General features: G+C 54.3%; 1 long non-coding RNA gene across 1 annotated transcript; it reads left to right on the top strand.

The window, feature by feature from the left end:
* The first annotated feature begins 16,504 nt into the window (after positions 1–16,504).
* On the top strand, positions 16,505–32,051 carry LOC141421757 (uncharacterized). The gene is made up of 4 exons (XR_012446462.1): positions 16,505–16,878; positions 19,017–19,160; positions 29,094–29,254; positions 31,457–32,051. It is a non-coding gene; the product is annotated as an uncharacterized lncRNA (long non-coding RNA).
* The last annotated feature ends 38,672 nt before the right edge of the window (positions 32,052–70,723 follow it).

Raw genomic sequence — 70,723 nt, 5'->3', positions numbered from 1 at the left:
CCACCCTGCAGCAGTGGGGACAGGGTTTTCTGGCTGGGCATGAAGATGCCAGGTGTATTCAGCCTGGCAAGTGAAGGTGACATGGGGGTACAGAACTGCAGATGCTGTGCCCATGCCCTTTGGGTCTTTGGTAGACATCTGGGACAAAATGGGGCCCCCGTGCCTATCCAGGCTCTAGCCCCCCAACTCACTGAAGGCTCCACCTTCCCATTACCAGCGGGGCCTTCAATTCTCTCTCCCTGCCCATCAGCTCATCCTGTTGGTTCCTTCTTGTAGTCATCAGGACACTGTCCTATTACCCCACCCAGCCATCCCTGTACCCCTCCTGCTTGAACTCTGGAGTCCCTGATGCTTTCTGCCTTACAGGCTCTGCACTCTTGCCTGGAACCCCAAGGGCTCATATGAGTCATCTCTGCCACCCAACTGAGCACCGCAGACTGAATGGGGCGGCTTACGCAGCCCAAAGCTGTGCTACTTTCTGGGCCTTGTGGACCAGCACTGACTAGTCCTTCAAAGGTGGGGTCACTGCTCTACGAAAGGCCAAGAGGCTGCACAGTTGGGCATTCTGCCCTCCCAGCCCCTGTCTCTACCTGGCACCTGAGACACCCTGCTGTCCAGGGCTGACTTCGGGCTGCTACTGGACTCAGCTTTCCCCTGCATGGCATGCCTGGCTGTTCCATGAGCCTCAGCCTCAGCCAAGACTCTCATCCCTGTCCCTCTGGCCTCTTTCGGCTCCTGCCTCCCAGGCCTTTCCACAGTGCTCTGCAGGCTTCTGTCCTGACGCATGGGCCTTGGGCTCCAGGTATGTACACAGCCTGGGTCAGAGCACTGTCCCCATCCTCCAGGGTCCTTGCTTAGGAGATCAGAATGGCGGGGGAGTGGACATTGTGCCAAATGGAGACCGGGGCACGACTCCAGATGCGAGGCTGGTGCCGGGGCACCAAACACAGAGGGCTACATCACATGAATCTTCTTGGAGGCACCAGTTATCCGTCGGGCTGGGAGAGGGCAGCGAGTCTGGGAAGGATACTCATGTCCAAATGGGCCTCTTAGAAGAGATCGCATGAGAGCTGGTGTCCCCAGTGTGACTTACAAGGCTGGGGATCATAGGGTCTGACCCCAAAGGCCTCTCCACCTGTTCAAGGCTTGGTCTCTGTCTTTTGGGCACCCAGCAGCTTGAGTTCACCTCAGTGACTTAGCACTTGCTGATGGTGGGGTGATGGTGGCCAGAGGAGGTGGACCCTGCTGCGGGAGGTGGGAGAAGCTAGGCTGCCGGCCATGTGCATCAAGCCCTGTGGGCCAGTCATGAGACATGGCCCCTGGGGCTGATTGCTTCAGGTGCAGCCGGCATGGCCCCTGGGGCTGAGTAACCTTGCAGAGCTGGGTTTTTGAGAATTTGTTAGAGAGCTGTGGTCAAAGAGCCCCAAGGGGGCTGTCCCTGGGAATAGTGGGGACACAGCGGGCTAGGCCAGGGTCGTGGGTCTCTGAGAGCCTGGTGCCACTGTTCATCGGGTCCTGCCTCCAACCCCAGGCACAAGGAGCCCTGAGGAAGGATGAAGGAGGAGTCTGGATGCCTGCAGGGGTTGACCTCCACCCTCTGACCCTAGCCTCTGACCCTGACATGCAGGAGCATCACCCAGATGACCTGCAAAAAATGAGTTAAAAACCATTAGAGAAAGCAGCCCGCCCCGCAAGGCCTTCTTTATCTACATAGACCAAACATGGTAATTTTATGAACAAATCCAGCCATGTTTTATACAGTTTTAAATTCTTAAGCTAACAAACTGACTTTGGATCTATAAAAGTCACCAGAAATAAGTATCCCTTTTATTTTCTCTTCTGAGTGGTTCTCTGTCTCTACTCTCTCTGGGATGACCAGGAGGCTGGCAGAGCCACAGCCCCAATTGGCCTTCCCAAGCAACTTGAGCCCTCTGAAGTACCCTTGCTGGTGAGTCCTTGGCTTGGAACCAGGGGCCACTGAGACTGCCACCTCCCATGACTCCCATACTCGACTCTGCATGAGCCTAGAAGATTCCTCTCCCTTCACCAAATATTCCACACTTGTCTCCACTCAAAATGCTCCTCACCTGCCCTTTGAGCACCTACACATCCTTCAAAACCCTGCTGAAATGTCCCTTCCTCTGTCAATGAACCCAGAAAGTGCTATCATTAGCCAGGCTTAGTCCCTCTCAAACCCAAAAGGCTTGCTCATACCTCCAGAGTGGCAGAAGCTCAGAGCTGGGAGTGGTGCAGAGGGACTGCAGGGGAGGAGTGGGGGATCCTGGTAGAGGGTCACTGTGACTAGATCATAGAGGAGAGACTGAGTCTGGCTCTGAGGGGTGGTGACACATTTGGATGAGACGGATCTTGGCAGACACGGCAAACATGAGAGGTGGAGGATGCCGGCCTGCTGGAGGCACTGTCTGGTATAGGAGCCCTGCCCTTGGCCCTGGCTTGAGGGTGTTGGTGAGGGAGGGTACTGATCCAGGGAGACATGGTCACGTGGCCTGGCCAATTCTGTTCTTGTGCCAGCTGCATCACAGGGAGGGTGCGCAGCTCCAGCAGCCCTCACCTGCCTGCCTCTCAATGGCTCCACGTGACTTTCCTGGTGTTCTGTTTGTGAAATGAAGATGGGAGTGGTGCGTGCGTTGTCCCTGTGACCTCTGCATGGGGCCTTCTTGCCAAAGGTGGGTCTTTTGTCTGTGGGTGGCTGGGGTGTTAGGGCAAGGTGGGCATTGAGTTAGGTCTGGGCCGGGCTGTGTGGGGTTGGCTGTGGGCTAGGCAGTTACTGGCAGGGGCTGCTCCTGCAGGCCCAGGCCGTGCTGACCGAGGCTGCACCTGCAGCAGTCTTGTGCTGATCCCAGGCCAGGTGCAGGTGGTGTGAGGAGAAGACAGAAGTGGTGGCTTTCTGCCTCTGGGATCACACATGGGGTCAGCCTGGGTACTCAGAAGAGGTTCAGGTTTGAACCCGGGATTTGGGTGGTGGTGGATGATGGCAGGCTGTAAGCCATGAACCTCCCTCCTTTCCCCCTCACTGGTATCTTGCAACATTGGCTAGGTCACAGATGTCCCTGGATCTTGAGTTCTCACCACAAATGGAGTTGACAGTGCTAAACCCCAGCCTCCAAGGGAAACCTGGTGCCTTGTCCCCAGGTGTGTCCCTTGCATGGTCAGAGAGGGCCCAGGATGAGGTGGGAGGGAGAAAGGCTCTGCAGCAGTGGTTGGAGCTGAGTCCATCCTGAGAAGAGCTGTGGGAGGCAATGGCAGTGATTTGGAGCCCTGATTGTCAACCTGGCATTCCTACCAGACCACAGTTCTTAGGCTGTGGGTGTTTAATTGGAAGGACTGGCATTGTCTGACCACAGGATGATGGGGGAGAAGCCTTATCCCACCACGGGCAGTGGAGTGGCCACAGCAGGGGTATAGCTGCCCATCCCTGCATCTGACATCTCCTTGCGCGAGTGGCATTTATTGACACCCCACATTTTGTGTAGGACTTAGTGAGGGGCTCCTAAACCTTCAGCTGGGACCCAATGGTCAGCACCTGGCCAAAGCTGAGGGTCCAGACACCAACCCGGCCCAGAAACATGGGATCACTGCCTCCAGGTGTGTGTGCCCTGGGCCCTTCCTGGGGAGAGAAGAGAGCCCAGGCATCCTGGGTTGGTACCATTGCTACCCAACATGCCTCCAGAGCTATGAGTTGAATGGCCAGTGAGTGAATGAGTGAAGAAGCCATCGGGTTCCACAGACTTGGTGCCAGCAGGACGCCTGCACTGGATGAGCAGGTGGATGTGGGATACAGCCTGCTCCGGCTTGCTCTGGCCTGCCCTGCTGGCCCTGCATGGCTTCTTGCTGGGCTCCACCCCGCTGGTAACTCATGGAAGTTGCTGGGGCAGCCTGGCTGCTTTCTGAGTACCCGGCTGCCCCATCACAGCTCAGTCTTTTTCTACACAAATGACTTTATTTACTTGCTAAAAATACTCTTCTTCTTCCACCCCTGAAGAGTGCTGGTAAACAAGCCGTCTGCCTCCCAATGGAGTGCTGGCGCTACACCCTGGGGGAACCAGCAGTGCCAGCCCTGGGGAGAGACCACTGGACACTGATGGAGGCAGGTGCACTGTGAGCATAGGAGCCAGAGCACCACAGACTCAGGGTCCTGAAACTCAGTGGGCCTTTGGCAGGCCCCAAGGGCAGACCCCAAGGCGGGGCTGTGAAGGTCTGCACCCGCTCTCACTGTTTGAATCATCTCTCCAGTGGTGGCCAGATGGCCTTCAGAACCCTCCTTGATGATGGGGGCCAACTCTCTCGTTTCCAGGGAAAGCAGGCTGCTGTGTTAATCCTGTCCTTCCAGGCCACTGCCGTCTATGAGTGCAGGGTGTTGGAGCCCCTGCCCTGCCCATGTCCCATGGGATCCTGAGCCCTCAGAGGCCCCCACTTGGGCATGGCCATCCGGTCATCCCCCACATTTCTGGGCCCTGGGAAGCCAACTCTGTTCCTCAGATGAGCTGCACCAGCTGTAGGCCACCCGTAATCCCATTCCTAGTCCTAACCCCACGCAGCTTGCTCTTCTCAGTGTCCCTCCTTCTGGCAGAGGCTGAGGGAGTCAGACCCTGAGAGGCCAGGGTGGTTCCATAGAGGGGGCAAGGGCTTGTTCCCATGGGACCTAAGTCCTGGGCCTCAGGAGCCCACAGTCTCCATCTATAAAGTGCATACACTTTGATGTTACTCTTTGAGCGGCTGTGTAGGCTGGTAGGTGGCAACAGGTGGTATCGGGGTAGAAGGGGGCTGATTCTTCTGGTGCAGCAGTTCCCTCTTCAGATAGGGAGGCTTTGACCTTCAACCTGAAGGTGGCCATAGGATTTCTTGTTCGTTTGTTCATTTGATCATTCAGTCATTCATTCGTCTATTCAAATGTCTTCATTGAGGATTTTCTCTCGTGGCAAAGTGTTCTAGACCTTGGGGCGTCTCCCCTACTGGGAGAGAGAAGAAGAAAGAAGCAGCATCATAGTGATCAATGAGAGGCCCTGGGACTGCACTGAGAGCACAGCAGTGAGAGGCTGCTGGGCAGTGCTGGGCTGCTCGAGGCCAGAGGAGGCCTCACTGAGGAGGTGGAATCCTGAGTTCAGGACCTGGTGGGCCAGAAAGCTGCAGGGAGGTGAGAGCTCAGTGAGGGGTGGTGGGGAAGATAATAACCACGATGGCAGTGAGATGGTGACGATGTAGTGATAATGGTGGTGATGAAGATGGTGATGATGGGAACAATGGTGACGATAATGGATGCAGTGATGGTACTAGTGATGATGGTGGCGGTGGTGGCAGTGGTGATAGTAATCAGGTGATAATGATGACTGGTGGTGATGGTGACAATAATCAGGCAGTAATGGTGATTGATAATGGTGATGATGGTGGTGATGGTGGCAGTGGTGACAGTAATCAGGTGATAATGATGACTGGTGGTGGTGGTGACAATAATCAGGCAGTAATGGTGATTGATAATGGTGATGATGGTGGCGGTGGTGGCAGTGGTGACAGTAATCAGGTGATGATGGTGACTGATATTAGTGAAGAAGATATGATGGTGGTGGTGGACATGATGGTGAGAGGCCATGAGTTGCTGTTCATGGGAAGAGGGAACAGTGACAATGATGGTGGAGATGACAGGGCTGGGACCAGCTAAGGCTATTCATACCCAATAAATAAGTGGTGGCTCTGTGGCAAAAACACTTTGCCACAAAATCTCTCATATTTACCCATTAAGACTCATGCATTTACCCATCTGAAAGAGGAGGAGGTTGAAGCCTGAAGGGGGGAAGTCACTTGTAGGTCACATGACTATTAGTGTTGGAGTCAGAGTTGGAACACACAGAGCTGACCTGGAACCCCCTGCCTTTGCCCTGGTGACACGAGGCTTCCTGCTTGCTGGGCTGCTCTCAGAGAGGCTGCTTCCCACAGTCTGCCTGGCCGCCCTCCTCAGCTGCCTGCGAAGGGCTCGGTGCATCTCTGTCAGGTTTGCACTTTACCCCAAAGTTTGAATTAACCTCGGCATTAATTCGCCGGTGGAAGCCTGCTGCTGCAGGTCGTGCAGCGTGGGCACCTGTCGTATGCTAATACACTTCCAAGGAGATCATTGCAATGTGCAAAACAGGAAGCTTAAAGGTTACTCGTTCCCCTGCAACCCATAAACTGCTCTATGGAAGAGTCGCAACTGAAATAACTGAAGTGTCAGAAAGCAAAAACATAAGGAAGGATAAGAAATCCAATCAATGATTCTCTTATCACTTACCATCATCCTGGTATTATTCTGTACTGAGGAGGACTCAAGTGTCGCTCTGGATAGAGAGGGAGAAGAGGGGAAAACCGCAGAGTCACAGAACTCACAGATGGGCCTCAGTGGAACTCACAGATGGAACCCAGTGGAATCTGAGATGGCCTCAGATTCTGTCAGGTGGATGCTAGAGGCATTGTGGAACCTCATCGGCGGCCTCCTGGCCAGTGCCATCAGGAGGACAGTGCATTCTGTGGTTGGTGACTAGGAGATGTCCAGGCCTTCCAGCCCCCAGCTTGCAGAGTCCAGAGAAGCAAAGCGACTTCGCCACACAGCAAAGGCAAAACTGGATCCTGACCATGCAACGTCTGGTGCTGGCTCTTGTGGCCTGAGTCCAGGGGAGAGAAACTGGAAGTGCTGAGGTGGGTGAGCTGGGGTCAGGCCTGGTGGGTAGGAGAGGTGGTGGACCCTGACTTCCATGGGAGGGCAGGGACGTGTCTGTTTAGGAGCTTGGTAGAGGGGGTGCTGCTAGTCTAGGGAATGAATAACACATTGAAGGGACATTAAATGGAATCAGCACAGACATGGCCATGGCTGGGAGTCCATGGCCTGGTCCTGGGGTCAGGTTTGAGGGATCCAAACTGGCAGAATCTATCTGACTGAGGTACTGGTCCCCTGCAGGCTGGCATTACAGGAGAGGAGTCAGCCACCAACAGGCCATATGCCAGTGCTCCTTGTGAGTCCCCAGATGTTCTTCTTTTGGGATCTGGCTGCTTACCAGCAATGGCTGGGTTTTTTTTTTGGGGGGGTGGCGATTGGATGGCAGGGGCTGAGCTGTCCGTGGCAGCTTTTCTGGGGACACTCTTCTTACTTCGGAGGCAGAGCCCTGGAGGATCTCACTGACCTGCGCTGGAACTGCATTTCTCACCTCGCCACACCCAAAGCTGCCTGTCCTGCTGGTCCTCAGACCAACTGAGAGCTGAGTTAGGTGAGGGACCCACCAAGTAACACACTTGTCCTGACTCTGCCCTTTGAGGCAGAGCTGAGCTGTTCTCGCTTCTGAGCTTGGGTGATGTCTATGCTATGGGTGCTGAGATGACACGAGTCACTGTGTGGAAGTCCTGAGGGCCTGGACGGACTCTGTCTTGAGGGGCACATGGAAAGAGCGTCGGGGGTGAGGATCTGGATTATCTCTTGCTCTGTGTCCAGGGGACCTAATTTCCCTCCTGACCTATTTGTGAGGCCCAGATGCAGGTGGTGTCACTAATAAAGCCAGAGCAGAGTCACGGTGATCGCTGAGGCACAGGTAGGAGAGGAAGGGAGGCCTTGACCGTGGGAGGTGAGGACTGCTCCTGGGAGGGCCGAGGGAGAGGTGACCTCTGCCTGGATCAGCACTGCATGTGGTCTGGGTGGGATCGGGGAGGCTATGGAGCTGGCCAGCCCCCTGCATGGATACCTGGCAGGGCAAGGCCGACGGGAGGGCTCTGGGCCAGAGGGGCCGCCCTACACCTGCCTCCATGGGCTCAGAATGTACACACCTTCCCTTTGTCACTCAGCCCACCCCTTCTTCACCTGCTTTGCCAAGGCCCACTCCTGCCCTTCATCCTCATTATGGATGTTCACATCTTCACATTTTCATTTTGCCTGGACTGCACTGCTTTGATCCCGACTACAAGTGGGGAGGCCCTTGATTTTTCCTTTCCATAACTAGAAGGAAACTGACATGAGACCTAGTGAAAATGAGGTGTCACCAGGGCCTCCGAAGCCTCCAGCTCGAGGCCTTTAGGATTTCCCCAGAAAGATGAGGGGGGAGTGAGAACAATGAAACCTTCCTCAGGATGAGATTCTGTGCCACTCAAGGTCCCCTACTGCTGGTGACCTGGATCGAGGTGGGACTGTGCTGTCCTGAGATCAACAACACCTCTGCTGAGTACCTGCTCTCAGCTCCCTCCCCCGTACAGACCTCCAAAGCAGGACACAGTGAACGTTTGCAGGGTGATAAAGGGTAGGGGCTGGCCTAGGCTGCAGAGTATGGACAGGCTGCATGGCTGGACGGGGCAGCTGAGCATCTCTGCTTCAGCCTAAGGAGCCAGATGCTGCATGGCTGGGGCTGGCCCCATGCCCTGTTCCTCGCCATGGATCTGTGTGGTGTGTAGAGCCAGGTGCATCTGTGTTTGAACGTCCTGTCCGGCTAAGCGAGCCACTCAACCCCTTGAAGCTCAGTTTCCTCAGCTCTAGAACGAGTCATGGACTGCTGGGTAACAACTTTCCCTAGGTGTAGAGGCTCAAAGCAGCAAGCATGGCTCTATCCACATGTGGCAGGAGCCCAGGAGCCCTGCTGGGGACTCTGGCTCATGGTCCCCTGTCAGGGGTGCTGAGGGCCATCTGAAGACTCGTCTGGGTGGGGATCCACTCCGCAGCCCACTCATGGGTGTTGGCAGGCTCAGTTCCTTGTCTCCGGGACCTCACAGTCACCTCTGGCCTACACCCATGGATGGGGATCACATGGGGCCGAAAGTCCTGGGTCACTAGGGTCCGCCTTGGAGGCACCCTGCCTCGAAGGTGACTGCGGCAGTAACCTGCCTGGCAGGACTGTGGTGAGGATTATAAAAACTTGACCCCTCCCACCTCGATTTAAAGCACTGTGCCTGTACTCCTCCCCCGCTGCCTACCGCTTCCTTCTACATCATAGCTGGCTGGGTTAGCACGGCGCCTGCACCATCCCAGGTTCTCCCTGGTGTCAGAGACACAGTGGCCAATGAGATGTGGTCTCTGACCTGAGGATTCCATAATTAAAATGGGCAGTGAGCGGGCTTAGATGGGCAGGAGAGGCAGGGAGGGGTGAGATGCAGCAGTGGGAAGCCCGACACATGTGTGCATGTGTCCCCAAGAGGTCATCTTCCTGGCCAAGCCCCTCCAGCTCGGCCAGAATCCACTGGACGATTACCCCGTGTTCAGAGCTACCGAGCCATGAATGTGCGGGCGGGCGGTGTGCGTTGCCTTTAAATGAGGCTTATGTAACGGGGCTGCTGGGAACAGCAGACTCCCGCACAAGCCCTTCTTCTAAAATAGATCGCTTGTCTTTATATAGCCGAATGAGTCCTTCTTCTGGCTCTGCCGTCTTACAGAGACGCTGATGTAGGTCAGATATTGCTCGGTGAGAATTAATTAATCTATAATTGTATTGAAGGAAGGGTAGAAAAACAAGTAGGCCTCATTGTGCTCCTTCGGCCAAGGAACGAGTGTTCAGGAGGGAGCTGGGAGGAACTGGGTCTGCTCACTCTCTGTGGTCCCCGCCTCTGCCCACAGCCCACCCTGGGCCCAGGGGTAGAATTGGCTTTGAAGTTAGGAGTCATTCTGCTTCCTGAGGCTCAGCGTTGCACCAGTGCCCGGCCTCACGGTGCCTGGCCCTAATAGGGTGGTTGCTGCCTGGCAGCTGAGGCTTGGGCTCCTCTGTCAACATGGGGCCCCTGCTCCCCACTGAGCAGTCTCCTCCTGTCTGCTGTGATCCTCCCGAGTCACCTGGTCAGGTATGTGGTTTGTGGGGCTCGTCCTCCTCATAACTGACCTCCACTGATCCCGTGTCCCTGGATGCTATAGCCTTCCACACCCAGCATGGCTGGCAGGCATTCCAGGCCCTGCCACACTCCCATTGAAGGCATCTCTGGTCTTTGTGATCACAGACCTGTTGATCAGTGCTTGATGTTGTCTGGCAGGCCATAGCCCTGGGCTGTGCTGCCACCTGAGCAGGGCGTGGCTTCAGGGAAGTAGGCACTAGCTGGGCATGTTCTCTGGCAGGACTGGCAGGGCTGCTGCCTCTTTTCCTGATAAATTTCTAGCCTGTACTGGGCACCGAAGACCCTCTTTCCCACCTCTCACCAAGGGTCACTTTCCCCAAAACCCAGTCATTTATGGTCACTGGTCCAGCTCTGAGGATGTGCGTCAAGTGCCTCTGGTGTCAGAAAGAACCCGGAACCTCCCAGACCAAAGTGCAGGTGGCTATGGGAAATAAGTACTAAACACCTCAGGCCCAGCTCAGTGTCTCGAGGCAAGGCCACAGGGCCACCAGCCCTGGAGTCAGCCAGGCAACCTGTGCCACTGCCACTCAGGCCCAACCAGGCCTGTCCTGCCCAGCGACCCACACTATAGAGTACTGGGCCTGGGGATGCAGGGGAAGGGTTTTCCTGTTGACTGGAGGTTCTAGTTCCTGTGACTTTGACCTACCCTATTGCTGGCCTCACCCCTACCAGCTAGATTGGTGTCTCTGCAGAGCCTGGGTCCTGGTGCCTTAAAGGTCTTCCCAGTGCCTGTAGTCTGGCAGTAGCCAAGTCCAGGCCTGACTCAAGTGAAGTGTGGACACTCAGAGACCTCTTTGCCCAACTGAGAGCAGGAGAGACAGGTACAGGCAGTCCCTGCCTGCCCTCCCACAGGGCACTGGGCTATTCCCATGTCTTCCCCAGGTTGCTGACACCCAGGCACCTGTTGCCTTGTCTTAGACAGAATCCCAAACAAAAGGAAGTACACACAACAATCCTAAATGCAGTTGTCCCTTGTATGCTAGGGGGATCAGTTCCAGGGTCCCCTGTGGATACTGAAATCCAAGGATGCTCAAAACCTTACATAAAATGACTGGTGTTTGCACATAACCATCTGTGGATTTCCTCTAATGCTGGATACAGTGTAGACGCTGGGTAAATACTTGCAGTGTATTGTTTGGGGAATAATGACAAGAAGAAAAAGAATGCACATGTTTAGTACAGAGGAAAATTTCCCCAAATTGTTTCCATTTGAGGTGGTTTGAATCTGTAGATACAGAACCCAGGAGCCCTTGGTCATGACAGGGGCCGGGTGTGGCTGTATGCCGGCCACATGCTGCTGGCTGAGCGCCTCCTCGGGTCTGTTTCAACCCTGAGACTGTGCCACAGACCTGTCTCTTTGTGGGAACATGGCTCCCATGGCTCCTGGGTATTCTGTGACCTCAAATAGATCAAAACCAGTGGCCTCTGTGTCCATGGGAGACCTGAGCTGGGCTTTCTCACCTCTGCCTACTTTAACTTTCACAATTACTCAGCTGGTGTCTTTAAACAGTGGGGAAACTGAGGGTTAGGATGACTGATGCCACATGGCTGGAAACTGAGGTTCAGTGGCCTCCATCTACCAAGGGGCAAAGTGTTTACTGTTCTTCCCAATAGACCCTCAGCCCAGCTGTGATGGCCTTAGTCAGTAAGGCAGGTCTGAGGAGAGCAGAGGACTGAGCACTCTGGGACTGGCTGCTGAATGGACCTGGTGGGTTTTACTTCTTTGTGTCACTTGAGCAGATCTCTGTTGAGCACAGCCCTTAGGGTTTTTTTTTTTTTTTTTTTTTTTTTTAATTCAAAACAAACTGAGAAGTCCCCAGCTGTGTATCTTTGGCTGAGTCTCACAGGTGAAGCCTCAGTTTCCCTCGCTATAAAATGGGGCCATTGAGAGGACTGAGCCAGGTCAGTCCTGCCAGCCCAGCTGCCCTCCACCATGCATCCTCTCCACAGCCATTGGTCCAGGCCCTGCTCTTCTGCCTCACCGCCCGCCTCCAGCAAGGGGGCTGAGCGTTGGCGCCAGGTTTGCTTCCTCCCGGGTGTTCTGTTCTTGCTTGCTGTCGTACAAATGTCAAGGAAGAATTTAAATGAGGGGAAACTGCCTCGAAGGTTGCGTTTCTGGCAGGGTTTCAGATGTCCTCTGCTTCAGAGACAGCAGAGTAGCAGGATGAGGACAAGCCACCCCCATGGGTGCGGGGGGAGGTGGCAGCCAGCTGCTCCTTGCCTGCCTCCTGCTGCCCTGGTCATCACACTGGCCCATGCCTGTGACCCTGTAGCCTGTCTGTTTCCCATGCGCAGTCTGAGCTTGGTGACCACTCTGGGTCCTGCTTGGCCTACCTCTGCAGACCCTCTTTGGAGTCTCCTGCCAGAGGGGGCCGCCTGTATGCCTTGCCATCAGCTGCTGGTCCTCATGCACACTGACCTGGCCTCTGGGGTCCTTCAACCATGTTTTGATCCACTAAGGTGCAAGCTGGTGTCCCCAGACTTTTCTGAGACCTCCAGTCCGTGGGCCCCCAGTCTGTGGGCCAGGCCCTTTCCCAGAAGTGCTCCATGCATCTCCAGACCCAGCTGAGAAAGGTGGTCCTGGGGACCGAGGGGCTGAAGGCCGAAGACGGTGAGTGGACTCTGGGCTCTGTACTATGCCCCAGGCAGGCAGTGAGGAGCATCCTCTGCCTTCCTGTAGCGTGTGCAGGCACTGCAGTGAGGTTCGTGGGCACTGGCATGCCAGACACTCTACAACAGGTGACCCACAGAGATGAGGAAGGAGGCTCTAGGTGCTAATGGAGCAGGTTGTCCTAGCAGGCTTCCTGGAGGAGGTGGTCCCTGAGCAGAGTCCAGGAAACCAGATAGCAATTAGATAAGCAGAGTGTGTGTGTGGAATCACAGGAAACCAGAAGGACAGAAGGAAGGTAGAGAGGCAGGACCCCACCCCAGGCCTCCACTGAAACAGCCCTGGGCAGCTTGGATTTGAAACTGGGTAGGTCCAGTTTCAAAGGCCCCACCTTCCACAGAAGGGAATGGAGGGTCTGAAAGGAGCAGCAACCCGTCCGATTAGGGCAGGATCCCCTGGTTGGGATCTCTGGGTTCCTGCTCCAAGCTTCACCCTTGTGAGAAGTAAATGATACTAAAAACAGTTCTGCATTTTAAAAAAGGCACAGAGCACACAGATCCCCAGGCCACCTTTAGCCCCGCCAGGGAGAGTGGGAGAGCAAGGGGCGCCAGCAAAAGCCGGGTGTGTGGCTGTAATTAATCACTTTTCAATTAGCATTCAGGAGCCTCGGACTCTGAGCAGGTTAGCTCCAGATTGCTGTGCCAGGCTCCAGATGCATTTTTATAAATGCTGTGAACTGAAATAGCAGTGTGGAGCTGAGCAGGCAGCCCGACCAGAGGGACAGAAATGGAGGCAACAGGGGGAGAAGGGATGGAGCTGGGGGCCTGGCATTCTGCAGGGAGGTCTGGTTCCAGCCCAAAGGCTTGGGAAGGCTCTGTATACAGCTGGTGCTCCATAAGAATTCCTGGCATGGTGAACATTATCAGGCAGACACATTGGTGTTCTCAGGGCAGGTGTAGGATTTTGGAAAGGCTGCGTTTTTTTTTTTTGGGGGGGGGGTTTCCTCCTTCCTGACCCTTTGCTGGGCACTGTGTGGTGCTATGCTGAGTGTCCCCTACAGTTCACTCCAGCCTAGGGAAAAAAGCAGCCCTGCTGACCCCCTTTACAGACAGCAGCAGGCTCTGAGCAGAAACACTGGATGGAGGGAGTTTGGTCCTTGGTGAGAAAGATGCAGCATCCACAGCCTTGCTAGGATCCTGCCTGGGGTCCACTGGTTACACACTCACTCTGCATGCTTGTACCTCCCTGGGCCTCTCTGACCTGGCCTGGAATATGGAATGAGGCCTCCCTGGTAGGAGATCACACAGAACCTTCTACAGGCACCAGGCTCAGAACAGCTCCCCAGACCCCATCCTCCCTCTCCGGTTTTAAGGGGGTCCCCCAGGTTTGGGTGGCCTTTGGGACCAGACCATGGCACAGATCCCTTGACCTCCAACTTCCCACTCTAGACCATGAAAGAATAAATAGATTTCTGCTGTCAGGGCCACCCAGCCTGTGGGACTTTGTCACGGCAGGCCAAGGTGGCGTGGAAGGCAGGGTGCAGCCTGGGAGCCTGGAAGCTGGCAAGGGGCTGCTGGTGTGGGATATGGCTGGGAGGGTCCTCCAGGTCCCGTGTATTAAAATACAACCCCCCTGGGAGGCATTGAGAGGATTGAAACCTAGTCCAGCTGTGGTGTTTGGGGTGAGGTCTTTGGGGGTGATTGGGATCAGATAAAGTCGTCCGGCTGGAGACATCATGATTGGATCCTGCTGACTTTATAGAAGGGAGACAGAGACCAAGAGAGACACAAAAGCACATGTGCTCCCATCTCTGCCATGTGACACTCCCACTGCCTTGAGACTGCCAGCCAGGAGGCTGTCACTGAATGTGGCCCTTTGACCTTGGGCCAGAACTCTGAGCCCAAATGACCCTCTTCTGTCTGTAACTCACCCCATACGTGTCACTGTGTCATTAGCAATGGAAAACAGGAGTTCAGGAAGTCAGACCTCCCTTTCCCCACCAGCAAGGCAGGCCTGGATTTGAGCCCAGTCCTGGGGCTAGCCCTCAGCAGGGAGCCAGCAGAGGCTACAGGTTTGAGGAAGGAGCATCAGTCATTGCCCTCGGGGTGGGGGTGGGGGGCAGAGCCCAACTCTTTCTGGAGTGTGGAGACCCCTCCAGCACAGGACCCATTGATCCCCTGTCTCCAAGTTATTTGTGCATCTATATTCTCCCGACAATGCTTGGCCTTTGGGTCTAATAACTTGTTTAGTTGGCTGCAATTCCAGAAGTCCTGACTAGTTCTGTGTGGCCCTCACCAGGCCAGGGCGCCAGGCCAGACGCATCTCCTACCTTCCTCTGTCTCCAGCTCCAGTCTGGCTCTCCACGCTAATTTCCTCATTATCAGGAATTAGTTTGCAGTAGCCGAGGAAATTTCAAGGTCTCTGTCTTCTTAAAGAGGCCCCATAGAAATTCAGATCAGGAGCCACCATGTCCCTTTGCTGAAAGCACGCCACGTTCACGTGCCATTATTAATTCTTTTATAAATAACTTGATCTTCATCACAGCAGTATATTATTTATGATAACTATTGTATTATTTAGATGTGAGCAGCACCATGTTAATTACAGCTGCTGGCTGGGGCTGTCAGCAGCAGAGAGAAGTGGACACTTCTGTGTGAGTTCAAGGTGATATGGTCCCCAAAGTCCTTCCTCCTCCCATCCTCCCTCACCCCATTCTGGGTGACCAAGAACAGAGAGCCAGCTGGCATTGTGCAGCAAACACTTGGGTGTCTCAAGAGTCCTGTTATTTCCCAGGGACTGACCCTGGGCCCTGGGGACTCTGAGAGTCCTAGACTGGTAGAAACCTGAGTCCCAGGTCTGTGGAAGTTGGGACAGTCCTTTTGATATAAGGACAGGGGTCAGTGCCCACAGATGATCACCGTGGTTGGCGTGTGTGTCTCCATCACAGCTCAGCTGGGTGGAACCTCACCTGTCTTTGTCATGTTCCAGCTGGTCCCTGGTTCCAGTCCCTTGTCCCTGAGCCAGCCTCTACTCACTACCGTAGGGGCTACCCTAAGCTTCACAGTCCGGCGTGTCCACCACTAGCCACATGCTCCATTAAATGAGGTGGATGAAGCTAGGTTTGTATCCAGCACCCATCATTCTTACTGCATGCCTTGTCTTATTCCTGGCCTCTCCTCAGTCATTTTCTCTAATGGGAGCCACAGTGCTGTGAGGCGAGTCACCGTATAAGTCAACTCCAGCTGCCACAGCACAGTGCACAGGCCAGCAGCCCACACACAGCTGTTTCTCAGTCTGGAGTCCAAGGTCAAGGTGTGGACAGGGCTCTTTCCTCCTTAGCAGGTGGAAAGAGTCTTCTCCCTGTGTCTTTACAAGGTCGACATTCTGTGTGTGTCCCTGTCCTGATCTCTTCTTATTGAGCACACCAGTCATATAGAATCAGGGACCACCCTACTGACCTCACTGTACCCGAATCTCCTCTTAAAGAAGCTGCCTCCAAATATGGTTGCACACTGAGATTTTGGGGCAGGATATCAGCAAAAGACTGTCCAGCATGACGGGGCCCACCCATCCCCTAATGTCAGATCACCTCGCTTATGGCCATCGAATGGCAGCAGAGAGAGACATGACCAGAGCCAGGAAGTTTAAGAGGGAGAACTCTACACAGGTGAATTCTGTTTCCAACAAACATGTTGGTCCAGCACCAGGACCTGGGAGTTACCATGGGGTTCTGGGCCTCAGTGTCCCCACTGTGCTGTCGGCTCATGATTGGCTTTTTCAGCAGCTTGTGCTGGAGGTGAGGTGAAAGACTCGAAACTCAGTTGAGCATTACTGAGGAGTCTGTGAGTGTGGGTATCTCCACTGGCTCGGTCGCTCCCTAAACCTGGGTGGAGTTATATGATGAGTGACACCCCCTGTGGGTGCCTGGACCATCAGGGGTGACATAGTGAGATTCCTCCCTCCAGGGGATGATGTTCAGCAAAGGGCCAGTGGGTACATGGCCTCTGCAGGTGGACCATGCTGCAACAGCCTTTGTCCTCCCAGATACAGGAGGCAGTGATAGCTTCCCAAAGAAGGCCCCTTTCTGGAGGTCATGGGAATGTGTACAGAACCTGACCTCTTTTGCACACGCGAGGAGGCCCTGATGAGGAGGCAGATGCCAGCCTCCCTCCTCTTGGTGGGCGTGGTCTCTTATTCTGTGGCGGTTGGCTCTGCTGAGCCTTCCCTCCTGGATGAATTTAGGGTGGTCAGCCTGGAGTCTGTCCAGGCCAGGCTGGGGCCTGCAGGGCTCCTGGCCTTTCCCTCCCTCCACCAGCCTCCTTCTGTCCTTGCCTTTGGAACAGCCTCTCCTGAAGTCATTTACATGGATTTGCATACATTGTTTCCCGGAGCCCTGATTGTTTGGGGAGAGGCAGTTTGAATCTTAAGTAAGTATATTCACCTTCTCGGCCTTTTCTCTGCTTCTGCCTCTGTCCCAACCCAGCTGCTGCATTTTTAAACTTCCCGTTATCCTGGTGCCGCGGATGTTGGGGTGTCTATTTTTATTTTTCCTGCCTGGCTTAGCAGCCTTCCTTCTGTGGGAATCTGGGGGCTTGCCAGCCTACCATGGCCCCTGAAAGAGCAGAAAGATTGGATTGTGGATGGTGACACTTGGTTGTCCCTACCACCGGCAGGCATCTGCCACTAACAGGCGAGGCTATGGCAGCACCTGGCCTTTTTCCAGCTCCCAGAAGGGAGAAGACTGTAGGGACAGCCCCAGGGATGGCAGTGCAATGGTGTCTGTGTGTGAGATCCAGTGAGGAAATCCAGGCTCAGAGAAGACCACCATCTACTTAAATGTTGTTGGGGGTGCCATCTTGACCTCCAGAGTTGGGGGTCCTTGAACTTAGCTGGAGGGGCCTCCACTATCTAGCTGTTCCTGGGGCCTCAGAGTCCTGCAGGGGAGTAGAGGGCGTTCGAGGTTATCTTCCGAACTGAGACTGAGGCCCTCAGGGACCTTGTGCTCTGTGCTGGACCAGCCAAGCTGCTTAGACTTAGGCAGTTGACCACCTGCTCTTTCTTCCTTTCTATCTCTGTCCTCCCTCCAGCCCCAGCACACACCTGTCTCTCACCTCCATCTTCAGGTCCACTGTTGGCATGGGCCCACAGCCCTCTCCCTATGGTGCCTCTCCAGCAAGCCTTCCTCCCTCTGCTGCCCTCCGCTGTCCTCCCCTGTGAGCCTACCTTGGGGGCTGAATGTCAGAATCTTATGGTGTGCAGGTCGGGGGAGAAGCAGGGGCCTGGGAGCTGGACTTTGGAAGCCACCTGCTCTGTAACCATGTACTCATCACTCCTCTAACTAGCAGGTGGTTTTCTAGGGTTCCAGGGACCAGTGGAGTACACTAAGCTTAGAGCAGAGTCCCCCAAATACTGGGTCCCTGTCATTACAGCCCTGTGGGCCACTGTGGTGTTAGGACACAGATGTGTAGGAAGTAGGAGAGGAGGGCCTCTGGGAGGCAGCAATCCTGGTGCTGACAGGAAAGGGGGTTCAAGGAGAGGCCACAGAGACCAGTGGCGAGGTCCTGGATTGTGGGGCAGCTAGCTGGGACCCCGTGTCTCACATGGCGTTGAGTGTGCAGATGGGCAGGCCTGGATGGGCTGGTAAGCCCTGTTCAGCATGCATACTGAGGAGCCACGTGCCCGAGAGGCCAGACTCAAAGGCGATACCAGTCTGGCTACTGCTATGGCCACTGGTGGAGGAGCAGGGGCTCCTGGCAGCAGGAGGAGGGTGGGACCAGTGGTGAGATGTAGGGCATATGTGGGCATCAGGGCTCATTGGCCTGAAGGAGGACCTGGCTGAGACTTGGGCAGCCTGGTCCCTGAGTTGCTGCTACATTCTGAACGTACCTGCAGGGCAGAGCGGAGGTTGCACCTGCTTTCCTGTTGGCAGAACATGAGCAAGTCACTTGTTGGCTGACCCCTGTGCAGCCCTTGTGGTTTGGGAGGGAGCCTGTGGCACTTGTGGGTTTCTTCCTATGGGAGTTGCTGAAGGGTTTGCCAGAAGCCTGTGAGGGTAACTTGGGATGGGAGGTGGCTCTCTAGAGTCCCTCCTCCAGGACAGCTTCATCTACCACAGAATTCTGCCATAGCCAGCCATGAGCAGCCCTTGAGTGTGACCTGCAGCACTGGTTCCAGGGGTCTGGGCAGTGTATCCCTGGTGAGACTACACATCCACACTCTGCCCCTCTGTGTCCTCCAAGCTTCTGGAGGCCAGGCTTGTGTGTGTACGCAACAGAGACCAGTCCTCCAGGGGAAGGGAAGGGGAGGCAGCTCTGGCTGGCAGCTGAGGGAAGGAAAGTTGGGGAGGCTCCTGAAAGAGCCAGGGATGCCTTTCAGGGTCCCCAGGGGGTGAATTCTTCCCCATCAAATGGAGAATGCTTAGGAGAGGGTAGAGACCCATCTGTTTCTTGGCCAGGGAGGGTGAGGACCTTGGCCAAGGAGAGGGGCCATGGAGCTGGGCAAGCAAAACTCCATTCCTCCCTTGGGAGGACTCAGTCACTATAGAGTGTGTTCACTCTGTGACCAGGTCTGCAGACACCCTTATCCTGATGAACTGACTCCCAGCACTGAAAGCACAATGTAAGCTCCCGAGCTCGAGCTCCTGCAAATGGATGCTGAGACCAGCTGGTGTCTTTCTCCTTACAAGGCCTCTGATCAGAAGGGACTTCAGGTAGGACTGTCATGGCTTCTTACGTGGGATTCCCCACAGGGCCTGGGTTTGCCTGTGCTCTCTAAGGAGGCCTGGAAGACCTATCCTGTGGGCAATGGGTGGGACCATGGGCCACTGAGAGCACTGGTGAGCAAGCCCTTCTGTTGTTTTTTTTTTTTCAGTACTGGGGTTTGAACTCAGGACCTTGTGCTTGCTAAGCAAGCACTCAACACTTGAGCCACACCTCCAGCCCTCTCAACCCGGCCTGCTGACCCTGCACACCCATTTGGATTTCACTTGTGGTTTACATGCATCCATGTGCAAAGTCAGGGCAGGCTAATTGTCTTTCTTTAAATTGTGCTAAAACACCCATCTTGAACAAGGCATGGAGGTAACACCTATAATTCCAGCACTTGGAGGCTGAGGCAGGAGTATCATAAGTTTGAGGCCTGCCTGGGTTACATAGTAAACCTTGTCTCAAAATAAAACAAAGCCAAGCGAAGCAGAGCAGAGCAAACCACACCGACTGCGTGCATCCTACACTTACCACATTAAACGCGCAGTTCGGTAGCATTAATGCCCAGTGTTATGCACTCCTTGCCACCCTCTGTCCCTAGAGCTCGTCCCGTTGTGTGGAACAGAAACTCTGTCCACATCGAACATGAACTCCCCAGCCCCTTCCCAGCCCCTGGCAGCCATGCCATTCCATTTCCGACTGAATTTGTTCCAGGGACCTTGTACAGGCGGAATCACACAGCATTTTTCTTCCTGTGCCTGGCTGATTTCACTGAACATAGCGTCCACCCCGTGGTAGCCTGCAGGATTTCCTTCCTCTTTAAGACTGAATAAGGTTCCGTTGTATGGATGGACCCGCTGTGTTTATCCAGCAGTGGACCCTGGGTTGCTTCCATTCTTGGGCCGCTGTGAACGATGCTGCTATCCCATGGGTGCGTCTGAGCCACCTGCTCCATTTCTGCTGGGAAGTGGATTGTGGTGATCCTACGTGTTGCATGTTGAGGATCCGCTATCCCATTTGCCACAGCGGGTGTTTTGTTGTGCGTCCCCCTGGTGGCACACGAGACTCGCAGTTTCTCCACATCCTTGCCAGCTCTCCTCACTCTCTGGTTTTGGTAGCAGCCCTCCAGTGGGTGTGGAGTGGCCTCTTATTATGACTGGTTTGCATTTCTCTATTGGTTAGCGATGTGGTGCTCTCTTCTTGGCTCATTGGAGAAACGTCTGGTCAAGTCCTTTGCCCATCTTTGAATCGGGTTACTTGCTTTCTTGAGGAGTTGTGTGGGCTGTTCCTTGATCTTCCTTTCCAAGGGGACCAGAGTTGCATGGAACCAGGTATGGCACACTTTGTGACAGTAGACATGGCAGGGGTGGCAGTGCCCATGACAGGGAGGGTGATGCCTGTGACAGGCCCAGTTATGGGGGAGGGAGGATAGGGCTGTTGTTGATGCTGGTTGGACTGGGGAGACGTGACTCACTGACCAGGCTTCTCCAGACTCATTCCTCAGGAGCTCTGTATGCAAGATGGGGAGGAACACAGGGCCCTGCAGCTGTCATCAAGTCAGGGGACAGGACAGGCAGGGGAGGGAGTATGTATTAAGAGCCGGCTCAGGAGCTGATCCCTTTGGCTTGGGAAGAAATTATAAACTATTCTATCAAGCATGGTTATTGACTGAGACTGAGACCAAATCTGACATTCATCCACCTGCATTTGACATTAAGGAACAATCTAGCAGCTGGGATTTGCATAAATCTCACAGGGGTGAGGGAGGGGCATCAAACACTCTGGCAGAGAGGACAGCTGCTCCCTCTGGCTGCTGGCAATGACTGTGGTGGAGGGTGTCACCCGGAAAGAGCACAGGTGGCTAGGGCAGGGGTTTCTGCTGCCCCTGGGCATACAGCAGGAGGGCATCACCACCCTAGGAACATATGGTCTGGTTGGGGGGGTACCCATGAGTGGTTCCCCTGTAGATACTCTTCAGGATGGGGGTCCCTCACCCTGAGACCATAAGGCCTGCCCCAGAGCAGGTCTCCTGGAGGGACAGGGAGCAGGAGTACCTGGGCATCTCATTAGCCCTGCCCCTCTGTGGCCTCTCTCCCCTTGCTCCCCGACAGGGTCTTTCAGGCCCCTGATCCCCTGCTACTACCTCTTGTTCTGGCCTCCCCATTCCACAGCCCACCTTCCCTGCAGGTCTGTTCATTCCACCCCTTTCCTTCCTTGATGGAATGTCCACACCACCTTCCTAGGCTCCCAGTCCTTTAGGGACCTCCAAGGTTCCCACCGCAGAACCTGAGCTCTCGGACCCAAGTCTGCATCCCAGTACTGGAGGGTGGCCCTCATTCTGCCCAGCTCCTGGCATGTGCTACTGTGATACCATGTCTGCAAGAGATAGATGGTGCCCAGATGGGAGGACTGCTCCTGAGGGCAAGGGCTTGGGGGGTGGGAGCCAGAGGGCCCCAGCAATCTACAGAAACAGTCTGTGAGGGCCTCAAGGCCTTGGCTGTCAGGATGGAAGTCCAGGTAAGGGTTCTGGGCCAGTGGGAGGAGGGGGAATAGAGGGGAGACAAGAGGTGCAGAGAGAGCCCAGGCAGGACACGATGGGACTGGGCAGTTGGGTCTCTCCAGCCTGCCCAGGCACTGGAGGGAGGGAGAGGGCCTGGCAGAGCCCTCCTGAGTACCTGTCACTGGCAGCTGGCTCATGTACAGCTGGGATCAGGAGCATGTCCCGTTTATGTCCTGCCCCTGACTCTAAGGCAAAGCCGGGCAGAGGTCTCCTCCTTCTGATGCAGTGAGTGGCCCAGAGTCAGAACTCTGTGGTCCATGCCTAACAAGTTGAGGAGTCCTGTCTGCCTGCACCCCCCAGCTGGGCTCTGTGGCCCCGTGGATGCAGTGTTGAGCAGCATGGTCCCCACAGGATCGAAATCACCCTCTTTGTTTCTTTCACAGTCCCAAGTAGCACAGAGCGGTCACTTAATGAAGCCAGAGGTGCAGTGGCTGCTCTCGATCAGAGGGCTCTGGGCTGTATGCAGCAGAGGAAAGTCTATTTTCCTCTTCAGTTCAGTTCAGCGAACAGGTATTGAGCACCTACCATGAGTCTTCACTGCTGAGTCCAGCAGGTGCCGGCCAGGCTGGGAAGGAGCTGAACTTGTCTCCCTGTTCTTCATTCACTGTCCATTTAGCAAGGCCATGCTGGGCTGGTGGCCTGTGGACTTCATCTCATTCAACATGCATGCCATCCAGCAGGGCTCAGGAAGCTTAAGGAATTTGAGCTCAGCCAGAGTAGAAGATTTGGCCGAATCCCCGACTCCAGAGTCCTGGCACATTGGCGAGCCAATACATTCAGGGCAGAGTGGGTCAGCAAGGGCACCCGTGGCAGAGGGGACCTTGCTTTTTCTCCATGGTAACAGCAGCAGCTGATGTGGGCACAAATGGAGGTGGGCTTGGTGTGTGGGCGTTGCCTGTGTTTCTGTGTTCCCTCCTCACACTGGGTGGAGACATTATTTCCCTGTGAGGGACAGGTTTCCCCATCTTTCACGCCAGAAAGGGGTGGAGCTGAGTGCCAAGCAACTGTGGCTCACCCCAGGCAGATGTCCTCTCCAGGGCCCAGGACAGAGCCTGGGCCTATATCTAGGTGTCCTGGACTCCTGTTCGAGTTTGGGGAGGGCAGGGGCTGCAGGGTTTGTTTTCCACCCTTTGCTGCCCCACCACTCAGAGCCCACTTCTTCTAGTACCCTGTCTGATCTGTTGATAGCCCAAGGCTTCCATGCTGACATTGCAGGGTAAAGCAAGGTCATAGATCACAGGCAGCTGCTTCCATGGGCTCTTTTGTCTGTCCCCTGGGCACTAGGGTCAGCGCAGCCATCAACAAGGCAGCCCATCCCTGGTGACGTGTACTTGTGCCAAGTCTGAGTGGGGCACTGGGAGGCTGGTAGAAGGTTCTTTAGGTTCCCCCAGCTAGAAAGAGGGGAGACTCTCTGAGAGGGCACAACTGGACACATCCATCCATCCCTCATCCAACTATCCCTTCCTCTCCTATCCCTCTATCCTTCTTCCTTTCCTCCATCCATCCATCCATCTTTCTTTCTATCCATCAGTCTTCCAGCCATCCACTCATCCATCCATCCGTCCATCTTCCTTCTTTCCTTTCATTCATCTTTCTTCCTTCTACCCATACATCTAGTTTTCATTCTTCGCACAACTGCCCTTCACATGTGATCAAGTGCTCATGGGTGAGACCAGCAGACCAGCCATGCAGACAGCACCACAGGTGGAGGCAGACAGGCTAAGGGGAAGAATGTACTCACCGGTCAGCGTTGTCAGTGTGTCTGCACTTGCACTTGGGGCAAGGAGGAGAGGGGAGAGTGCTCAGGGTAGGTGGTGAGGTTGCTGGCTACTTTCGAGCTGGCTCCAGGGTGTGGACAGCTAGTGCTAGAGCCCCTTGGCCTGTGGCCATGGCAGCAACCCAGCAACCTGACTCTGGGTCAGTACCTGGGAACAAGACCTCTGTCTCTAAACTAACTCTGAGTCTCTCAGCCTCCTGAGCCCTGAGTTTCACCTGTGAGGTGGGTGTAGGGCTGAGGCAGGTGCCATATAGATGTGAACCGTCCTATTGCTCTCTGCTGTGAGCTCTCAAACAGCCTGAGGGTTGGTCACATGGCTACTCTGTGCCTCAGTTTCCTCATTTGGCAAATACTTACTAGCCTGTTCATTCATTCACTCATTCGTTAACCTGCTATGTGCTGGGGCTACTGTTGACCCTGACACATGCTTGTCTACCTAGGGTAGTCAAGTCCACAGATAATTACCCAGCAGAATATCTGTGTCAACAGTCCATCTTAAATGAGTCACCACAGGGCACAGCAGGCAAAAGGAGCAGCAGCTTCAAAGGCAAGGAGCTGAGGGGAGCTACGAGCTTCCTGTTATTCCAGGTAAGGCCTAGGTCAGAGGTGGGATTGGGCTGTTTAGAATTTTAAAGCGGCCAGCGTAGGTCTGAGGCTTTCTAGAAACACCCAAGGCTGGCCTTAGGGCAGGAGCTGGGAGCCCCCTGGTGATTCCCCTCCAGACCTGTTCCCCAGGGGGTCTGCTGGGCCCCAGTTCAGCTGCCATGGAGCCTGCAGTAGCTTGAACTAGAGCTTGTGTTTACAGAGGCCCAATCAGGTGTGGACCTGCACCAAGGATGCATGGATCCCATGGTGCCCAGAGTGAATCGCTGCAGGGGAAGCTCACCCCTCTCCCAACCTGGGTCAAGCGATCCTAGAGGGCAGAAAGGGGACAAAACGTTTTCTGAGCTGAGCACCCAGCAGGCTGCCCACTCCACCACCTTCCCCACGTTTTGCCGACCATAGCCAGGCCATAGGCCAGCACCCATCATCCACTGGCTTCCCCATGAATGAACCAGACTCACAGATGGGCCTGAGTCTTCTCTGCTGGCCCTGAAGGCCAAGGAAAAGCAGTGGGGGAGATGGGAGCCCCAGGCTGAGACCACCCCTCTCCACATTCCGTGAAAAACAAGACAGGATGTGCAGAATGGAGGTAGGTGTCATTCCTGACCATATGTGGTCAGGGTGAGACACCAGCTGGGTGGGTGATGAGGCCTGTTTCTGGATGGGGGATGGGGGAAACAGGGGGCACTTGGTGGCAGCAGGACATCAGGTGCTTTCAGGGTCCCTGTCCAGGTCTTTTCATTCACATCATCTCCTGAGATTGAAGACAAGGCCTTTCCCCACTCACAGGTCACATCCTCCCAAGACAGGCTGCTTCCCACAGCTCAGAACTTCCCAGGGTCGAGGCCCGGAGTGGCTCAAGGGATGAGTAGATGTTTGGTTTATGCCTTGTCGGGTCATGCACTTGTGTACCCAGGAAGCTGGGCAGTGGAAGCCATGGTGTCCTCCCCTTCCATGAGCATCTTCCTTGACGTGGGTCTAAGAGTGTGTGAGTCCTGTGTGGAGTGGGCAGGTAGCTGGTGACTCAGATGTGGGGAGCATGAGGTACCTCCCCTAGTGCCTCCCACAGCATCATGCTGGTGTCCCTGACATGATGTCTTAAGTTAGAGACCATCATCCACTGCTGCTATCTAGCTTACTGTCACCATGACACCCATAGCCTGCTGTCACCACTACCCCTCTGACACTCCAGCCAACCCTGTCACCTCCATGGTCACCATCATGTTCAAAGTCCCTAATCTAGATCTTTCACCCTGCTGGCAACACGAGCCTGACTGTAACCATCACAACCTTCAAACACATCACCACTACTCACTGTCACCATTCTCGGACTCATAGGATCACCAGGAGTGCCACTGTGGATCCAGGCTGTTGGGGGCATAGCTTCAGGTCCTGGGTGAGCAGAGAGAGGCTGAGACCAGAGACCAGGTCTCCAGGGATCGCCAGGCTGGCACACAGCAGGGAGTGTTGGAAGGGTTTCCAGAACAGTGGGACTTGGAGTAGAGGGTGGGCTGGGGTAGGGTTGCCAGATAAAATACAGGCAACCCAGTTAAATTTGAGTTTTAGGTGAGTAGCGAGTAACTTTTGAGTATAAGAATATCCTAAATACTGCATGGAACACACTTACACTAAAAATATCTAATTGGTTGTTTTTCTGAAATTCAAGTTCAACTGGACATTTTGTATTTAGCTGGTGGCTCTGGCTGGGGGGAGAGATGGATGCTTGGACCTGAGAGCAGGAGCCAAGATAGGCTTCTAGACCCCAGATAAGTCTGCAAGGTCCCAAGAAGCCCCTTTCCACACCTGCCCAGCAGTGGAGGCTGGCCAGGGATGGTCCCTGGAACTTCTCTGGCCAGTGCTGAGTGCTTCTGGAACCTGAGCTGGCAACTGAAGAGCAGGCTACTGTGGAAAGTCTGACGCTGAGGGAGGCCAAGGTCTAAGGGTGGGGAGGTCTGAGTGGAGCAGCTGACTTTTAGAATCACGAAGCCAGATGCTCAGAAGCCTCACATGGTGGGGTCATCAGAGTTTCCAATTTGTTAAGGTGACTTAAAAGCTCTGTAACAGAAAGGCAGATAAAATAAGCAGCAAGAAAACACCCAGCCCCAGGGCCCCACATCTGTGGGTAGTGACTTCTCCCATCCTGCATCCTGTGGACCCAGGGAAGTGGAGCCCATCGTGACAGTCACCTGTCTGTCATGTGCATTGTCAGCCAGCAGCACACATTCACACGTGACAGTGCACACGGGGGTATGCCACCTTTTCACAGAGAGCGAGTATTGTATGGCGTGGACATTTCACAGGGAAGCTGGGACTCAGCTGCCTATCCCCCTGAGTTTCTGACAAGGTTTGCTCTGGTGTGGGCTTATGTATGCAACTAGGGATGTCTTTGACAGGGATCCTTCTGGGGAGAGCCGGGGGAGGGCCCAGGAGGTCTGAACTCTGTCTGTAATATTTTATTTCTGAAACAAAATAAGATTGGAGGCAGAATGTTAAAATTTGATAATGCCAAGTGGTGACTTGATAATGGTTGTATTTAATAATGTCACAGGGGTGCATGTGTGGGGCCTTGTTTAAAATATTTTACAGGACATTTTCAACTATACCATTCCCCTCCTCCCACACTGTACAGTCATTTCCTCCTGTTTCTTGGCCTGACTGGGCAAATAGCATTCTGTTTTACAAAGGTAGGGTCAAACTGTACCCGTTTGTCTGCGATGGCCTTTCTCGCTGCTCAGGACCTGTGGGCTGCAGGTCCGCAGGAAGGAGCCTCTTGCTTTGTGAGGCGGGGATGATGAAACTCCCTACATTGTAAATGCTTAGGGCTAGGGTTGCCATGTTTAGCAAAGAAAAATACAGGACACCAGGTAAACTTGACCTTCAGATAAACAGCAGAGTTTTAATTAAAAGACAGTCTTGTGCGATATTTGGGACACAATTATACGAGAATATTTTTGTCACTTTTGTGGTAGAAGGTTAATCTTGCCCAGAGGAAGGCTTATCCGCTCTCTCTCCCTGTTCCTCAGAGGTCACCTCTTTGCCTTGGTTTATCTTGCCTGATAAAGCTGTGATTTCCAGAGGGCCTTGGCCAGGCTGCAGCAGCTCAAAGAATGGGTGAAGACCCAGATTTGCCCTCGGTGGTCACCCACACCTAGGGGACAGGCCCCAGGCCCCAGTGAGCTGGGGGAGCCCCGGGTTGGTGGGGGTGCTCTGTGTTCTCACACATCCTTGCAGGGAGATTAGGTGCTGTTCTCATCCCTCTGAGGAGGAGAGCAGGGGAGTTCTTGCTGGCTTCTCTTGGGCTCTGGTCTATAGCTTTTGTCCTTGGCCAAGTTCAGCCTTTAAGCTTTACCATAAAAAACCACAGCCATAAGCCCGTGTCCTGTGAGCCCTCTAGGGACTTATCAAACCTGACGTGGCCTTGCAGCTGATATCAGAAGTGAGAGCAAAGGCTGGGGGTCCTGATCCTTGCATCATTTATTTGAGGCTCAGAGGCCACTGCGTGTCCTTCCTTGACCTAGCCGTGTTACTTGGTTTGGTTCAAGCGTTCCCCAGCTCTCCACTCCTTCTGGTCCTGCTTCCACCCCTAGAAACTGTTCCTCCCTTCCTGTCTCCTCCCTGCTCGGGGCCCTCACCTGCAGTGTAGGGTTAGGGATGCTGAGCCACTTCCAGCTTCCATAGGTTTGTCCCCAGTAACTCTAGCTGATTCCCCATGGAAGGGCTGGCTCTGTCCCCAGGCAGCTCTTTCTTCCACTAAGCAGCTTATCCCAGCACTTTGCTTGAGGTAGCCTTGCCCAGCAGAGTACAAGGCAACCCTCCCAGAGAGGCAGACAAAGGGATCAAAGCTGTAGGAAAAACAGTGCTGGTGATGACCTGTGTGGTCAGGGAGGAGTCACCCTGGCCAAACTGCTGACGAAATTACCGCACCTGTTGCTGGTGCCCTGGGCATACCCCTGTGGAAAACACAGAGCCCTGTGTCCTCTGCTCTCTCTGTGTGTGGTTTGCACAAAGGCCAAGGAGTTGTGGTTTACTGAGATGGTACACCCCTCTTCTCAGTGACCAGAGCAGCAGTCAGCAGAGGGCCTGGAAAGGACCACCTTCTGGCTGGAGATGGCTCTGGGGGGTGAAGAGGAGGAGCTGCTGCAAGGATGAGGGAGTTGGGGGTCAGTAGATCTACGAAGGTCCTGGTGAGCAGGAAGACCCTGGCCAAGCTGTCTGCTTGGAGGAAAGCCTGCAGGGCCTGCAAGTACAGGGCGGGCACAGGGTATCCACAGAGTTTGATCAGCCATGGTGGGGACGTGGTGAAGGGCGGCCTTCCGCAGGCCTTGGTGGCAGCCCTGTGCCTCTCCCCTGGCTGTGGTGAGAAGGCAGGGCGAGAGCATCCTTTGAAAACACTGCAGAGTAGAGAGGATGGTGTCCAGCAGAAGAGCAGACCTCTGCAAAAGACAGAAACAGGCAGAAACCCCCAAGACGCATGATGCTGTTGGTGGGACCGTGAAGCAGGTCAGAGCTGGGCAGAGAGGGCTGAGGGTGGTGGAGGATTCGAAGGAATCATGCCTGGGGCTGACAGATCAAGACCCATGCTGGGGCCAGCCATGTGGAGGGATGTTGTCACTAAGGCATGGAGATGCATGGACCCTCCAGCTCCAAACTAGGAGACAGAGACCAAAGACAAGGGCCGTAGGGGCGACCTGAAGCTGTAGATGGCTCCTGGGAGCAGCTGAACATCTGAACAGAAGGCGTTTACACGTGGGAACCAACTCAAGTCCTGAGCACACACACGTGTAGGCGTGCTGACTAGGGAAAGAATCGAACATGCTGGTGTGTCTTCACAACGAATTCAATAAATATCTGTCCATGCTTCTGAGCAGACATTGGCTCCTCCAATTTCTCCTTTGTGAAACTGAACAGTCGGGAACAAGTTGGAGCAGATCTGTGGTGTTAGAGGAACAGATCACATCGGGTCTGATTCTGAGTCCTGCGGTTTTTATGTTTGGACAGCTGTGGTGCCATCTCCAGAGGAGGCCAGCCTGGACTCGCCTGGGCATGTAACTTGGGAAGGGCCCTGGACACTGCCTGGGATAGAAGATTTACAGTGCACCTGGTTTTCAAGGTGACCTTGCAGTTGGACATGCAGTTTTCTGGAAAAGATAATTTCTGAGGTAACCGTTTGTCAAGGGATTTAATTAAATGCAATTGCTACTGTTGGGGCCAGCTTGGCTATTTTCCTGGGATTTACTGTGTCTGGTATTTGCCTTGGTTTCCCCACTCTGCGTCTACAGGCAGCTTTCTACTAGCTCTGCAAAGTTGCAAGCCTCCAGCTAGCTCTGCAGTGTTTCCTGTAAGTGTGACCGCATTCTGTAAGGGGTTGGGGAACAAAATCTGTAAGTATTTAACCCAGCTCCTGACACAGATCGGAGCTCAGGGCGTTGAGAAATTATCTCCCCTGAGTCCACTAGCATAATAAACTCCCTGCTTCCTGTGAAAATGGTCTCGGTGACTTTGTTTCCCTCGTTGTTTCTCACAACACTACAGTGCATTTTTTTAAAAACAGAAAAAGCTAAGCCTAGAAAAAAAAAATGATAACCGTGAGTTCCTAATCCTTGGGCTGCTCCTACTTCTCGTATCGGACTTTGTTGTTGCCATTGAGAATGTGTCACTTTCTACAGAAAAGTGCTCGAGACAAAAAGATCATTGCTCATTTACTTGTCCTTAACTTATTAATTCATTAGACATGTAGTGATTTCTTTGCTCCTTCCTGTACACTGTAGAATACAAAGCAGGACAGACTTCTTGATGTGTTCAGCTGCAGGCAGCAGAGCTGACAGGATGGCAGTGACCTCCTGGGGCCAGGAGTCCTGGGGAGGTGATGTCCATGCCAAGGGTTGGAACCTGAGCTGGGATTTTGGGAAGACTGCACCCCACTGCTGGGAGAAGACCTCTCAGCTTAGGACCTCCGTGAGTCCCTTTGCACAGGGATGGTCTCCCTGTGAGCTGATGGTGCCATGGAGGGGAGGGATGGCCAGGTGAGAAGGGAGTAGAGGACCTTGTCATCTTCCAAGAGCTGTGCCTGTGTCAGCCCTTCCCCTCCTGAGGCTCCTTTGGGCACAGAGGAGCCTGGCGTGGTCCCTGGGGCAGGTGCCAGGGAGGCCTTCTGGAACCACGTACTCACTAGCAGTCCCTTGGGGAAGCAGAGGGAGCAGTGGACAGAGAGCCCAAGAGCCAAGATGGGCCCTCATAGCCTTTGCTCACCTTCATGCACCACTTCTTGGTGGCCAGTTGTGTGCTGGGCACTGGGCAGCCACATGACCGAGGCAGATGTGGCCCTGGTCCCAGGCTTCCAGTGTCAGCGGGACAAGCTTGACTCTCCAGGGCTATCCTCTTCCACCACAACCCAAGCAGCTCTCCCCCTTTCCCCTCCCAGTTCTCAGCTAAGTTGCCCTTGAGCTTGAGGCTCTGCCCACCGGTCTGGGCCAGGTATCTTCCTTGGGCTGGTGTGTGATGTGTGGTGTCTGCAGTACCCTGTGCCTTGGGGCGCAGGCTGCAGGGACTGCCTCAAGTTCCCAGGCCCACCCAACCTCCCCATTTTGCCTTCTGCGTGTGGTGAATAATGGGTGGCAGTGGCTCTGGGAAACTTCCTAAACCTCAAATCCTCCCATGCATGCAGCCTCACCTCCACTATGGTCCTCTGCCCGGTTGAAGCCTTGGGGAAGAGGCTGGGGATGGAGGCCACCAGCTTGTCCTTGAAGGCTGCGTGGGTCTGTCCCACAGCTCAGGGCTTCTGTGGGTGCTTGGGGAGCTATGGATGGGGTGACCTGGGCACAGTGAGCTCCCCTTCTGCTGTCTCTGCCACTGTTGTCACCTGGCTGGCTGTGCGTGAGGCTTCTCTGCGTTACTGTAACCACAACAAAGTGAATAAAGGCAGGGAGAATAGAGGACATCAGCACATTTGCAAGCCGCTTGATCTGGGCAAGAACAAAGGCTTGACAACAATAGCATTTGTGGGAACAAGAGAAGCCAGACGTGTGGCAATAGATGTGCACAATTGTCACACGACTGCCCACAGCACCCCCTGAGAGCGTGATGCTCGACTCGGGAGGGAGTGGATGAAAGACAGCACTAGTGAACGAAGCAGCTGATGACTGTTGTTGGGGAAGGGACAACTTTGGGAGCTTCAGGGTCCTTCCTCCTGGAGCTGGCCATCCAGAGGCCTCCTTTAGGCCCCTCCTGATGCTGTGCCCTGTCCACCTCCTGGTAGACAGTGTTGGTAGCCATCACTCTGTCCTGGCACTTGGTATGACACCAGGCGATATGCCCACCACCTCGTGTGAATTGGGGCCACCAGCCTTCATTTCATTTCACAGGTGAGGAAACTGCATCTGGCCAGGGTGAGCGACTCCTCGGTCCTGAAACCACAAAGATGGAGACGGGGCGGGGGTCCTGCACGCGGGATCTGAAGGCTCTCGGGAACCGGATTCGGAGGCAGAAAGCGGCAAACATACTTCGAGATGCTTTGCACACCATGAGCTCCGACTGCTCGGATTTCACGAGGTACAAGTAGGGGCCAGCAGGAGCTTGCCAAGGCTGGCCCAATACAGTGGTTTCGGGCTTTCCTGGGGGTTTGGTGGGTGGCAGTCCAGAGCTCCTTGAGGGAAAGCATTCTGCTCTGTGGCTCACTCCACCTCCCTTTGCTGGAAACTGCCAGACTCTTGAGCTCTCTGATCCTCCTTTTCTACCTCTGCTGAGTGGACCTCCCTGTGCAGAGCATTTAGCAAGGCTGAACAAGGCCCCACGGAGCCACGGACAGTGGACAATGACAAGACCTCTGCTTGTGCTCATTCTATGCACCCCGCTGCCCACTGTGCCTCCTGTGCACCTCTTGGGGGGATGGCTGGAGACAAGCCATCTGTGTCCTTGCTGGTTTAATCCCTGTAAAGTTCTCAACCATGGAGGATGCTACTTTTTTTGTTTTTGTTTTTGTTTTTGAGACGGGGTCTTGCTATGTAGCTCAGTCTAGCCTCAAACTCACAACCTTCCTGCCTCAGCCTCATGAGTGCTAGGATTACAGGAATGTGCCACAGGATGCTATGTTTGTAGAAAAGGGACACTGAGAGTCACAGTAGCTGCCTAGTTCTTGATCTCAAGTATGGACCCCCGACAGTGATGTCAGAAAGAAGAGGCACACAGATCGCCCTAAGCATGCTTGGGCACAGACTCAGGCCTTTGCCTCCTTCTCTGCTGAGTCCGCATTGACTCCCTGACTGCTCTTGCTGGCCATCGACTTGACTGGTGAGACACACAGGGGTGGGGTCGTGTGGCAGGCAGGGAAGCAGGGAGCAGGGACTGGTCTTAGCTGTACCTCTGAAATATTCCTCTCTGGAATAGATTTGGGAGGGATGAGGTCTGGCCTGCTTGGTTCATGCTGGACAGCCCTGGGGAAGGTCATTCCTTCCCAGAGACTTGAAGGCCCCATAGGGAAATTGGGATGATAGGAGGGGCTAGGCCCTGGGGCTGCCTCCAACTGGAGACAGCAGCTGTGGGCCCCCAGTGGCTGGGGAGAGGAGGGATTGAGCAGTGTGTGGCCAGGTTGGACCTGGGTGTCATGGTCCAGGCCTGGATGTCACTTATGGTGGCAGCTCTTCCCTTAGTGCCACATATGGTAGTTCAGCTCATGGGCCTTGCCCAGAAATGAGGGGGCAGCTGGGGTGTAAAGCCCCATAGGCTGGGCCCCTGCAGACCCATCCGAGCTGCTGAGTGGTCCTGTGAAGAGGATCACTGCTGTCTGAAGACGCCTCCTTCCCCGCTTAGGCAGGAGGGAAGAGGAGGTGATGGTGTCCAGGCACCTGCAGGATCCTAGAAGCTCTGACCTCTTTACTTGCTCATCAGCACGGCAAGGCAGGCCACACTGCCCCTTGTCACAGAAAGAAGCCTGGGCTGGAGCCCACAGACCCGTGTGGTGGTGCTGAGATCCACATGGCCCCCAGGTCAAGGCTTCCTTTTCTACTCTCCCTGGGACTTGGCTAAGGGAGTTCAGTGCAGGAGGGGCCCCAAACCTCTGAGCTGTGATGAGGGAGAGTGAGGCTCCATGGCAGGTGCCTTTGGATGGGCACCTGAAACCCTTTGGAGGGTTTCCTGAGGTGAATGGGTGTGTGGGTGGGGACAGCACCATGGCAACCAGCAAATCAGGGAGAGGTCTCAGACACATTCATAATCTGTACTTTCAGGAGCTAAACAGAGCCAGGACTGGACGGCAGCCCATGGTCAAGGGGACAGACGCTGAAAGTCAAAGCAGTCACAGAGTGATGGAGTGTGTGGCTAGAGGGTTTGTGTTGGCATCCTGTGGAGGAGGAGCTGGAGGGAGAGCCAGGGTCAGGGGCCAAGGTAGACACTGGTGCAGTGGCCCCATCTGGTCTGGAAGTGACTAGACAAGGGCCCTGGCAGGTTCAGCTGGACATCTCCAAGGAAACAGCTGCCTGGACCACTGCCCTCTAGCTAGCCTTGCAGGGCTTGTGGTGGGGATGGAGTATACTGATAGGCTCTAAGCATTGAGTGAGGGAATCCACCCTTTCCATCCGTCCATCCATCCATCTGCCACTTCATTCATCTGTCCGCCAATCCATCCACTGCTCCATCCATTCACCAATTCAGTCATCCATCCACTGCTTCATCCATGCAACTACAAATCTATCCTTCATCCATCTATCCACCCATCCAGTCATTCATTAATTATTTTCTGAGTATCTGTTGCATGCCAGACACCTTTCTAACATAGAATGGGATGGAGGGACGGGGATGGAAGACAATTTGCTAAGATAAATAAGACACTGTCTTCATTTCTCAAAAACTCCTAGTTCTATGTATGCTCTTGAGTGAGAAGCCCATGCTCACAAAAGGAGGCAGGTAGTCAGTGTGGATATGCTCATGGCCAGGCCCTCACATCTGGGAACTTATTTCCCGACCTTCCCTCAGGGTGATGGGGTATGTGGCTAGAAAGCCAGATCCCTCAGAATCTGCCTCTATCCTGCATCGTTTGGCTCTAGCCTCAAACCCTCTCAGGGAAGTCATATTTACCTTTCTTCTTGACTCACAAACATAGGGTACATTTCACAGACACTGGCTTGCATTTATAAAACTTTTCTTCAGCATTATCGTATGACAGTGTTATTACAACAATAATAATAACAATACATCAGAGATTGATTCTCTTTGGTCCACTGGCCTCCTGTGGGTACTTCTGCCTGGGTCTGTACCCCACTTCCAGCTGGGGGTAGTCATTGAGGGCCTGGGGAGCTGGGAAGGTCACTAACTTGGCTGGGCCCAGCCCAGTTCAGCTCAGCTCAACCCGAAGTCCACCACCATGGAGCTTGGCTACACTTGGCAGTCACTCCCCCCAGCGTGCAGGCCACTTCCCATAGGTAGGTGCGGCTTATCAAGTCAGCTCCTGTGACCTCACAACCAGACTCCTGACAAGGTCTTCATCACTGACGTCTCTGCTGTTTTGCTCCTGCGCTGGGCTGGGATAGCAGTTCCCAGAGGAAGTTGTGAGCCCACCCTGGTGAGGAGGATAGCTGAGGGACCAGGATGACTGTGGGTGAGGCCCACAGTCATGTGCTGGGTTACCACATGTCCCATAAACACTCTGACTGCCCAGGGTGCCAGGCAACTCTGGTCCTGGGCTAAGACTAGAAAGAGGCCGGCAGGGCCAGCATTGACCCTGGACTCTGACCCCACATGCTCTCCTCCTCTCTGGCCTGATTTGAGCTGAAGGGTGCTGCTCAAAGTAACCAGGCCAGGACTTGTTCCTGCAGCCAGCATCGTTTCAGTGCCCCAAAGATCAATTAAACTGAAGGGGCCTCTCACCTCGGGGATTTAAAGTGCTTTTAAGAGGCGTTTATTCAGAATTTTGTAATTTCTGCTGCCTAAGTGCTCTCCCCTCTCTCACCCTGACCTGAAGGCACTGATTTGCAATTGCCTGGTTGGTAAGTGGTGCTGGCCTCCAGTGTTCAGGGACCCACAACCCTGGCCTTCTGCCCTGAGGCCATGGGCCCCCAGGCTCTGGACAACGGCTTCTTCCCCTTCCCCACTGCCCAGGAGGTGGGACCTTATCTTGAGCCCCCACGTTAACTCCTGAGCTCCGGGCTGCCATGCTTCCTGTGGCTGCTGTGCCTCTTCTTGCCAGCTCTGTTGGGTGCTGGAGGGCTTGGGAGCAGCAGGACACATGGCGCCATTACAGAACTCTGTACTGGGGCAGAGAATAGGCAAGTCATCTAATCAACGCTGCCTAACAGGACTCTCTAAATGACCTCTCCAAGGTGCCCTAGGTGGGCCTGGAGCACTTATGGATGGCTCCCATGGGAACCTGGGTGTGGAGATATTTGGGATGCTGCCCCAGGGTGAAGGGGAGTTAGGGTCTCACTCAGGATGTCCTCAGCTGAGGTGGTTCTGGGTCTTACACTGTGAGTATTCAGGTTACAGAACACCCCCATTTGGTAAGATGGATGTTTGGGGTTGCTCAAGGTCATAGGATGAAGACATGTCCTTACTTCCAGTTCAGCAAGAGAAACAGGATCCCCTTTGGGGGACATTCCATGCTGACAAAGAATGCATGGCCTCTCCTCTGGGGGCTTCCAAGGGACAGCTCAACTTCTCAGTCACTTGCCACCGGGGAACCCCAAGGCAGGGTTGTCAGGTAAAACTGTAGGACACCCAGGTGAGTAAGTGACAAATGGTTTTAGTATAAGTGTGTCTCATTCAGTATTATTTGTGGTTTATCTAAATTTCAAGTGCACCAGGTGTCCTGTATTTTATTGGTGATCCTATCCTAGAGCATCACGGTTCATGAGGGGAACATGGCCCCATCTCGGCCTCTCTCACTGCACAGAGGGGTGCAGTAGGGTTCCCCATCACCATCCTGGCCCAAGAGAAGCCCCCGGGGGTAGGAATCAAATGGAGGCTGGAGAACTTCACCAACTGTCCTTATCCCCTTGGGGTCTCTCTCAATGCCAAGTGATCAGGGCCCACCTTGACCCTCTTGTAGCCTAGGCTACAAGACTCCTGGGTCCTTGAGCCAGGGCCCTGCCCAAAACCTTGAACCTTCACACCTGGCAAGCCCAGGGTCAGTGCAGGTAAATGTTCATCGTGTGAGGGGAGAATGAGGGCAGAGCGACCTTCGTCAGATGAGTGAGAGCTGCTGATTCAGGTCAAAGCAAGGGTGGAGGGCACCTGCCCCAGCCTGTAACACTGCACAGTGACAGTGTCATCATTCCATGTTCACAGTCTGGGAGGTGAACCCTGACAATCCTCTTACATGTGGGGAAAGTGAGGCTCTGGCAGCGACATGATTATCATGAGGTCACCCTGGTCAGGGCACCCAGTCCTTCAACCTGCTTGCCTAGTCCCTGGAGCTCATGTGACCACAGCAGGCCAGGGAGCCCAAGGGTACTTCTGCCCCATGGCTCCTTCTCTCTTCCTCCTCTTGGGAGTTTGTGGGGGTATTTACCACTGTCCCCTAACTGTGTGTGACAGTAAACACTGGTTGGATCCAAAGCAAATTGGCTCTAATTAACCAGCCTCCAGATTATAGCTTGGAGGATCCAGTGGAAAGGACGGTTCTCCTGGGGGAAGGGCATGGGGCCTTATGAGCATGGCAGTCAGCCTGTTCTTCTACTGAGTCTCCTCTTCTGTGCCAGTCCTCCTCCTGCTGGTCTGTTGGTGGTGGTGTCCATGGTGGACCATGTGGGTATGTGGGTCTGAGTGTGAGGTTTCATCTCAGATGGTGCACCAAACTGAGGCCTGTGCTGAAGAGCTGCTCAGCTTGACTTTGAGCAGCTGCTGGGGAGCAAGCTTGAGGACGTCAGGGAGGACAGGACAGGACTCATTGCTTTTGGTCATGTTTTGGAGATGGAAGGAAATAACACCCATCTCAATAATGATCGTCAGCCCTGAGAGTAGCACCGTCACCATTGCTGTCCACCACCACTTCTCTTATCATACTATCGCTACCATTCCATCACCATGGTTACCTCCACCCATATGACCATGGTGATTGCTATCACTATCACCATCACCATGGTGACCACCACACCACTGTGGTTACCAGCATTGCTACCACCATGGTCACTGTTAACATCATCACTATGGTTACCACCTCCATCACCATGGCAACTACCACCCACAGGACCATGGTACCATTATCAATATTACCATCACCATGGTGACCACCACACCACTCTACCACCACCACCATGGTCACAGCTACCATTATCACTATGATCACCACCTCCATCACCATGGCAACTAACACCCACAGGACCATTTTGTTACCATTGCCACTGCCATCACCATGGTTACTACTTCTCCCATTGTCACCATGTTTACCATTGTCACTGTCATCGTGCCTGACTTGGATTGTCTCCACCGGGCCTTTGGTCTACTCTCCCCTATCCCCGTGTCTTGAGAGGCTGACCTTTGTGCAATGGACCAGTGAGATGCTGCCCTCTCATTTCTGGTGGCCATCACCAGCGGGAGACACTCCAGGAAGGGGATGGGAGGATGGTGGGGGTGGGTGTTCACCCTGGGCTCCTCTGCCTGTCAGGAAGTCCCCCATCTACTCAACAGGACTGTGGGCCATTGGAGCCTCAGCTACTTCTACTGTACAATAGGGGCAGAGCTCCAATATTCCAGGAGGCTGGGTTTCAGATAAGATAACAGTGTGAACACCTCTGATTCAGGTGGGGACCCAATAATGATGGCTCCTGGCGCCTCTCTGCCTGTTCCAGGAGGGGATGCTTTGCCCAGGGGAGATGGGCAGAAAGGAAGTAACCTGGTAGCCCTTTCTGGTCTTTGGACACCTGTTTTCAGGACTTGAGATATCACAGAAGCTTCCCACCAGCTGCATTGCAGATGGGTGGGGACCGGGCTGTCTCTCCTCTTCCATCTCTCACCAAAGTGCCCAGCTGCTTGGTACTTCCTCTCTTCCTGATCTCTATAAGGAGCCCACTTACTGAGTCCCAGCACCCAGCCATGACAGCACCTCGGCTTGTTTTATTCTGGCCAGCGCCATGCATAAACATGTGAAAGCTTCTTGGCTATGCATGAGCGTGTTCCAGAGAAGGGAAGAATAGACACAACTGGGGGCTAAGCTGCCTGCTTCGCTCCACACCAGAGAATTTCAATTCACTTTCACGGCTGGAAGCAGGCCCTCCACCCTCACACCCCTTGGCTGACCTGACCCCTGCCGAGTGGAGCAGCCTGCAAGTTCCAGCAGCTGCAGGAGAAGCCAGGCCTAGGTGTCCTCCTCCCACCAGCCTTGCTTGGCCCCTCCTCCTAGGACCTTTGCTTTGTCCCCAAGTGTCTGTTGCCAGCGTGGAGGTCACACACAGCTTGGCAGGAGTTCTTAGCAGTCTGTCAAACTTCCCAGGATCTGAGGCACCGGCAGATGTGTGGGTGGCCACTGCTGAAAGATGCTAACCTGCACATGGCAGCTCCCTTCGCACAGTGACACAGGCTCCTTGCACTGGTTCCCAATTCACACCCTCCACCTCAATCCTGGAGCCTTTGCAGACACACAGAGATACAGGGAAAGTAGCCCTGTGAAGATGAAGGCAGAAATTGAGGTAATGTGGCCACAAACCAAGGATGGCAACTACCACAGGGAGTTGGAAGAGGGAAGAACAATTTTCCCCAGAGGCTCCAGAAGCCACCAACCCTGATCTTGGACTTCTGGCCTCTGGAGATCCATCAGTGTCTGTGGTTTCAGTCCCAGGCTGTGGGACTTTGTGACAGGTACCTCCTCCTCTTGCCAACTCTCCTCCTCTCCTCAATTACTCTGGGGAGGCCCTAGGACCTGTTGGTGCCCTGGGTGCCTCCCACCCCTTCATGTTCCAGGCCCAGGAGGCCAAGATTGGGTCCACTGGGTCAATCTGAGCCTGCTGCAAATGGGCAAGGGTGTGTAGGGTGAGCATTAGCTCCTCACAGGGGAAGGAGCGTTTAGGTTGAGTCCCTGTGGACTTGGAAAGGGAGCTATCAAACAGAGAGGTGGGAGGAGTGAATCCAAAGCAAGTCCCTCCCTCCCTCCCTCCAAGGTCAGAAAGACCTGGTTCTTGAGTGGACCATCAGCCCATGACTCTAGGCTCTGCTGTGGGGCAGCAGGAAGAGCCACCCTGTCCTCTGAGCCAGGTGCTGCCCTTGGAGTCTGTTCTCCAGTGTTGGGACTTGGGCAGTGCAATTATGAGAACATTCTGGTGTGCTGAGGGCTGCGACCATTAAACAGTGCTACCTGATAGAAAGTGACGGGACTCTACCTAACAGGGGGTGATGGGATGGCTTCCTGAGGAGGCAACATTTGGGCTGAATCTCAAGTGATGAGGAGGAGTGAGCCAGGCAGGGATTTGGCAGAAAGATTCCAAAACAAGGGACAGAAGGTACAAAGGCTCTGGGGGGGGGGTGACACGCTTGTGCTTATCGAGGTGACAGAGCCAAGACCAGTGGTGGCACTCAGGATTGACACTGTGAAAAGATGTGCTGTGTGGGAGCTTTGGGCTCTGGTGAGTCCTGGGACAGTTAATAGTGGCATTTGGTTGTGTGCAGTGGGGCTAATCACACAGAATGACCAAGTGGACATGATTATTTCCGGACCCAGGGGAATTCTGGTTGGGGACATATGCCTGCTATTCGAGCTGAGGGTAACCCAGTTGATGAGGGTTTCACAGGAAGGGACACTGGAGCCGGCTTCTGAGCCTGCGTGGAAGCAGCTAATAGGGGCCTGGCGGCCCCCAGATCAAGGATGCAATGGGTTTGGGGAACGCAAACTATCTCGTGGCTGTTGTGGGAGGGGATGGCAGGTGAGAGGAGGCAAAGGGACCAGCAGTGAGGGGAAGCTGTGCAGAGGTGGTGGTGTGCCAGGTCCTGTGGGAGAGACATTCTTCTCTCCCTTCCCCACCTTCCACCTCCCTCCCTCCCTCCCTGTCACACACGCACACGCACACGCACACGTACACGCACACGTACACGCGCACACACACACACACACACACACGGGCTCTGCTTCTCCCAGATCTGAAGCCCCTGAGGTCTGGCAGAGGGCTGTCATTTTCTCTGGGCTTCTTGGGCCTTGGAGGTTGTCCCACAGAAAGCACTCAGCGATGAGGTGCATTCGTGCATGTGTGAACATGTGTGTGCACGTGCATGTGTCTGCTGCTGTTTTTGAAAAACCCATAGTCCAGCAGTTCAAGCTCTAATTGCCCGATATTGTTAATTATGCAGAACCATCAGCAATTTTTTTTTCACGGAGTCAGGCAAACCCAGGGCCTCAGGCACCTTCCACCCTGGCTGTTATTTGCAGAGGAAACACTCACCGCCCATGTGATTTCTGCTCACCTTGGCCAGAACTGGTCCGTGGTGGTCAGCCTGCAGTGTTGGCTAAGCTCTAAGCCCAGGATACCATGTCTGGAGGGATGGGAGGGTGTGGGAGGTTGGCAGTCGGGTGGTCTGGTCTCTCTAGGTCATCACGACCATGTCTTGCTTACAGCCACCTCCCTGTTCAGGACTCAGGCACTGGACCCCAGGCTTAGGCTCTGACACTGTAGGTGACCAATGCCTCTGGCTCTCTTTCCCTGTCTCCTTTCTGGGCCCTGCTCAGTCCTTAGTACCCAGTGGCCACTTCTCACACTCATTTCTTTTACTCACAGGATGAACCTTTCCTGGGCAACACGCCAGTGGCATGGATGCAGATGGTTTTGTCTGCCATACCCTAAGCATGTGCCACTTCACAGACGAGTATGAAGGGCAGTGAGCCCCAGCTGTTTGAGTATAGGCTTGGGAACTGGCCCCAGAGCTTGGAGGAAGGGAGATGTCCAGCTCGGGTACAACCAGTTCCCCCAGCAAGAAGTCCCTTGGCCTGTCAGCCTCTGGAGGTCTCAGTCACAATGACATTTATGGTACCACAGAGCAGAGAGGTGCTAATGAATTAGAACCAAAGCTTTTTTTTGAAGCAGAAAGTCACAGGTGGCTGAGATGGATATCAGGCATGTGGCTGTGTGTGTCACTCCGTACCTGCTGGGCTGGTGCCCATATGTACATGTGGACATCGAGGCCCTTAAAGGCTGAGCACTCCGTCCAAGGTCCCTTAACCCAGCTCTAACCTACAGGAAGGCCATGGGACTGGAGGGATGGGGTGGAGATCAGGGTCTCCTGAGTCCCTGCCGTCATTCTGTGAGTCCGGACTTGCAGTTAGAAGCCGTACGGCCCCGATGGCTGCCTTTAAATGTGTCTATCCTGACTGCTCCCTTCAGCCTACTGTCCCTGCAGCCTAGCCCCAGCTTCTCTCTCCAGGACCTCTGCAGCAATTCCCACCTGGCCCCTGCCGACACCACTACGACCTCACTGTGAGAGCCACCACAGTGGGTCACAGCAAGTTCCGTGACCTCTGACCTCCTACTCCTGACACTTGCGCCCCCAATCAGAGTTGTTAGAGTCACTCAGCCTGGCCCCTGCATTGTCTGTCTTCAGGACAGTGGCCAGATCCCTCCTCAAGGCCGGGGCCAACTTCCCCCAGCTCACCTGGCCCTCAGGCAGCTTCCTCTCTCTGCACCACGTGTCTCCTCCTACACAGGAGGCCATTTGGTTGGTGTGGGATATCCTGTACCATCTGTCTTCCCCACTGGATGTCGAATCCAAGGGCCTAGCAGGATGCTGCATGGTATCAAAAGTCCACATCCATAATGGGATGCAGAGCTCCTGTGGCCCTTGTAAGGAGACATTTTCCAACTTCTAGAGAAGGCCTGCAGTGACTTCGGAGGCCCCTGCAGTAGACAGCTGCCATAGCCACTCTCCCGCTCAAGAGCCTTCCATAGCTCCTCAGAACCACAGAATAGGCCTGATTATTCTTACCTATGCTCAAAGCTCTCCCAGGCTGTAGCACCTTAATCCCATCAGAGTTCCCATCTCACCAGCTCCCTGCCCCACCCCGGGTGGCACACAGTATGCCCCTCCCTGGTTGGTTGTGTCCTCAAAGCTGCAGCCTCACATACTCCCGAGAGCCCCACTCTGTTCTTCCAGCATCTTCTGTCTCCATGTCTCTTTTCAAGACTCAACTTTGGCCCTGTCTTCAAGGAGGCCTCCAGGACTTCAGCCATCCACAGGCCAGCCACACCTCTCAGGAGCTCTGTACTTGCTGGCCCTCAGCCCTCCTGTGCCGAGCCTGACATTGGGGACTGTGGGGAGCTGCGAGTTGAAAGGAGTAAGATAGCTTGGCTCCAGGAGCCCCGACCCCCAAGACTCAAATCAGCCAGTGCCTCTCACTGCCATGAGCAAGGGGCATTTCACATGAGTTACCTGAGTGACTCTTCTTGCAGAGAGTCTCAGGCCAGCCCCAGAGGTGGCTGCTGTTGGGCCCCTTTTTATGGACAAGAGAAATGAAGCTGGGCAAGAGGAGGTGAACAGTTTCTCCAGGAGTCCTCTGGTGAGTGCTGGAGCAGAGTCCCTCACCCTACCAGCCAGGATACCTGCTGCCCCATACTGGCCTCGCCTGATACTGACCCTGACCGTTACCTGAGCTCCTATCAGTGTCAGGTACTGCCCCTGGTGCAGAGTAGGTCTATGAGGAAGCTGTCCTGCAGCACACACCTAAACCTGCATTTCCTCTTTCAAGGGTCCCTGTGCGGCTTATTGACCATGTTGGGACACTTTGGAATGTGAAAGTCTTACTAGCCCTCTTGCTTGCCCAGCCCAGCCCAGGGCAGGCTGGCACAGGTTTCCACTGTCCCCTCTATCTCTGTAACCTTGGCCCAACTGTCCCTCAGTGTCTGTGGCTGCTCATAGTGACCTGCCCCACCACAAGTGGGATTTGGCAGGACTGATACTGCTTCCTAACCCTGGTTGTCACTGCTGCTCCATCCAGCTGTTCCAGCTGCTGTCTGGAGGGCACTACCTCTCCACCATGGAGTGACTTGTGTCATGTGTCAACACGCCACCTAGGAGAATAGAGAGACACCAGCAACGCCACTTTAATTACTCCTCTCAGATGAGGTAATGATCGCTAACGTGCACTGGATCTCGTTAATTAACTCCCTGACTTTAATTAACCTCTTGCCTCTTTCACCTGACATAATCCATTATCACAAATGTCAACTTTGGAGAATGCTTCCTTTTTGCAACAAAATAAGATGCGTCATAGATATGTTGCATTTTTGGTACTGTAATAAAAAAGAAGTCCTCTAGGGGAAGTGGACAGGCCACCAGTGGGACACAAAAGAGCGCAGCTGTGACACACAGCTTTCTAAACATCTACTCAGAATTCATCATCATAATCAAATTTGCTCCAATCAACTATTGTGGCTCTCTTACAGTGTTCAGACGCACTGCTACTGACGAACACAGCAAAGCACCTGAAAACAGTAATGTGATTAAAAAATAAAATAGGCCCTTTCTTCCCCTACGGGGTTCCTGTACAGGAAGCCAGGCCTAGGGGCAGGGCCACCCCTTCCCAGGGGCTAGGACAGCCATCAGTGTCTTCACTGGCACACTGCAGCCCTCAGCACAGCCCTGAGGACTTTGTCTACTTTGGGCAGGGGGAAACTGGTCTTTATGATGGCATCTGGGGACAACAGTCCCTATCCACCACTATTGCTTCCTCTCCATGGCCAACTCATCCCGAGGTTGCCCTTTCACTGCCCTTGTCACCTCCTCACCGCCAGCCTCACTATCACTGCCAAGGGACCCCTTCTCGGTCTGCTTGTCTCTGCTCGCCCCTTGAACTCCTCAGCTGCTCCTGATGTCCTGGTTACATGGAAGATCGCTGAGGACTGTGCTCACTAAGTGCCAGGTTGGAGTTTCCCACCTAGGTGTCGCCAGTATTCAACCCCAAATCAGACAGGAGGGAAGCACAGGACTGGGGGCCGTGTCTGCCACGTTCAGCCCCTGAACCCCTCACCAGGCTGACTGACAGGCCCTTGGAGTGACAATGGAGGGTCCCCAGCAAAGAATTTCACCTTCTGGGGGACTGGTGTGGTAAAATGAGCCTGCCCATCCTACAGGGGGAGCACAGGTAACCAGCTCAGCCCAGAAGCAGTGTTTGGCTGAACATCACACCTCAGTAGGCAGCCAGAAGCACGGAGCAGCCCAGGCTCGGCCTTTGTCTATCAGAGCCCCAGCATGGCACCCTTAAATCAGCTCTTTGGGGGCTTCTGAGGGTCCCTCCGAAGGGGTGGCCCCAGCCCCTTGCTCTGCACACCCTGCATTTGAGTGTGTACATGGATACATGCATGTGCACACACACAAGCACATACCCACACCCAGGTACTCACGTGTACACCACATTCATGCACTCACAGCCACTCATCCATGCGCACATGCATAAGACACGCGAACACAGATGTCTATGCACACTGCACCCATGCATACCATGCATCAGACACATGCACACACAGTGCACATACATGAACACACTCCATACATATAAGTGCACATGTGCACACAGTTGCACACACATGCACGGTAGTGGCTCCATCATGGTGGCAGGGAAAGGGTCCTGGTAGGAGTTGCCGAAGGCCAAGAACACTAGAATCTGGAAAACTGACCTGCAATTGCATGTGGGCAAAAGCCCAGCTTCTAGCCTCAGTTTCCTTATTTGTCTTCTGCTCATTTTTCTAAAATGGTGTGAAATGCTCCCTAGTGCCAGGAGCATGTGGGCAGGTGGGACCCTCCCTCCCCAGACTGCAGGAGCATGACAACAGGACCCAGGGGGAGGGGCTGCCCCCATCTCTTCCCCATGGGCACATCAGGGAATGACATGAAACGCTCTCAACCTCGGGTGGGGTTGCGGGGATGGAGTCAGGGAGACAGGAAAGCCTCAGGCCCTGAGCTCCACAGAGGACATGGAGACAGTGAGGTGGACACGGATTCAAGCAGACCACTGGCCCCATGGACACAACAGCATTGGAAGATGGTCCCTGGCCTCTGGGGAGCAGAGCTCTCTCAGCTGCTCTTGGCTGGGGGGGTCCCCTGGTTCAGAAGAAATGTGCCCATCAGGGAGCTGCAGCTTAAGCCTAAGCCTCGGCTGTGTCGTCCCCAGTGGATGGGCTCTGGTCCCGAGGCGCTGCTTCCCCCGTGTTTGAACTCATCAACTCTGTCCATGTTTCCTGCCTGAGCAGACAGGGCCTGCTTTCCTGGGTCCTGGACCCTGGACTTGGTCATGGGAGAGTCTTGACCACACTGCTGGCAGACAGCAAGTGAGGCTTAGCCGATCCCATTGGTTGATGGGCCTGGCTTCTGAACTTCTGTCAGCTTCTGAGAGAAGAGGCTGGGCAACCTCAGGTAAGAAGACAGGTGACACTTGGAGCAGACCAGATGGCACGTGAGTCCAGAATGAGTCTCAGCCTCCCTGCAGGCCTGGGCACACAGAAGCAAAACAGAATGACTTGTAAGTCACTGATTTTGGAGTCTTGCTGGTTATGGAGTAGAAGGGTAGCAGAATGATCTCCGCAGTTTGTGTCCATGGGCCAAGGATCCAGCTTTCTGAGCTTGAGTGTCCTCCTTCACAAAGGGGAGATAGCAAGCAGCATGAACCTCAGGGGATTACCGAAAAAACTATACGTGCTTCTCAGAATCTCGTTACGCTCCTGGGTGAGCCACTCGCTCCCCTGGTGACTTCATGACACCCCCTCCACCCACCCATCCACTTAAAGTTCACGAGTGACTTTTCTACATATCAGCCAACTCTGTCCCAGCAATGTCACTGTGAGGTAGTGATGGGTGTGATTGGGGAAACTGAGGCACAGAGGAGGTAGGAGTTACCCAGGGCCACAAGGCCAGAGGGTAGTCACTTTGGTGGTCCAGGCCAGAGCCCGTGATCTAATCTATCCCAGTGTCCTTCCAGCTGTGCTGGTCTGTGTCTCTCTGGCTGCAATCAGGGAAGATGTGAGTGGGGCCAGACAGGCAAATGAAGCAGGTAGAATTCGGGTGTGGAATGAGATGGAATCTTCCTCACATGGTCTCTGCCTGCAGCTGAAGTGGCTCACAGGCCCTGTCCTTGGGATAGTGGGAGGTTGAGTCCAGTGGGTAGTGGTCACTGTTTGGAGTCCAGTGGACAGGGAACTGTGGAGGTGGAGCCTGGAGCATGTGGCTGGTCCCAAGGCCCATCGCTTCACTACAGCCCCTCCTGCCATCCTCCCCACACCCCACCCTGTGTGGCCAGCTTTCTCCACCCCCGCAGGTCAATTCAATCCAGGTGCCGGGCAGCTAAATCAACGTCCTGTCAAGCTGATGGATGAGCAGAATGGACTGGCATTTTGTACAGCATCCATTGTGGTGAGGGCCCTCGCAGAGAACGTGCCATTTGATAAGCGTCTGTCACCACCTCTGCTCAACAGTGGGTTCTGTGACTTTACTCACTCAGTTACCAATCCTTTAACGTCTATTGCTGTGTCCTGGCACCTTCTGGAGACAGGCCTGTCTGTCCTCTCAGAGTTTGATGTCTGGTGGGGAAGCGGAAACCAAATAGACATCCTGTGTGGCTCCTGCTGGAGGCCGGCTTGTGAGGATGGGACCCACCCAGCCTACCCCACCATGCCCTGCAGTGTGTCTGGGTCAGTCATTCCCATGCACCAGAACCCACTATGGGTGAGGGCTGGACACTGCAGGCGTGGTCAGAGGCCCCGGGGATGCTGAGAACCTAAGCAGGACCAGTCTCAAAGCTGACTCTCCTTAGATGATTGAGACTTTGGTGCAGATGGCAGGTGCTGCACAAACCCTGAGTGCACAAAGCTTGGGGTCCAAGGTCAGAACTGGTGTGGGCAGCAACTCCCACCATTAGGCTGAGGAAGGGCACCTGTCAGGTGTGTCCTGGTGGATTGGGATCTGTGCTCTCCTCCTGTTGCCTTCACAGCTTTCGGTCAGCTGTAGGACTCAGTGCATAGGCTAAATACAGTCAAATGCATTTGTCTGTCACCGTGCAGCTGCTTTGGCTTGTGTTGTGTCTTGACGGATCCCCATTCACAAGGGGAAACTGAGTCACTGGTATGATGTGTTCAGGGGGTTGCAAGGAGGCATTGCCTTTAGAGAGGGGCCTGTCCATCATGGAAGGCCTGCAGAGAACTGACTCATTCTGTCCCTTTTTCGTTTTGTTAGACTACATGCTGTGTCCCCACGTGCTGGCTTCTAGAAGCCAGGAAAGTGGAAGTGCAGTGTTTTGGCAGCAGGCCGGGCTTGGGTCTGTGGGGTAACCACATCCCCAGCACCCCTAACCCCTGCATTCCCATTTGGTGGAGAAACCGAAGCTTGGTTCACATTGGGTGGTAAGCAGGTAAGTGGACTGGGCTCCAGGCTCAGCTCTGTGCCACACGGCCCCACCTGCCCCAGCAGACTTCTTCCCCTGTGTCCCCTGGTCAGGCCAGTCACAGGTTCAAGGATATAGGAGCTGAACCTCAGCTGGAGAGCAGGGCCTGGCTCAGACCCTGCTGGGAGTCTGAGCTGCTCTACCTCATCCTGCCATCTCCAGGGCCACAGCAGCTGTTTCTGAGAGCGATCCCATCCTCTCACCCTCCATGCTATATACCCAGTATGGCAGGCCAAGGGGGCTCCTGCCCAGAGCAGCTTATGATGTGCTATGCCTTCTGCAGGGCAAAGGCCCCACCACCGCTGCTGCTGGGGAAGGACACCGCCAGCCCATCCTATGGAGGGCTACAGGGAGGCCTCCTGGAGGAGATGACACCACAGCTGGCTTGCGTACAGGTGGGGAATGTCAGGAGAAAAGGCACAGCACAGGGCAGGAAGGGATATCAGGCACGTGGTCTAGCTGGTGGTGGGGAGTGCAGCAAAGTTGCTGTAAGAGGCGAGATGTGACAGGCTCAGCTACAGAAGGCTTGATTTGATAGGTGATGGGAAAGGGGCGCTCAGGAGCAGGGAACCCTGCTTATTAAGTCCCTGCTGTCTCTGTCTTGGACATACTGGGAACTCAATTTCCCTTTAATGGATGGATGGGTGGGAGACAGACAGATGATGACGGGGGACAGCGCCGAAGGTGTGGATGGGCCTGTGATTGCAGGATGGGGGAGGTGCACGGATAAGTGGCTGGGATGGGTGAGTGCCGCTCGGGGAGAGTGGAGTGCGGGCAACAAGTGTGACTGATGCCGGGTGGTAGATGGGTGACAGCATCAGTGATGCTGAGGGAGAGTGGGGACATAGGCATTCTGAGTCTGCAGTTCACAGAGCTGATGGCAGAGGGCCAGGCAGTTCTTTTGGGATTGCGCCCTTGTCTATGGGGAGTAACCCCCTGGGGGCAGGACCTCACCCCAGACTGCACACCTCTCATTATTGAGTTATAAGATGTGTTCATTTAAAATTCCCAGCTTTAGTTACTGGAACATTGTCAGGAAAGGCACTTAAGGCATGTGTGTGTGTGTGTGTGTGTGTGTGTGTGTGTGTATGTGTGTGTGTGTGAGAGAGAGAGAGAGAGAGAGAGAGAGAGAGAGGTTGGGGGCAAGGAGATGTGGTGTGGTGTGATAGGCAGGACACACCCACAAACTACTACCAGGCTATGTACTGAGAAATCTCCACCCAACAGTTGGCTCCTGGTTTGAGACTTGGGCACCAAGCCTGGTGAGGCTTCTGCCTAGTGGAGCTGGCTGTGCAGGTGCAGCTGCCTATCTCACTTGTGGGTTGCTGGCCTGACCATGGGCTGTGGCTCTGCCTCCTGGTGTCCTCCCCTTTGGGAGCCCTGTCCCTGTGCTATTTCAAGGGTGCTTAGGAAAGGTGGGCTCTCTCTCCTGAGGGTCTCACTTTCACTTGGGATAGCTAAGTGTGTCCCCTTAGGTCAGAGGGCACTGATTCCCCAATGCAGAGACCACCAGACCTGTAGCCAATGGCTTTCCCACCCTGCCTTGCGCCTGCTTCCCTGGCTTGGATGAAGATGTGACTGACTTGGTGTTGGCCAGGACCACATTAATGATTGATCTGCGTGATTGAAGTAATTAAAGTTTAATGGCATTAGAAGCAGTCAGCAAGTGGCAGGAGCATGTCCTGGTTTGGGGCAGCTGGGTGTTGAGGCTTCCTGGCTTAGTGGCCAAGATCCTAGGGACACAGGAGGCCATATGGTTGATAGAAAAGAGCAAACCTGCCTTCCCTGAGCTGTCTTCCCCTGTCTCCCTCTTTCTATCTCTCCTTCAGTCTCTCTCTCTCTCTCTCTCTCCCTCTCTCTCAGAGTTGTCTGCTTGCCCATGGACACGAACGATGTTGACCCCCAGAGGTGGTGTTTTTAAAGCCCTCAGTGTTTTTAAAGCCCTCAGAGGACAGTGAGGGTTACGCTGAGGATGGAGAGAAGCAGGAGCTCAGGGTAGCCCTCAGTGCGGTGGGGCAGAGAAAGCCCTAGAAGGGGGCTGCCATGCTGTGCTCACACTAGAGAAGTCATTCAGTCCAGGGGACATGGGAAAGAGCTTCTATGCCAAGAAGGAGCCCTGTGTATGGGATGGACCTAGCCCAGACTGTGTCCTTATGTGAGGAGGGAAGTTTGGGCATGCAGAGTGAGTGCTGAGGACCACCTGGGGTCCCCTGGAGCTGGAGAGAGGATGGGGTAGTCCCCCTCAGTGCCTTGGAAGGAGCCAGCTCCATACCACCTTGATCCACATTCTGGCCTTCAGAACCAGACAGAATAGGTCTTTTATTGTCAGTGCCAGTGTGTAGACCAGCTGCCCTAGAAAACTAATGTGCCCCATGTCACATCCATGTGACATCCCCTAGTCCTGCTACAACAGGGAGCCATGTGTCACTCTGGCCTCTGCTTCTGCCCTGTGACCAGCAGGACTGCGGCCACACCCATCGTCACTCCTGTTATCACCTCCCCTGCATCCCACTCATGGTGCATGTGTAGTTGCCTGTGACAAACGCATTGTATCTCACAATCCTGAGGAGGGACAGTCCATTCCCTGTCACGAGGCGTGTAGGATCGGTCTAAAGGGCTGTGCAGAAGCCGGGGCTACCCTGTCCTCTCTTGCCACCTGTCCTCTCTCCCACTGGGACCTTCTCCCTGGGCAGGGGGCTTCTGATGGTGCTTGGCCACCATCCATGTGGACACTGGGTATGGGAGGTGGCTACATGGGGAGATGCATCCCATTTTCTGCATCAAGTCACCCCCTTTGTTCACGGAGGAGATACATGCCCAGATGTGACAGAGCAGTATCGTTCACAGGACGGCTCTCTCGGATCCCCAGATAAGCGGTCGGTCGTGTGTCTCCTGCAGCCTCACTATCTGGCTTTATTTTGCTGTAATGGTGGGGACAATGCAGTTGGTAACGACCCGTGACAGCTGCTATATTGATATTCCCAGTCTTGGGGAGAGAGAGAAGAAAAAAATAAACACTTGATAAAAGTATGATTAAAGATTAATAGTTGTCTGGAGACAATTCACAATGAGCAGGCCGCGAGGAGACGGCTGGCAGCAGAGCTGGGTTGTCCCCCATTGCTGGGCTGCAGGGCTGGGCCAGGGGAAAGAGCCTGGCCCAGGAAAGGACCTGCCTCCTCCATACAGGCCCGCAGGGGAGCCGGGGGCTACAGGCAATGGCTTTAGTTACTGTGGGCCAGAACGCTTAGCAGATTCCCAGCTCGGGGAAGGGAGATGGAAATTGCTTTGGAACTATTTATTTATTTATACCCCACCATGTTCCAGGAAGGATTTAAAAAGGCTTAGAAATTGCTTTGTATATAAGCCCTGACAATCCTTGTGGCCCTTCCCCGAAGGGTTCAGCACATTCGGCAGCGACCCACTGTGTGTCAGGGCTTGGGGCTGGAGGCTGATAGAGGAGTCACAGCCAGGCGATCTGGGTCCTGCTGAGTTTAAGTGACCTGCTCCATGTCCGGTGTTAACTTGGTGGAAAAGACAGGACTGAAGATAATCCATTCGTCCATCTGTTCCTCACCTAGACTCCCACATCTGTGTGAACTTTTTTGTGAGACCAGTTTCAAACTGGAAGAAGATCATTGCTCTAAATAAACACAGGTAGCAATTGGTCAAGGTCCAGTGTCTACATGGGCAGCCTCCTTCCCAGGACCCTGAGGATGGAAGGAAGCAAAGATGTGACCAGCAACACCGAGTGAGGCACACAGATCCACCGCACACAATTTTTGGCTTAAAAAAAAAAAAAAGTGGTGACGAGCTGACTGGAAAGTGAGGCAGGATGACTGCGGGTGGGACCGGCAGAGTCCAGCTTGGGTGCGTCAGAGGGAGCCCTGTGCGGCTGGTGGTGGCTCTGCGGGGTGCGGCTGGTGTGCTGATGAGTGTTATTATAGCTTATAAACAACAGGCTACGTTGGCACAGTGCTTCCCTGGGCTGCTGTAACAAATTATTGCAAAACGGGTGGCTTAAAGCAATAGGAATTTATTCTGTCCTAGCCCTTGGAAGCTGGGAGTCTGAAATCAAGGTGTCCGAGGGCTGAGCTCCCTCTGGAGGCTCAGAGGAGGGTCCATCCTGCCTCTCCCGGTTCCTGGTGGCACAGGTTCCTTGGTTTTGGCTGCACCCCACCCCCATCCTCTTCCTCTGTCTCTGAGTGGCCTTCTTCCCTCTTTCTCTCTATGCCATCCCCCTTCCATCTTCTGGTGACACTGATCATTGGATTTAAGACCCATTCTAAGATCATTCAGGACTCAGGAAGCACTTACCTCAAGATCCTTAATTAATTCCATCCTCAAAGATTCTAAGGGTGAGGTTGTGGACACCTTTGGGGACACATTGTTCAGCCCATCACAGTGGACACAGCGAGGTTAGGGCGAATCTGAGTCCTTTCAAAAGAAGAGCCAATGAAACGCAGGCTGCTTCTGTGCGGAAGACTGCCCTGGCCTGCTGAGGCCTGGTGTGTGTGAGAGGGATGTCCTCTCAGGAGCGCTCACAGCCAAATCTCAGTGCTCCCCAGAAGTCTGCAGGACTCCAGGGTCAGGGGTCTTCCCCAGCAGCAGGTAGCTGTGTGCCTGAGTCATGCCCTGACCCCGCCTGGGAGGCCCGCCCTCCGTGGTCTGTGGGTGTATGCACACATGCGTGGACCTGTGTGGACCACACGTTAAGATTCTCGGAGAAGCCAGGCTCACTTGGAGTAGGGCAAGGAAGCCGGGGATCAGAGAGGCCAACTGTGGCCCCCAAGTCTCCCTCTGGGCACCACCATTCCTAGGGGTCTGCAGCCCCTGCCTCCTGACCCCAGGCAGCTCTTGCTCTGCACCTGGTTTCCTACCTTCACAGCCTCCTCACCCCTCCTCTCTGATATTTCTTTGTTCTGTTTTATGTATCTTCATAAGCTGCCTTAAATCCTTTTTGAACAAGGCAGGGCATAAATAGATAAATAAATAAAACCCCCATGCTGCAAATTTTAAAACATCTTTCCCAGGGCCCTGCTCATTCCAGGAGAGAGCCATTCATAACCCCTCTGACAACTCCCCATGTGGCCGGGCGCTTCTGGGCTCAGAAAAATGAGCTGGTTCAGGAGCCAGCTTCCTTGTTCTGCTAACATTTACAATTCACTGCCAGCGCCTTGCAATGCCATCAGAAGGGAGGCAGTCCTGCAGTTCTGTCCCTATCCTGTAGCTGGACCTGGCCCTGGACCTGGGTCAGGGCACACAAGGGTGTGGGGGTGACAGTATCACAAGTTGTGCTGGCTGGGAAGATATCAGGCCTCTGGCTGTGCTTCTGCAGACAGGGTAAAGATCCTAGGTGCATCTGACTCAGCCCAACACAACCTGTGTTGTGCTGAGCACATGTGTGTGTGTGCATAAGCCACATTGCAAGGAATTCTTGCCTCAGTGTGCATGGCTTTCAAGCAATCACCTACCCTCACCAAAGAACAGGGATTCACACTGCATGTGTGCTTGGTGCTGCATGTGTGCTCAGTGAGGCATGCATATGTGTTCTGTGCTCTGTGTGTGCTCTCTGAGTGCCCAGTGTTGCATGTTGGGCCAAAGGGTTTTCAGTGCAGAGGAGGAATCAGTGAGTATCTGCCATGACTGAGGAGCCAAGAAAATCACACTGCTGAGTAGAGGCTAGACTCAAAGGTGAGATGTTTACTTCTTCGTGTGTGTGTGGTGTACATGCATATGTGCACGTTTTGATGTTTATGTCCATGCATGAATACACACAGGTGTGCGTGCACACAGTTCATGTATGTGTTACATGTACACACATGTGCGTGCATGTGTGTTGTGTGTTCAGTTGTGTATGTGTTTGTGTAATGTGCATGTGTGCAGGGCTGTGTATATATGTGTGTTATGCATGTGGCATATGTGTTCATGTGTTGTGTGTTTACTCCTGCAATGGGTGTGGGTCTGGGGCGTCTGGATTGGGTCACTTTTCTGCTGTTCTTGTCCACACCCCAGACATAAGCCAACTGGCAGCTTTGAGTGTGAGTGTGTGTGTACTGGAGGCAGGGAACACGTGATTACAGATAACTCTGTGTGCTTCTCTCCGGGCCCACCCCCTGCCTGGTAGAAGTAGGAGGAATCCTCAGATAAATTGTGTGCCAAGGTCCTGTACTGTGATGAACAACCTCTCTTGTGTGCAGGTTCTCACCTCCTCCCGGGCCCCAAGTCTCCACGATTTGACGTCAGAATTAGGATACCCTTGCCTCCGAGGAGTGATAGATGACACCAGGACAGTGGGAGCAGCTGGGTCTCGGCCATTGTATTTCATGTGCAACCACACAATTTATTTCAGGGAACGCTCATATTTCAGCAGTCTGGGCTTCTGTTTCCCAGGCTGGAGTCACGCTGTCTCCATGTCATGGCTGGACACGCTGGGGTCGAGGGAATTGGATTCTTGAACACAGGAGGTTTTCCGCACATGGCTTGGTGGAAGCCACTGACAGTGACAGAAGACGGATGTGCGGTGGTGGTAGATGTGTGGTTGGGTTGTGGTCAGCTGGGCTGCCTGTGAAGTGACCTTGGCTAGGAAATCCATGGTATATAGTCAAGAGTTCTGGGTGCAAGGCTGGACAGTGGCCTGTGGCCCTGACCCCAGTTCATCCTGGCTTTGTGCCTGGGACAGTCTGGTCAGTTTCTCATCCCTTGCCCGCAAACGTGTGCCATGGTGATGGCTCTGGTACTGTCTACCTCACGGTGCTGTGACAGGGACAGCATATGTAAGTGTCACGAAGCGCAAATGTGTGGAAATTAAGTGATTAACATGGGGTCATTTTCTCCAAAGATATTTCTAATCATTTTTATGCAGAATGAGGAATAATCAATGACAATTAAAACCCCACACATGTTCATCATAGTGCAGGGAAGAGATTTAATTCAGGGCAGCAAGCTGGAGGAGGTACAGCACCTGTCCTGCCAGCTCATAGGTGACCAGACCTTAACACAACCACGGGCCCTGCCCTCTCCTCTGGGAACGCAGGGCCACGCTCAGCTGCCTGGGGTTCAGACCACTGACCTGCAGGGATCCCGGATCCTGTGTCTGTCCATCTTCTGGGGACAGTTCACATTCTTCCAATTAGATGAGGAGCCCTGAGAAACTGGCCCCAGACCCCTCTCCAGCCTCACTTCGCTACCCCAGACTTGTCCCTCCAGGGCCCTGTGAGCACCCACACTACCCAGCCTCTCGCCTGGGAACCTGGAGTGTCTCCAAGTAGGTTATCAGCCTGCACAGGGTGTTAGGTGGGAAGTTCTCCTGCCATGGACAGACAGTCTGCTCCTCTTAGAATCAGTAGCGCAGAGCTGTGCAGCCAGTGTTGCTCTGAGAAGCTGGAGGTGGGCAGGTTAGGGCATGGGCAGGCCACGCTAGGGTTTGTCCAGGCTCAGCCACTGCTTCAGTGCACAGCCCTGGGCTCACTGAGCCTCGGTTTCTTCACTCGCAAGGTGTGGTATTGGCTTAAATTGTGCCTCCTCTCAGTGTGTCTGAGATCTGGCTCCTGGTACCTGGGAATGTGACATTTTTGGGGGGGACATAGTCTTTGCAGATACAATTAAGTCAAGATGAAGTCGCACTGCATTTTAGGGTAGCCCTAATCCAGTGACTGTTGTTCTTCTAGGAAGGGAGAGGTGTGAACCTCGAGACACATCAGTGTGTCACGATGGGACAGAGGTTAGGGCTGTGAGCCTGCAAGCCATGACAGATCCTTGGCTGCCAAAGCCCCTAGAAACCAAGAGAGAGAAGGGTGGTCTCAGCTCAGTGCTTGAGGAGCTGGACCTGCCTGCACCTTATGCTGGGACTTGTGTCCACAGAAGGAGAATCAGCGTTGTCGCTTCAGCGTTTTTGGTGCTCCTTGATGCTCGCCCAGGGGCTGGATGGCTGAGGTTGTGAGGAAAGGTCCTAGTGGTAAATCTTGTCTCAAAGGCTGGCAGAGCCTCCTCCCACGGCTGTAAGGCCAGGATGCTGTTGATGGAGTGAGTGAGGCCCAGACATCCTCTCCTGGAGGACTGGTCTCCAGGAGGCCAGGAGAGGGTCCTGCCCCCTTCGCCTCCCTCTGTAGTGTGTCTCTCAGGCATTTGTCCACTATTCAATCACTCAAAAGTTTACCCTGGGTCAGGTTTAATATCAGGCGCAGGGAGGGAAAATACTGATGAGAGTTTGCAGTCTAGTGGGGTTGCAGAGATGGAAGCAGATGACCTTTTTATAAATAAGAAATATACATGAAGCATGGTGAGAAGAGGAGGAGGAGGGGGAGGGAGCGTGAATTTGGCTTGAGTGGCAGGCAGCTTCCCTGAGCTGGTGGGGACAGGAAGGTGAGGGCTGAGAGCCCACCTGAGAGGAAGGCAGAGGGAAGGGATGCAGGAGCTCTGGGTTCAGTGCATGTGGTGTCAGGGAAGACAAGGATAGATGGCAGGGATGGGGCAGATGGTGGGGTTGGGGCAGAGAGCAAAGACAAGGGCTGACAGTGGGGCCTTGCTCAATTCTTCACCAGTCCAGTCAGTGGGCAAAGTCCAGCCTGGATGGCATCAGAACCGGCCAGAATGTAATGCTGCAGGCCCAGGCCCACCCAGACAGCTTTTCCCTCGGTGGCTTTGTGATCGCCAGCAGAGTAGTAGAATGCCAGGTTTTCACGAATTTTAAGCAGTAGTTAAGAGGACATAGATGTGACCCTATTTGCATTTTAGAGAGAATATTGGGGTGTTATAAAGGGTAGAGGAGACAAGAATTGAGACAGGGCTCTGTTAGGCAGGCACTCTACACTTGAGTCACTTTGCCAGCCGCTGTCTTTGTTCTTTTTGAGATAGGGTCCCACTCTTGCCCAGATGGACTGCAGCTTGCCACCCTAAGAGCCTCCTGAGGGCTGGGATTGCAGGTGTGCCCTGTGTCGGGCTGGCGGGAGCCCCATCTGGACTTGATTTGGGCCCAGTTCTCGCATCTATTGTCCTTTGTCGTCTTTCTAGTTCCCTTGCCTCTTCCAAGGTCCCTGTGAGCGCTTCGGGGCAGTCTCTCATCCTGAGGCCGCTCTCTGGCATGGGACTGCCTGCTTCTCGCATGAAGCTGAGCAGCGCCCAAGTCTCTCCTCTGGATTCTAGCGGCACCTCCCTCCAGCTGTGACAGCCATGATGGTCTCCAGACCCTGCCAGGTGTCCTCTGGGATCCAGCATGGGCCCCAGCTTGGGAACTATTGGTTTAGAACAACGAGTTGGGGAACCTGCCAGGTTCCCCCAGGGCCGGGTCCTACTCCCGAACTAAGGGCAGGGGCCCTCATGAGGCTGGGTGGCTCTGCTCTGGAATGTTCCACAGCACATCCCTGGGATCTGGGAAGTCCTGGGGGCGTCAGCTGGGTCTTTCCCTCCCAAAGTCCCCCATGGGATGAAGGATGTTTCCAGAACTTTTTCTTAACTGTCAGACTTTTGTTTTTTAAATCTGTCACCACCTCCTGTCTCTCATAATTTGTCATTCCCGTCTGTTTTGACCTTGGAGAAAAAGCGCACAGCCTGGCAGCCTCTGGAAGTGGGCACACTGAGATTAACAGGGATGAGTGGGGACTGCATCTTTGTACACGTCACAGCCCCATTTGGACCACAGATTTTGCTACCTCCCCCCTGGCTCCCAGTGTGCTTGGCTGGGAGAAGCAGATGGGATGGAGGCCTCTGTGGATGGGACTTACAGACAAGTGTCCTGGTCACCTGTATTGAGTCAAACACTTGACCACAGTTCCCCAGTAAGGAAGTTCCAGCATCCTGGGAGTCTGAAGCTCCTGGGTGGAACAAGGACACGTGCATCTCTCCTCAGGAAGAGGAGCTGAGGGGACAGGTGGGAGTGTCCTGCTAAGAGCAGACACCAGTTCTCAAGTGCTGGGGTGACATTAGCGGGTTTGGGAAAACTGCCTGAGGGGAATTCTCTCTTTCCACTCCCTGAACAGAAGGTAACATTTGCTCATTCTGCTCAGGTTGAATTACCATATTAATTATTCAAAAGACTTAATGCTATCAAACCAGAATCCATGTACCGGATCCAAGGGGGAACCAGAAACAAAATCAATGGGTCCGAAGACATTGGCAGCTGATGAATAGTTAACTCTCCACACTTGAAGTTTGCCAGTGGAAGAACAAATAGTGTGCACGACGCATAGAAAAGACAGGTAACAGAAAGACAGACAGCTAGATAGAGAGACAGATAATGATATCAGGGATGGATGGATGGATGGATGGATGGCAGTGATAGATAGATGGAAAGAAGGATAGATGGATAGATATAGGGATAAGCACAGATAAATAGGTAAACATAGATGTAGACAGATGGATGGATGAACAGATAGGCTGACATGGACAAGTCCAGCTGCCTCTCTCTGTCCTGAGCCCCCCTCAGTGTGGTGGCTGTCCTGTATCAGGAATCACAGCACTAATTGGATTTGAAAGTGAGCCCAATTTCACGCGTCTTTCAGTGTGACCCTGTGTGGTGGGCTGGCCTTGCAGTGTACCCAAGATGAGTTTTATGCCATCTATTTATATCCAAATCAATTCTAAGTGGGTTTCAGGATGCAGCCTAATCGAATCTGTTGTCCTTCATACACAAAGATGAGACACCTGACCCCTGTCCTCGGGAGGGGGCCGGCCTTCCTGGGGGAGTCCAGTCCCTTCTCCTCGAGTACAGCAGCCTGCAAAGGCTCAATGGGAACGCTGAGCTCTTTCCTGACTGCTGACATGGTTATGAACTGACCTCGGTTGTGAGGACCCAGGCTGGTCCCCAGGAGTCCTGTGTGTCCCCTATTTTACTGTTTGGTGTTCACCTGTCCTTACCTTTGGGAGTGAAGCACCCTTATAGAAAATAGGGATCCTCACAGCCCTGGGAGGAATGTCTGCTGTCCTGCAGGCTGGCTGGAGAGACTTGGCTTGTTTGCACAGAGGCTGGATGGCCTGGCTCACAGTGGCCAGCCCCTGGATCCTCTCAGGGACACTGGTGTCTAGGGCTTAGCAGCCCTAGGAGCACCATCTGCAGCTCACCCAAACCTTGACGCTTCCAAACCCTCTGGGGTCTCATTGGATCTGGGAGGCAGGAAGTCAGCTCGGGACAAAATTTGTCCTGGGGGCCTGTGTGCAGGTGGGCAAGAGTCAAAAGCAGGCCTTTTCCATGGCCCTCATTTTTCCTTCCCAGTTTCTTCTGCCCCATCCAGATGTGGCTCAGGCTGCAATGAGATGAGCAGCTCCCTGTGACCTGGCCTCCTTGTGACTTTGGTGACCATTGTAGGGCCCAGCTAGGCACTTGCCAGGTTCTCTGCTCCAGATTGTCCTTCTCATAACTCTATGCCCTGCATGGGACATTGCCTCTGACCTTCACTCATTTTCATGTCATTCTCTTCCTGAGTTTGTGCCAAGCACTGAGTTGGTCATTAAATAAAGCTGGTCTCCAGGATGGCTCGGCAACATGAGGCACAGATCCATGGTCAGGCAGTGAGCAGGGGCCAGGGCCGACCAGAGAAAGGCTGGGAATCTCCTTTCTTGGTTTCCCATTCCTTCCTCAATCCCATCACTTGTCCCTAAGGCAAGTAAGGGATCTGCCCTGCAGCCCCTGTGATCAGTGGAAACCAGCTTGGGATCTGCAGCCCTGGGTTCCAATCCTACATCTGTCAGGACATCTGCAAGGCTTCTGATGGGTCTTTCTCACCTGAGTTTCCTCACCTCTGAAGTAGGAATAGCTAAGGTACATGCCTCAGAAAGCTGTGGGCACTGGCTGGTGACTGTAGTAATGACAACAATCCACCAGAGCCTGCAGTACAGACCGTACCCACTCCAGATGCCTGTCCTGATTCACGAATGATGTGTGACTTACTCATGCTGAGCTCACATATCTGCAGTGACCCCGGACTGTCACATGTACCATGAGGGATATGTGGGGCTCTGCAGAGCAGGCGGCAGGCCTGGGTGGAGATCCTGGAGAAGGGTGCCAAGGTCTCCCAGTCTGAGCATCCTCCAAAGGAGGATGCACCTATATGGCCCTTGGAAGACAACTGCAGTTCCCTATCCGGATTCCTGGAAATTGTCCCACAGGGAACTGTCCAAGAAAAGCACATGCTGCTTCTGAGGAACAATTACCCTTGTCCCCTGACTCAGGGGACAGGTCTGTAAAGCTGAGAAGGACACCTCCTGGCCTCTTTTCTATCCCTGATAGTACCAACCATGCTAGCTGACAAGAGACACTGGCAGAGGCCATCAGCCTCCTCAACCCCCTCTGCTCTCCTGGGCACACTCAGCCACATGCCTTGATTCTTTGCCGCAGGTGTGGGCAGGTACAGGGTTCTGGGAAGGTGAGGTAGAGGAGGTCGGGGGCCACTCTGGGGCCAGGACTGTAGCAACAGCTGGACCTGGCTGTGTCTTTGCTTAGCTGGGGATGCTGACAAGGCCCTGGGACAACAATGGAGGGAGGTGCCTGGGCTGAGAGCTGTAATATACCTTGCCTTAAGCTTCTCTGTAGACCAATCCCTGCCATGCCTCAGCTGCTGTGCTCTCTACACGGGGCTTGCCCCGGCTCAGGTGCCCCATGTGAAAGGGAGTCCTGAGCCAGGTCCCAGTCCATTGTCCTCAGTGAGCTGAACAGGGTGAGGAGTGCTGGCACGTGCTCACTGTCAAGGGGACTTTCTGGGTGGGAAACCCTCAATTCCCGGGTGGTAACCCCTGTGTCCCCACTGTAATTGTAAATTCATATTGTCAGGTCCATTTGGCAGGTGAGGAAGCTGAGGCACGGATGGGGCTTAGGTAACCAGGATCAGGTGGCAGCTAGCAGGCAGCCTCAACCTGACCGTGTCTGTGGCTGCAAGTGGGGTCCAGACCAGTCTGTGGATACTCCAGAAGGAATGACCCAGAGAGAGCTGAGGCTGGCTCTCCTCACTTGAGGCCATTCCCCCCCCCAGCTCCTCACTGGAACCTTACCTGCAGCTCCCCCTCCCCCAACCAATGCAGACACCAGGGATGTCCTGATAGAGCCAGGTAGCCCCACACCCACGAGCGGGTTTCCTGGGAGAGACAGTGGCAGAAAGCAGGTTTCCTGCTGTCATTCCTGGAGGGGAAGCAGAATGAAATGAGTACAGATGAGGACCTGGAGCAGGGTGGGGACCTCAGGAGAAAGACATTCAGGCTGAGGAGTGAGCAGGGCATGGGACAGGTCACAGCCAGGAAGGTGGTCAGTATAACAGGGACAAGTTGAGGTACAGCTCTGCTTGCTGATGACAAGCTGCCTAGGCCCTGAGCTCTAAACTCAAGTCCCTCAGGAGAGGGCCAGGAGGACAGGGTCCAGAGGAAGAGCAGGACAGAGGAAGGTGGAGATGCTGCAGGATGTCTGGTTCTGCCTCTGACATGGGCAGGGGACAAAGTGACCCAGACAGGACCCACTGTTCCCATGGCCACAGGAGGTTGAGCATGACATCTGTAGTTAGCTTGGCCACCAGACAGCCTGGAGGGCATCCTGAGACCCATCCTGGCCCACCCCTGCTCTGGGGTTAGGGTGTGTCTGCACGGTCCATGGTACGAAGTGGATGTCTCCATCCGCTCACCTCTTCTCCCTTCCTTGGTGCCCTGTCCCGAGAGTCTTGATTACTTGGGCCATGCTCTTGTTTGAGGCAGAGGCTGGAGGACAATCAATGGCACCAATAATTGCTTCTTCCCAGCCCTGGGCAGTGATGAATGGGGCTGGAATCTGTGAGTTCAGGGATCAATACTGTAATATCTTCATATCCAAGGAGGACAGTGTGTGTGTGAGCGGGAGCAGTGGAAACACCGTCTTGTATGGCCCTCACGCCAGAGGAGCTGGGCAGTTCTACCGTAGGAGTACTGGGTGTGTTCTGCACTGGCTGTGGGTAGGGGCACGGCGGGGAAGAAGACAGATGACCTCAGGAACACAGAGACCCTGCCTGTGTGCCGCCCTGCTGTGTGACCTTTCTGTGTCTCCCAGGTGTCTTTGGCTCTCGTACCAGAGACTGTGGCAGCTCTGTAACGTCTCAAGGGTCACGCACACATGGAACCTTGTGACAGGTCCTCCAGTGTGGGGTGGGTTTGGTAGCGTAAGTGAGACCTCGGGTTTCTCACCGCTTCCCGTCTGCGAGGGGTGACATCCCTGAATCCTGAGAGATCTCAAATGGTTGAATTATTGCTCAGAACTGTTGCTCTGAGTTTCACTGCTCTGCCTGGAGGGAAGGTGGAGGCGGGAGCGGGGGGCATGGTGGTTAGGGTGAATTTGACCCTCTCTGCGACACCTGGGGGCAGGCTGGATGAGGTGAGCTGGAGGGGACATAGATATGAGGCACGGTCCAGAGCTCAGCCACACCCTCCACAGGAGCTCCTGACAGACTGTGCACACAGATGCACTCTTATTTTTCTGGAGTGTATCTGGTGAGGAGCTGACTTATTGCCATCCCACAGAGACGAAAATAAATGGCACTATTTCCTGGCTCATCTTGTGAGCACTGTGTCCTTCTTTAAAAAGAAGCATCGCTGTCCCCTCCTGTTTACTCAGCTGCGTGGGTCACTCATTTGTTCATATCAGTCACCCGTGACCAGCTGACAGGTACCAGAGGCCGCTCCCCATCTGTCTGGCTCACACTCATCACATACTCCAGCCGTGGCTGGGCTCCAGGGAGGAGCACCTGTGGTCTCAGCAGAGAAGCAGCACTGGCTGGATTGAGAAGACCCAGCCTAGACCTGGGACATCAACCACCTGACGAAGAGACAGCCCTGACCTGCTGTTCAGATGGAGGTCAGTAGCCCTGACCTTCTGTGCACATGGAGGAGACAGCCTTTGATGCGCTGGTCAGAACCTGCATGAGTTCTCAGGGGACGAGGGAGGCAAGACTGTTTTCTCTGGGAGCCTCCTGTCTCACAGGGAAACCTTGCCTTCTCTGGGGGTGGACGCCAGCCCCATAGAGTCTGGAGACCCATGGTCCCTGCCCTCCAGGCACCCTGCACTTTGATGGGGACGTTCAGAACCTGTCCACGGGAAGCAGGATGGTGCAAAGCATGGACACTGCTCCTGACAGTCCCACGTTGTGTGGTTTACTGTCTTGGGAAGGGGCTGGTTGGATGGGGAAAGGCAAGCCTGCCTTCCAGATGTGTGCAATCACAGTCTAAGGAGCCATGTCACACCTCTGCATGGTGGCTTCACTCCTTCCAGTGCTGCTTGAAGCTCTGGTAGGCTACCTAGGGCAGCTGGGCAGGGGTCTGCAGGGGTACTCTCAGGAGAGGGAGAGGGAGAGGGAGGAGGAAAGACTTTGGGGTTTCAGTGAGGTGGGGAGCAGGGCTGGGGAGACTTATACATTATATTATTTTAAAGGAGTATTCAGGCTCAACCTACATGAGGACTCTAGAACCCGAGACCCTTAACCAGCCCAGAAGACCCCCCTCCCTACCCTGGACAGCACAGGCTGTTCTTGGATCAGGGCACTGGGATCCCTCCAGGACTCAGCAGGATCCATGACCTCCAAGATCCCAAGGCCCAGCCCTTCAACAGGCTTCTGGGGGGATGGTGTTTAGAACTTCAGCAGCACCTAGAGCTCCAGGGCACTCACAGGGAGAGACTCCTGCATTCTGAGAGGTCCAGGAGGGGGATCAAGGTCAGCCTCTGCTCATGGGCTGCCCACTGTGTGTGCCCTTATTCTGGAATTGCAGGCCATGGTGTTGAGTCTCTGTCTCAACCTGTCTCTGGCCCAAAGCCACCGTGGGAACCCCAGAGCAAGTCCACTGTGGTGGGCGAGTAGTCAGTGTGCAGGACCTGATTGGAAGAACCTTCTCCGGTCACTGAACTACAAGGTCACCAGGTCTTTGATCCTGGCCTACTTTTTCTGCCCTGCACAGATGCTCATGAACTAAGGCCTGGGGCCCCATCCACTGCCCCACCAGTGGGCAGGAAAGGAGAGGGCCAGGAGGAGGGAAGCCGAGAGCCAGCTTCGTTTTCCATTTCTATCCATTTTCCTCTCCTGACAAACGCAGGTCTTTACCTCTGCAGCCATCAGGGTCCCCACCTCTTTCTGCACATGGCCAACCTCTCCAAGGAGTAGCTACAACCTTCTCAAGGTCAGAGCTGGTGTCTATTGTCCATTGCCACATCAAGAAACCTCAGATACCCACGTGAGTGAGGGATAGAGTTGCAGATGGCTTCAGCCATCCTAACACTCTCCTCCTTTTGGCCCAAACTCGTGCTCATTATAACTCTAGCCACTGTCTCCTGCGACGTGGGTGCATTGATTCTTTCCAGAAGTCAGGGCATCCTGTTTCCCACTGCACATGGACAGGTGTGAGATTGGGATTCTTGTTTATTTTGTTCTCCGACTTTCTGAGTGCTTACCTTTCTGCAGGGTGAATGTCTTATCCTCTTCTTAGCACCGTGACACCTCGCATGGGGCTGGCTCTTTCAGAAGGTCATTGAATGAAGGCACGACCTGTAATTTCCACTCCTAGCACTGCGGGAAGGAAGGGGACTGGAGGGTATTTCTCTGAGTCCTTCTGTTAGTGCTCTTGACAACCCTCAGTGGTGATTTCAACAGGCACTGGTATTATTTTATTACATGTGAAACACAGAGAAGCTGAAGGGACTGCTGAGGTCACACAGCCCAGGGAGTTTGACCCAAGGGCCTGTGTATACTGAAAAGAAACAGAACTGAATCACAGTGAGATGGTTTTGCGAACGTTGGTGTACGTAGCAGGAAGCAAAAGCACGTCTGTTTTCCTTAGATAATAGGTTCTTAGAGAAATATAGAGGAAGTCGTCAAGTCTGGCAGAATGAGTGTATGAGTGTGCAAAGGGAGGCCTTGGGCAGATGAGGGCGGAGAGCCTACTTCTCACCCAGTGACAGCGGGACCCTGGATTCCCCACCCATATGGGCAGCATCAGGTCCTATGGTTCTGATATGGAGGAGACTAAAAGAATCCGTGGATCATGGAGCCTCGTGCCATGCCTGGGCACTGTGGTGCTTGTGTTTCTAAGGTGGTGCTGCCCTTCCATGTGGTGGGTCAGATTTGTAAACAAGGTTGGATTTTTAGGACTCAGTTGGAAACTGATCAGTTCTCCTTTGGATGCGATGAGATCCTTTCTGCCAGTGGCTCAACAGGCAGTGCTCCAGGTATAACCCACAGAAAGGACAGCATCTGAGCAGAGGACCTGCACCCTCAGTTGGGCACAATGTCAGGCGAGGTCATCATCCTGCTGTGTTCAGGGAGAAGGGCAGAGGGACAGATAGCCTTGCTTCCACGGCTGTGAGCCTGAGGTCAGAGCCTGGCCATATAGACACCTTAGACTCAGGCTAGCAAATCAGGTCCTTATTCAGGTGTCCCTGACCCTGGGGAGAAGCAGAGAGTGGCTGCTGGGTACTTGTGTCCTCAGCAGCTGGATTAGACTGAGCTGGAGTCCCCACAGGGCTTTTCCAGAGTGCTTGTTCTTCTCCACGGTTGTCCTTGCTGGTCCAGCTCAGGTACCATTTGCCATTTGCCATTCTGGATAGTTACCATCAGCCCATGAGCTGGACTAGTCTGTTTGAAGATGAGGAAGCAGGTGTCAAGGGCCTGGCCAGGCCCAAAACAAGTGGCTAGGTGCTAGGGAAGCCAGACATGGGGCTCCGCTTTTCCTGCCCCTTGTTGGACCGAGTGTTCCTAGGGACAGGAAGCTCACCTCTCAGGCCCGGCCATCTTCCACTCGGCCTGGAAGTTGACTCAAAGGCAGAACTTGGACCTCAGGCCTTGCTGTCAGTTAGCCTGAAGCTGCAGGCCCTGCTGCCAGGCCAGTAGCCCTCCTGCCTCAGGTGTTTTCATTTTATCACTAATGACCCTTCTTTCCACTCTTCCAGGCTCCGATTCAGGGCTTCTCCCCGTTCTGCGTGTTAGTACTGCCAGGAGGGGACCCTGGAGGTCCTGTGCTGCCTGCTCTGCCTTGGCCAGGACCCTGTTGGTCATAGACCATTGAGGATGAGCTCCCTGTCCTCAGGAACAGAAGTCCATATGTCCTTTGAGGCCTAGTCTCTACTCTGGCATATCTGTCTCACCCAACTTGTGAGATCAGTTGCACAATCGCACCCTGCCCTGCTCTCTGCCATTTCTGTGCCTCTCTGCACATAAGACACAGTGCTGCCTGAAGAACATTTCAGAATGTGCTTGTCGAGTGAGTGAGCAACGGATCAAAGGTGATGTATGATGGCTGAGGAGGGAACATGGGGAGTGAGGCCTGGATGAGAGCCACAAGTGCAGGCTGCTGTCCACATGTACTAAGCATCTCTTCTCCCCAGGTTTCTCCTTGTAGTGCTGCCACTTTTGCAGCCTAGCTCCTGGTCATCTGGTCCTTTCATGTCCTGTTCTCAGAGACAGCATCTCCACCAGAGAAAGGAGAGTTCCATAGCCTCGTGCTGGAGGTCCTTTCCAAATGCTAATTTGCACTGCAGCCCTTTCCCCACCTAGGCAGTGTTGGTCCTGGGCAGTCCTAATGGGTAGGTTAGAGCCTTTGGGAGGACCGTAGCAGGGCCATCTCCTCACTGCTTCTGGCACAGTACTGGCCACCTCTCCGAGGCTGGTGGTGGGTGGGTGTCATTAGGACAGGGCCACACGTCACCCGTGGTAATCCCCCAGACACGGTGTGCATTTGATCCGTTCCTGGGGTGTGAAATTCTATTGGAGCAGGGCCAGGATGGATGAGGGATAGGGTTTCGGGGTCTGAGTTTGTCAGGTGTCCTGGCCCCATGGAGGTCCCATGGCCCATGCCCTGAGCAGCAGAGGTGAGGAGTGCAGGAGTTGTCTGGAGTCCTGAGTCCATGGCTCCAACACTCAGTGTGCTGATCTCAAGAATGCTAGAGCTTTACCAGGATGCAGTTTTCTGTTTCTGAGGGTCCTGGTCATCTGTGATTGAGTCTGAGTGCTGCCACTACTTGGCAGAGGGAATGAGGGTGACTGGGCCCCCAACAAGCCTGCAAGCCAGGTTGATGCTTAGCTCCTTCTCCAGGGGAACAGATCCAACTGAAGGAGGCTTGACCAGGTCCAGCCTCCAGGGGACAGTGCTGCCAGTCTCTGGGGAACATGGACTGGGATCAATATCACCCTCTCCAGAGACTCCAGGGACAGCTGGACAAATGCCCGGAGGTCATGCCAAGCTGGCATTGTGGCCAAAGTTCTTTGGTCTGGTCTTTTTACTCTCTTGGGTGCAGTGTTGGCCAAAGCACTACTAGGTTTATAAAATGCACAACTTTTCAGCAGGTCCTGCCTTTTGTCTGGGCTTGTCTGTCCTTGGGGAGTGTTCTGAATCCATTTTGTCATTCTCTGTGTGCCTGTTGAGCACTGACGGTATACCAGAGCCTTGGGTGGAGAGAGGCCCCTGGCCCACCAACCTGTTTGACTGGCAGCTCCAGGTGAAAGATTGGTGCCTCTTTCTACCCAGTGAAGAATCACACAATGGAAAAACTTCAGTGGTGTCAAAGGGCACCAGTGTGAATCACTGCTCTGTCTCTGCCAGCTGTTGGAGGGAATAGATGTCCCCAGGTGACATGCGCCCAGCAGAGCCTGTGCTCAGAAGGAAGGGCCACAGGGTATTTGCTCTGATTTATGGTGGTTTCTGTTTCTACTGGCCAGTGGCTTGTGGGGCTGTGGTTCTGGATTCTGAGATCCTCCCCTGTGTCACCCCCACTGCTCTGCATCCCGAATGGGTGTTCACTGCCTTCCAGCCACTAAGAGCCACCTCTGCGCCACAGATACGTCCCCTCTGGAACCTACCCCTCCCTCACTCAGGGCCCACTGACCGCCTACCCTGCTCTGCTCCATGCCAGGACAGGGAGGTGACCAGGGCCTGTGTCCTTGGAGGTGCAGGCTGGCTCTCCACTGGATGCACAGGGCAGGAAGAGATGCACCAGGAGAGAGCCAACTGGGAAGAGGAGGAAGGAGAGGAGTGGTCAGTGACCCCTCAGGGAGGTGAGGAAACCCCTGGGGGCCCTTGGAAGAGTGGGGAGCAGTTTTGGAGATGCTTGGGGGTCCTTGTTGGAAGGACCACTCACATCCTCCTGAAACGGTAGCCGGGCTTGTTAACCCATACAGCTCATGGGCCACGTGCAGTGGTGTCCAAGAGTGACACGCTCACGGATGGTCCAGGGCTCTGGACCTGTGTTGCCATCTGCTTCTCCTGGGACTTGGGGAAGGCTGGTGATGAAAGCTGCAAGATCTCCCACTTCTGTGAAATGGGCCTGTGGGTACCACAGGTGGGGCAGTCTGTCAGGCCTCCGCTCCACACCACTGCTCTGCAGCCTTATTTTCTACGCTGGATTTTCTTAAAATGAGCTTGACCTCACCAGAAGTGGGGTACCAGTGTGGCCCTGCAGAGGTGGGAAATGAACCGTTTGTTGACAGATGGTGGCAGCCAGGGCCAGAACGGTCCAGACCATAGTTCTGTGTCATGTAATGGCCCCAGTGGGTGACCACAGCCCCACGCTCCACTCTGAGGCCTCAGGGGAATGGTAGCTCATGTGCCCACAGTCCGCTGGAGCTCTTGGCGTGTTTGACCCCCACTGTACAAGCTTCAGAAATGGAAGTCGGGGGGAGCTTCGATGGCATGGCCAACACAGAGCTCACGTGCGCTGTGGACAGAAGCCATGCCCACACACAAGGCTGCCACCACTCTGCATTTGGGGTAGTGGGAGAGTCAGATGTCCCAGTCTGGAGGCCTTCATGGGGGATCTGCCTGCCCCACCCTCAGCAGGGGTATGTTCTTCATCCTTCAGTGCCATGCTGTCTCCCCAGGTACTCTGCCTTTCCTTCTGGGCTCAGGTGTACTCCTCAGATTCATCCTTTGGGACCATCCGGAAGGCCATCACCTTCAGGAAGCCCCCGGACCCCGACTCCCAGGCGGAAGTACCTGATTCCTGCCACTCCTCTGCCAGCTGAATCCAGCTCAGGAGGCCTCTTCCAGACTTGGGTCACAAGCCACCAGGGACCTGGACCATGGGACCCAGGTGATGCAAGGCCTCCAGTGGACTCCCAGATCTGGGAGGTGGGATGTATCATGGGTGGGCGGTTGCTGAGGTTCTCAAGGCTGATGTCTAGGAAGAGGGCTGGTGGGGCCGGGGCTGTAGGAAGAGGTGCCTGCTGGCTCCACACTGGGTCAGCACCTCACTCTGATGCTGCCAGTGCACATGAGCACAGCCTGTGGGGAAACTGAGGCACAGGCAGGCAGTTAAGCAGAGGCTGCCAGGACTCTGTAAAACCCAGGACTGGTGACTCCCAAACCTGGCTGCAAGGTCTTTCATCCATCCTCAGGTACTTATTGAGACACCTCCACCCCCAGCCTGCCCGGACAAGGGGGTCACCCACGACTGTGTCCTGCTCCTGCTGCTCGGGGACGTCCACCTCCTGGAGAGCACCTCATTGCTGGAACTTCCTCCCTCAGGAATAGGTCTGTACCCTCAAGCACCCTGACCCACCCTGCTGGGGCTGTAGCTCCTGAGCGGCACAGCCAGGGAGAGGGGTCGTCTCTCATGGACTCGGTTCCCGCAGTGGGGTCTTCCTCACTCACCATCTTTCAGGCAGCATGTGACACTTCAGTCCCATATGGGCAACAGAACGTGAGCGAGGCCGTCCAAGTGGGAGGGAGGCTAGGCTTGAGTCCCGACCTTGCCAGGGTGCCCTGGGAGCCAGTGATTTGCTTGTTTTGTCTGCAAGGCCTCATTTTGGTGGGAGCTCTGCCAGACCACAGATGTGATGTGCTGGCACTTGACTAGGGACATGGGTGCTGCTGCCAGAGCTGGGAATGTTTATGGGAAAGTGTGTGGCATGGGTTTCCTCCTAGCTCTGTCACTGGCCACCAGGTGGTCCACAGCAGGTGCTGCCCCCCTCTCCCCTGCCTGGGCAGCTGCATTGGAAAATGAGGTTAATGTCGCTGCATTGTGGTGCAGCTGGGGGCCTGGAGCCCCGACTGGCACCAAGTAGACTCCTGGCACGTGTATGAGACTGTTGTACCCACTGGGCGGGCTTCCCGCGAGGGTCCCGTCTGCCGTTTGTACAGCTAATTGCAGAGGGCCCACGCAGTTAGGGTGGAGTGAATGCAACTGCTTGGGAATTGGCGAGAAGCATTCCAGCATGGGAGCTTGGAATTCTCCTGGTTCCCACCAGTGGCCAGCTGTGGCTCAACTCTCTTTGAGGCTCTCTCTGGTGCCATCTGCATGCCTAGGAGGGCCTCCCTACCTGTCTCCAAAAGCATCCTGTCCCAGAAGTGCCACCAATGACCCCTCACTTACATGTACCACACTAGCACGCCAGGCTTTGGGTGGCAGGCTGTGCCTGCAGGTGGGCACCCTCCAGGGTTGGAGTTGCCCCATTTCCACTTCTCAGATGAGCAGACAAACATCAGGGTGATTGACAGCCTATGTCACAGAGCCGGGCTGACCTCCAGCATCTCCCACTCCCGTTGCTGCCTCAGAGTAGAGCAAGTGTCTTAGAGTCCTTGACTCTGCAGCTGGAAGGAACTTTAGTGTTTTCTAGAAATTTCCAGCTCCCCTCAGGATCCAAGTTCTGGAAAACTGCCAGTGACAGTGAGCTTTACCATGCTTGAATACATTCATCTCTGGAAAACATGACTCCCAGGTGTTAAGGTGTTTCCTCTGGGCAGTGGTATTGCTGCCTATGTCCCACTGGCCTGGAATGGCCCCAGGAATGTAGGCTGGGGATAGCCCTTGTCCCTGTGGTGCTCCCCACTGGGACATCCTGGCTGGTGGGTGATGTTTGCTATTCACGTCCTGCTGGATGGCTTGTGACTCATCAGTGCTCAGAGTGGGATGTGACATTTTGAGCACTCCAGAAAGATCCTTGGCCCCAAATGGTCCTTGCATATGTGGCTGTCAAGTGCCAGGGCTCTTTTGTCTCCAACACTTAGCAGCTGCAGCCCCACTATGCACCAGGTGTTTTATCTGCACACCTCACTCGGTTGTCAAGATGGCTGTGGTGATGGGATGTTCTGAGGGCAAAGCCACTTGTTCACGCACTGGTCTCTGATTACCAACAGAGAGGCACGGAGCTCTTTCCTCCATCCTTCTCTCGAAATCAGAACACATGGCACCTTAGGGCCCCCTGTGGGCCAGGCCTTGGCCACACATAGTCCTTGCAGAATTGCATTTACTCCTTCCTTGGCCTGTGAAGGCTCCTGCAGTGACCAAGCATATAGGGGAGGAGCTGAGGTTGGAACGCTTAGATAACAGGTCACACGGCTGTCAAATAGCGAATCTGGATTTGAAGCCAAGTCAGCAAGG

Source organism: Castor canadensis, chromosome 3 (genome assembly GCF_047511655.1).
Source record: "Castor canadensis chromosome 3, mCasCan1.hap1v2, whole genome shotgun sequence".
NCBI lineage: Eukaryota > Metazoa > Chordata > Mammalia > Rodentia > Castoridae > Castor > Castor canadensis.
The sequence above is the reverse complement of the archived record's forward strand: the minus strand, read 5'-3'. Positions and strand labels throughout refer to the sequence as shown.